This window comes from Xenopus laevis, chromosome 6S (genome assembly GCF_017654675.1).
Source record: "Xenopus laevis strain J_2021 chromosome 6S, Xenopus_laevis_v10.1, whole genome shotgun sequence".
Taxonomy (NCBI): Eukaryota; Metazoa; Chordata; class Amphibia; order Anura; family Pipidae; genus Xenopus; species Xenopus laevis.
In genome coordinates, this window is record NC_054382.1 from 80,751,379 (window position 1) to 80,819,043 (window position 67,665).

General features: G+C 38.3%; 1 protein-coding gene across 1 annotated transcript; it reads right to left on the reverse strand.

Moving 5' to 3' along the window:
* Positions 1 to 5,569: 5,569 nt before the first annotated feature.
* Positions 5,570 to 52,754, reverse strand: mboat1.S (membrane bound O-acyltransferase domain containing 1 S homeolog). The gene is made up of 13 exons (XM_018269513.2): positions 52,019 to 52,754; positions 32,745 to 32,890; positions 31,257 to 31,334; positions 29,021 to 29,116; positions 28,263 to 28,318; positions 23,778 to 23,832; positions 21,901 to 22,078; positions 19,537 to 19,729; positions 18,245 to 18,348; positions 17,417 to 17,481; positions 13,914 to 14,046; positions 11,599 to 11,750; positions 5,570 to 9,701 (listed from the first exon to the last, which is right to left on the reverse strand). The coding sequence occupies exons 1-13, from the start codon at positions 52,109 to 52,111 to the stop codon at positions 9,539 to 9,541; spliced, it is 1,512 nt and encodes a 503-aa protein (XP_018125002.1). The 5' UTR covers positions 52,112 to 52,754; the 3' UTR covers positions 5,570 to 9,538.
* Positions 52,755 to 67,665: the final 14,911 nt, after the last annotated feature.

The window sequence follows — 67,665 nt, forward strand, 5'->3', positions numbered from 1 at the left end:
GGCACTGATAATATCTGGTCACATCCATAAACATTTTATTTGTGTAAGCCACTGTCCTTGAAAGAAATGTAAATTAACATTGGACAGGAGTATAAAAGGCCAAATAATAGCCATTCTGCCGCTATTTAAGAAAATCTTTTCATGGTAAGGTCAGAAAGTATAATATAAAATAACCATTTAACTTAGGTCGAAAGAGAAAGAATTGTCTGTTTGCTGGTTTAGCAGGAGGGTCATTCATTCATAATCAATTACTGCCACCTAGAGGAATTTTGGTTTAAAGAAAATTTGGTAATGATGCATCCATTTCTAAATATTGTTTGCTATTTGTTAAACCATATCAAATGTAAGATTATTATATAGTGAATAAAGCACCCCTGTTGTAACATATAAGGGTATTATAAGTCACCGAGGTGTGTTCCATGACCAGATAAAAGTACAAGGCTGAAGGCCGAGTGCTTTTTTACAGGAACTCAGAGGTTACTTCTAATATCCTAATATTTGCCAACAAGGGTACTTTATTTATTATATTACACACGTTTTAGTTAGTCATGTGATAAAAATGACATCACTAAGTTCCGTTTATAACTGTTGACATCACTAAGAGCCATTTATAAGGATAAAATTTACAAGATATTCATGGCTCTTGTGATTTATAAGGACATATTTTATAACAGGGGGTACATGATTTATTTTAATACACAGGTTATTGAGGCATATGGCAGAAACTAAGCACCAATTATAACGTATTATACCACTAAGCACTATAAGGACATAATTTACAGGATATCATGGACCTTGGGTATAGTGAGGACTAAATTGGAGGTCCACAAAAATGAAGATGAAGACAGGAAGATATTTATTCACAGCTAGTACTTCAGTGACTTTACAATAAACAAGAAATCATCATTAAAGGAACAGTTCAGTGTAAAAATAAAAACTGGGTAAATAGGCTGTGCAAAATAAAAAAGTTTCTAATATAGTTCATTAGCCAAAAATGTAATCTATAAAGGCTGGAGTGACTGGATGGATGAATAGAACAGAAGAGAGTCCAACTTCCTGCTTTTCAGCTCTCTAACTCAGAGTTAGTCAGCAACTTGAAGGGGGCCACATGGGACATACTGTATCTGTTCAGTGAGTTTGCAATGGATCCTTAGCATTCAGCTCAAATTCAAAAGCAACAGACTCAGTTATGACCCATATGACCCCATATTGATTGGTTACTGCCTGGTAACTAATCAATAGAAACTGCAAAGCAGGAAGTAGTGTTCTGGCTATTATATTACACATCCAGTCACTCCAGCCTTTATACATTACATTTTTGGCTAACTAACTATATTAGAAACATTTTTATTTTGCACATTCTATCTATTTACCCAGTCAAAAATCAAAAGTAAATAAATGTATAGCACTTACTATTTAATGAAAAGTGTTAGCCAAATGTCTATGTTTATCAGGCCCAACTAAAACATGTCAAAGTCATGTAAAAGTCAATGGCAGATGGTCCCTCTTACAATTGGAACGTTTGTTGCCTTCATGATTGTTCTGGTCTTCGTGCTGTTTTTGGAACTTTGTGATTATTTTCTTCAATAATCTGATAAATTTGAGCTTTTCAGGCGACAATTTGAAAAATTTGCACGATTCAAATGGTTGCACGATTTTGACGTCTTTTCCCACATGTACAATTTTTCAATTCGACTTTTTAGTAAACTAAGCCAGATCGTGGTTGGAAGTTAGGTTGAATTTTAATATAATGGGAAAAATTTGAGTTTTAATAAATAGCCCCCTGAATGTCAGTTTTATTGTTCTTTCATATAAAATCGTATTTGTGTTACTGAAAGCCCAACCTCAAGACTAATCTGAATGACAGAATTAGAACCGACATGACACCATTAGCTGAACCCATAAAATAAACAAGTAAAAGTAGTGCTTCTAATACTGACATTTGAAGCCATAAATTGCCCTATGGGTTAGTAGCTCTTTATATATGTCTAAACAGCTTCCCCCTCTCATCCCTGGGGTCCTTTCCCCACTCCTCAGCAATTTTACTAGCTATGCCTGTGTGTTACACCCTTTGTAGCTGGAGACAATTACTCTGTGTCATGTGCAGAGTGTAAGCTCTTGTACATAGTGCTCACTCTCGTCTTTTATTAGAAATAAAGGTACAAACTGGAACATTGCTAAATCCTTGTTGCACAGCTGAGGTCGGTGCAGGGGTACATTAGGAACAGAGAAGGTAATTACTAACAGAGTCAGTACTAAGGGACTGATGAAATTCTATAAGAACTGAATGTTTCTTCGTTCACACTATTAGATCCAGCCCAGATGCCCCGAGCCTGCCCCATACTGTATTAATTTCTAATAGTACGATAAGGTTGTAAAAAGAAGGCACAGATATAAATATATTTATTTTTTGTAAATATTCCTAAGGAAAATATGAAAAATATACTTCACCCCACCCATTTATCTTGGTTTGTTCCCCTCTTTACCAATGTCAGGCAGGGATACTCGCTGAATTGAATCCTACTACAACTACAACTTTCAACTGGGATTTGACTATAATAGCATGCAGGGGCAATATATGTCTGTGCTCTACCTGAACACAATACTGCATTCTTTTCTTCCTCAGTAGCGTAACTAGAAACAGGAGTGGCTAGCAGCCGGCATTCCTGCCTAGATAATTCCATCTACCCTGCCCCATCCTCTCAGGATATCTCTTATTGTGGATCCGGCGGGCCCAGGTGTGATCACACCCCCGTAGTTATGTCACTGTTCTTCCTATTCCCGAAATAGAATCATTGTTTATTTAATACCCTTAGGCATTTTATACACAGGGCATTTAACCACTACTGATCTCTTGCAGTGAACAGTGGATTGCACAAAATAGCCCTTGCTAAGTCCTGTAGCGAAATACAAGAATTATGCTGTCTGTGTCAAATGCCATCAGAGATATCACTTTCACCTCTACCCTTTGGAATGAAATAAGCTATACCATTCCCTAAGACTTATGTCACATGTACTTTTTGAACTATGTGGCTTTTGAGTGGAGAATGTCAAAATGTCCCTGTCCTTCTGTCACTACTGCTAATACCATTCATTAAGGGGGCATGATAGGTGAACCTCTGCTCAAAAATGTTCAAAGTAAAGTTTTTTTATGCAAAGGTTTGCTCTGTGTACAAATAGTGCTTATTTAATAACATGATCAGCAGTGACAAGCTGACAGAGGCATTTTGACAGCTGCCTGTGTCTCCGGATTACAGATAAGGAAGAGTTAACAGGTTCAGGTTAACATTGAAGGCTTATTTTCCCCTGCACCTACAACTGTTCTTCAGTGTGTGTAAAAAGAAACAATTAAATCTATATATTCAAAATAGATATTTTTTAAAGTAATCGGCAGACTGAATTTACACACAACCCCTATTGGTGATTTAAGGCAAACGTCCTCTCTGAACATGGGCATAGAGCCTTTATGCCTTGCACATTTCAGCTATTTTCCTTCTTACCAAGTCTATTAATTCCACTCATGCAAGGGATTTTGTAAATTAGAGTGTTGGCTGGAGGAAAGGACACTACTGATACAGGGGGTCGCTTATTATGTCTGGGGAAGAACTACAAGAGCATCAAAGGGCATATGATTAACATAGTTACATATTTAAATCGGGTTGAAAAAAGACAAAGTCCATCAAGTTCAACCCCTCCAAATGAAAACCCAGCATCCATACACACACCCCTCCATACTTTCACATAAATTCTATATACCCATACGTATACTAACTATAGAGTTTAGTATCACAACAGCCTTTGATATTCTGTAAAAGGTAATCAAAGGTAGACTCTGCGCAGAAGTTCCAATTAGAGATAATTAGCAGCACTGAGGGGAATCACGGATCCACCAGTCCACAATAAGAAAAACTTTTAAATACATAATGATTCAGTGCGCTCTGGAGTAATACGTGTAAATCTCAGAACCTAGATGTGAAAATAAAAAGTATATAGTGCAGTATATTCTTTCTGGAGTATGCTCCATAATAAATAGATCTACTCACAAGATGTTAATCGGTTGTACTGTACAACCGATTAACATCTTGTGCAACCGATTAACATCTTGTGAGTAGATCTATTTATTGTGGAGCATACTCCAGAAAGAATATGCTGCACTATATACTTTTTATTTTCACACCTAGGTACTGAGATTTACACGTATTACTCCAGACCGCACTGAATCATTATATATTTAAAAGCCTTTGATATTCTGTCTGTTCAAAAAATCATCCAACATGCCTGCACATTTAGCCAGGACTTCTTCCTCTGGTCTGGCATCATTCTGGAGCTCTCACCAGAATTACATTTTATTTCACTATGCAAAAATATTTTTCTCTCATTTAAATTCAGTCACACTTAAAATGATACTGACGCTAAAAAAACTACTTTTTAAAATATGAATGTACATTAAAAGTTACCTATAGGTCATGTTGATCATTTTTTTGCTCAGAGGTTTGTTTTTACAAGTAATTGTTAGTTGAAGTTCCTAAACCTGACTGTTTTGCCAACCTGATTGTCCCATCTCAGCCTGTCAGTTAATGTTTCTAATACTAACGGACTCCTCCTGCACAAATATGGCAGCCCCGTCATACAGGAAATATAGGGCACTAAAATAAAAAGCCAGCGCCAAAGGCACAGGAAACAGACAAACGAAACAAAATATAGGGTAATATTGTTTTACAATGTTGCCACCTCTTGTGTGAAAAGCAAACCAATTGGTTTCACCTTATAAGTGTTACCCTCATTTAGTATTATCCTCCACCAAAGGGTTAAAAAACTTTCCTTAAGTGCTTGTTTAGGTGGGTACTCACAAACAGGGAATATCAACTTGCACGTAAAAAATCATGAAGCACTTCTCCTGGTATGAACTGTAAATCGACATGCAGCAGCAAATAGTGTAAAAACACCTCTTTAATATATTATAAACAAAAGATTAAAATGCACTCACATGGCAAAAATTTCTAAAAACCTTATCTATGCACCGTCCTCCTGGAGGCTCCCCCGGTATACAAACGTCCGCACAAGGAAGGTCCCAAAAGATCGAAGTGGCTTGGGAAGATGGAAAAGCGGCTTTTTGCGTCCGTTCCTCGTGTGCGATGCTGGGCGCCTTCCAGTGACGTCACCTGCCCTACGCGTTTCGTCTTGCGACTTCTTCAGCCTTCTTGCTCCTCTGAAGAAGTCGCAAAACGAAACGCGTAAGGCAGGTGACGTCACTGGAAGGTGCCCAGCATGCCATGTGAGTGCATTTTAATCTTTTGTTTTTAATATATTAAAGAGGTATTTTTACACTATTTGCTGCTGCAAATATAGGGCATCAGACAGGTAATGTAAAAGCATTGTGCAAATACTTTATGGCAAAGTTATAAGTAGCTTTCAAATGCAATATTATGATAGATGTAAAAAATAGTTTAATTTCTGGTGTCTCTTTAAAGCACTCCTATTAGAAAAATCTGATTTCTTTTTTTTTTTATTATTTATTGTTTTATTCATGGTTTTCATAAATGCATATCAAAATAAAATTGTAATAAATACAACATATAAACAACGCTTATGAATCATTAGTCTATAACTCTATGTGACTCTTCCAATGTATCTTTAGGTAGAATCAAGTCTCCCTTAAGATTTCTTGAGTTATCCTGTATTTATTCTGTTGTCATATAGCTGCACGGGGTGGAAGAAAAATCAGATTTCTAAACATTGTAGTCACCAAACATTTAAGGGAAACACAGGGGAAAAGGGTCTGCCATCTTAGCCAGCAAAGATGAGTGGTAATTTACCAGACCATAGTATGCTGAACATTTTTTTTTGTTAAAACACCTCTGATAAAAGTACTGCATTTATTATCGACACAGTATCTGACTGTTGAGCACTAGGTGTCACTGTTTAGCACGGTTACAAAATACTTTCTCCAGTTAATAGTTCCGTTACTCACTTTTTCCTACAAAACATGGACATTATCCCCAACAGTAATAATATCCAGAGGCTGACGGCCTGCAATGCGCAGATTACATCATTGTCTAACCTTGGGAATACAGTATAACCACAAACAGCTTAAGCCATTTTTATGTTCAATAAAATATTTGACCAAATATTTGTGAGTCTAACATACAGTAAATGTAGTTTACAAAGAACAAAGTACTGTAGTACACATATTTAAAACATATTTTTTGCTTTGTGGATGCTTTGATGTATTACTGAAAAGAGGTTATGAGTGAAATATTAATAATAATTGGGGAGCAGGCAGTTATGGCTGTGCCAAGGGCTGGAAATAAAATATTGGGTCCCACTTGCCTGTAGTCACACCAGCTAATGTGAAAGCCACTCAGGTCAGAATGCTGCAGGCGTGGATTAAGTTCTGCAAAGGCCTTGGACAGTACCTCAAAGGACCCCATATCCACCCCCAGTTCTGCCTCTGCTGCTGGGACTCCTACAATCTATGGGGCCTGGGAGCATTGTTCCCTCTAATTCCTTATAATTATTGTGTGTGCATTCAGAATGCAAGATTTTGTGTTTTCACACAAAATTCTTTGTGCACACCACAATTTGTTGTGTGCACTGGCCTTAAAATTTCTGTGATCACGCATGAAAGCACAGTTTAGAGGGAATATTGTCTGGGAGACTGCCTGGATTGCCCTTAAGGTGATGTGTCGCTGGCTGCAGGCATTGTCACTGCAAATGCACTGGGACTGAATACTTATGCAAACAGCATCTTCAAGTATAATTCTTTCTAACATGAAAAACAATCTCACATAAAAAACTGAGTTGCTGTGCTTTGAAATAAAAACGATGACCGAGAACAACAATTTGGCTGAGTATTTCTCATTAGGTAAAACAAGAGAATAGCTCAAGGGTTTGAATACTTTGCTAAAGTACTCTATGCCTCATTCACTATACTAAAGCTCTAGTGTGAAATTAGATGGCGGCAGATTTACAGGCACAATGTTAAAATAGATAAGCAATATTTCTTTGCAAATATTCAATTTTATTTCTGTATAAATTATTTTTACCACATCCCACAGTATCCATGTATGTACAATAACGCAGTTACTGGCAACTGAGTGTGTAAATGTTGTGCTTCAGCAACAAACACAAAGCATTTTCACCAACTCATTAATATGAGACAAAATAACCAGTTGTATTAAACAGTTGTTATGCAGAACACTAAAAGGTGCCATGGGATGCCATGCTTACCAAGCAATTCCTCTGGGATTGTCAGCTCTCATAACGGTTAGTTAAGCAATAGTTTACTGAATGGTTTTGTGATTTTTTTTTTGGGATTGTTAGCTATGGGTTTTCTAAAATGTAGACCTTAAGTTCATGGACACAAGGAAACTCAGTAAGTGAGATGAATCAATAAAATATAATTTTTTATGAGCTCATAACTTCACTTTGTAGTTGCGTGTGCACACCTTAAGTTCTTCCTGCTGAGACCGGGTCTCACAGTGCGCATCTAAAGGTCTTCCTTCTGTAACCAGCTCTCACAGTACATGTGCGTGCATTCGCAAAGGCGCCCCCCAGTCCAACCCTGCTAACACTAAATACCATTTTTAATCCTTGGCCTGGCAATCATGCTGCTCTTTAGCCACCATACTGTTGGCAAGGTTTGTTTAGAACGCAAGCGTGAAGAGCAAAAGCTGCTACTTTGCTGTAAAAGGGACACTAAACCCTGCTGCACGGCACTGATCTACCACACTTTACTGGACTACGTGTGGATGCACTGTTAAATTATGCTGGACTATAAATCCTAGCATACTTCAACAAATTATAAAGGTTAAGGCATGCTGGGAGCTGTAGTCCAGCAACATCGGGGTTGTATTCTTAAAGCAATATTGCTCAATACATCTTATCCCCAGCCCTCCAGGTATTGCGGCAGCATTAACATCAAAGAAATCCTCCAATGAGATTCCCAACTGACCTCTGCAAAACTGACTCCATGGTCTCTGTGCCTACACTGAAGTCTGTCCTTCCTTCCTATGTTTGATTCCAGTGAAATATAATGCCCCCAAAGTGGCATAATAATCTCTATATGTAAGAAAAGAGCATGATGGATGAAATAGTGCTGGGTATCAGCATTCTTATTGGTTGATTCTCTTGCATCTGTAATTAAGTGTTTGGTCAGTTGGATCTCATTGTTGAATTGGTTTCCTGTGTAAATAATTTTTTTCTCATCATCTACAGAGAACTATGGGGCACTCTGGGACAGCTTTATAGCTGGGTTTAGTTACCCTTAAAATACCACTAAAAATTACTTTTGCCATTTGCATCAAAATGTTGTTTAATTGTAATTTGCTAAATCATATCCAAAGAACAAGGGAGCCCTGGATTCCAATTCTTCCTTCAGTTCCTATTACAAAGATTGGGGTCCCTCTGCAGATTGCACCTACTCATGCAACTGAACCTAACAAACTGCATGCTAAAACGGACCAAGACAAGTACCGGCATTGTATCTTTGGCACAAATCAGTTCTTACTGGCCACTGTTATTAGCAAATAGCAACTGGTTTAATAATGTCATGTTACCAAATTATTAGATATGTGTGCTGGACATCATGAACAATAAAATAGAAAAAGGTATTTATTTTTAAAATTTGTCATTTATATATAATTTACTGTTGTTTAATTCCTAAAACATACATAAAAGTCACAAACATGTACATGTTCCTTCATGTGTCAACAGTGTGTAAGTGTGTGTTTTTAAATAGTGTAAATGTCAGACATACTGTATATCATTATGTATACTAAACATTCCTTCTTGCAAATTTGCATTTCTATATAAATATGAGCTGTGACAATGCAAGCCTCAGTTAAGTAAATGAAAATTTTCTAGGGGTCTAATAGGGGTACAAAAGCACAGAACAAAAGTGCAAGAGCGTCCCTTACTGCTCATTCACCAAGCACTTCTGTTGCATGTAGCGCTTTATTCAGAATCCTGTTTTGGTTAAAAAACCCTGCACAACGTGAAGAGCACAGCTCTGGCAGGCACAATGCAGCCTTGTACTTACAAGGTAGGTTAGGGGTGGGACGGGGGATGCCTATTTGCCTCCATTGGCCTGCCTGTTGTTAATGTAAGACTTTCCTTTAATTTCAATGAAGAATTTTAGCAACACCACACTAATATCTTAGAGTGGTGAAATCGTGAAGAAGCCTTTTAATAAAAATATTGCAAATAATTAGATAAATAGGAGCAAGAGTTCTGGTGTGTTTTTCCACCACTTTACATATCCTGTAACATAGTGAGAGGCTATTGGAATTCTTGTGCTTTTACTACTTATACCGTAGGTCCATGTATGGATAAACTGCTAGTGTCAATCAGTGCTTTTACACGACCTTGGAATGTATTTCCTGAGAATCCTTCACTACATCTGTCCTACAGGATTGGAAGCAAGTTCATTAGTATAAAATATTTGTAAAAATAAGAGAAACCACTTAAAATAATGTAACGCCATTTCAAGCAGTTAGCGATATATATTTGGCCATCTTTTTCCCAGCTTTGGCCTGATTCAGCTCATGTGATTCTTTACATGATCTGCTGAATGTTGCTTCTCCTCTGAATGCTTTATTTCATTGGGTTCATGGCCTTTGAAGAATACTCTTCCATTGAGCTTTGTTGGCAAAATAATGAGTGCAAGCAAGCATACAATATGCAGGTAGAAATACAATGACCTAGAAGAAGACAAGCAAGAATCAATAATTAGCACGAAAAGGGGCAGTTTCCCTTAAATGAACAGTAAGGTGAAAATGAAGTCATGAAAGGAATGACAATATAACATACTGTTGTGCTGCACTGGCAAAACTGGTGTCTGCTTCAGAAACACAACTATAGTTTATATCAACAAGCTGCTGTGTAGCCATGGGGGCAGCCACAGAATACATAGTAGATAACAGATAAGTAAGAATCTCATTGTATATTATAAATCTCATCTGTTATCCACTGTGTACATGTGCCTTTTCTCCTTTTTAAGCTCTGAATGGTTGCCCACATGGCTACACAGCAGCTTGTTTATATAAACTGACTGGGGCCCACACACATCCCCGGCCCCCGCAACAGTGACAAAGACTCAGATACCTCAGTCAGACCTGGACTGGCAATCTGTGGGTTCTGGCAAATGCCAGAGGGGCTGCTATAAGGTCCCATAGAAAGTCAGTATTTAGTGGGCTGTGGGGGCTGTTTGGGCCTCTTTGTGGGCTGATTGGGCCTCTGTGTACCTGAAATGCCAGGGCCTATTTTAATTCTCAGTCCGGACCTGACCTCAGTCCCCACCCTCCAGCTGCACCACCTTTTTTTCTGATCACAGCCATGACCAGGAGAGAGGTCGGGAGGCAGCACCAACAGCGGGCTTTTTCCCAGTGTCCCACCGGCCCAGACTGACCCTGAACACAGCAGTTTTACCAGTGCAGTACAACAGTACATTATATTTCCATTACTTTTTCTTTTACATTACTTCTAGAATGTTATAGATGGGCCTGTAGAAAGCAACTTTTCAATCGGTTTTATTTTTATAAAATCGTTTTTGGATTAGCCTTCCTATTTCCAGCCTGCAACTGTAGATCACTGATCGTGGCAACTGCTAATACAGTAAATTATTTTTGTTATACATATTTTTAATTGAAACACCACCACTTTGAAAAGTTGCTGATATGTGCCTGAATTCCTCAATACACTACCCTGGTTCATTGTCTCACGGATGGAAAAAGGGGAGACCACCCACCAGCGGCTATGGTCACTGCCTCAAAAACCGTTTTGCAGACAACTGTGCTTTCTCCAGATACCAAAGTATCTTGGATAACATCTATTGATTATTGTAACATATATCAACAAGTGAGAATTGAAGTGAGTAATCAAATTGTTTGTGTTCATATTAGGAGAATTGGTGAATGTGAGGGGCCCCTCTTCAATAGACACAATTTTTGTTTTTATGGGTTAGGTTTTTTAATGATGCTGGCAGAACTGGGAATAAATAATGCTTTTTTAATTTATCTAGTGATTTCTATTGTGTATTATGGATAATTAACAATTATCCAGGTGTTAAGTCTCTTTTCAAAGCAGTGGTGTTTCAATAAAAGTAATTGTAGACACCCTGGTTTAGCGCATCTTTCCTTATAATTTTATTTTGTATATTGAACTTAAAAATGTTGTGTCTATAGGCATAATTTTAATTAGTATATTTCTGTTAAGGCCCTCTACAAGACAGAGAAATAAAGCCATAGTAAAGAGATCGTTTCAGTTTCAGGCTTGCACATCAAAATGCAAATAACTAAGAAGAAAGTCAAAGTATTCCAAAGTTAATTAGCATTTTTTCTGTCAATAAAATTTTAGAAGTTAGTAAGGTGGTAATGTAATATAATGCACTAGGTTTGCCCAGTAGCAGTAACCCATTGCAACCAATCAGCAGGTAGAATCAACTAGTTCAAAAGCAAACATCTTATTGGTTGCTATGGGTTACTGCTACAGGGCAAACGTAGTGCCTTTTATTACACATGGGGGTAAAAGCCGGTTGCATTGCAGGTGTGGCAGAATTTTTTTTACAAGAAGGAGCATGAGAATAACATCAGAACATACCTGTACAGTTGAATGGATGGTCCTACTGACAGCAAAACAAATGGGGCAACGGTGTAGCAGATTGCCAGCTGTGTTGCAATCCAGGTTACTATGTCGTACAGAAATTTCCATGATGTTGAGGTTGTGAAGAAATGCCGAAAATTATTTCTCATCTGAGAAAAAAATTGATTACAGAAACATTCAAACTGGTGTTGATATTTTTTTTAATTACTGTAAATAGTATTCCTAAATATTTGTATTCATTTTTTTAATTAAAGACTTCCCAGTCATTGTGAATATACTAACGTTTGCTATTTGAAAGCAGACCAAAATGTAATAAACACTGACCACTTACAACTGAAACATGCATTTTTCAGAGAACAAAATCTAATTGAGCAGTGCACACTGTCAGGTAGAATACAGCTTAAAGTTATATTGACACTAAAACTTTTTAAAATATGAATGTATATTAAAAGTTACCTATAGATCATATTGATCATTTTTTGCTGAGAGGTCTGTTTTTGTAAGTAATTGTTAGCTGAAGTTTCTAAACCTGACTTTTGCCAACCTGACTGTCCCTGACTGTCCTGTCAGTTAATGTTTCTAATACTGCTGCACAAATATGGCAGCCCCCTCATATAGGAACATGGGGCATCAGACAGGTAATGTAAAAGCATTGTGCAAATACTTTATGGCACAGTTATACGTAGCTTTTAAAGGCAATATTATGATAGATATAAAGAAATGTTTAATTTCTGGTGGCAGTATCTCCTTAATGGCTACAGTTACATATTAATTTTCCTTTAATCTCAGATTCTCCTTTTTCAGCTTTAAATGGCAGCCCCCATGGCTGCACAGAACCAAGCTCATATTTGTGGCAAGCCCACAAAGGCCCTGCACAGAACAGCTATTATTGTGAAGCAAACACATCAGTTTTATCAATGCAGCACAACAGGACATTATGGGGGTTATTTATCAAAGTCTGAATTTATCTCAATATTTTTTGCTACAAACTCCGATCAAATCTGCTTGGGTTTTTTAAGCTTATTTGTTCACATTTTCCCGGAAATTTGCTTTGTGAGAAAAAAATCCGATTTTCATGATTTTTTTCGGATTTTTCCATCCGATTTTCATAATTTTTTCAGATTTTTCCATCCGATTTTCAAAATTTTTTCAGAAAACTTCAGGGTATTGCACGAAACCCAGCGCACATCAAAAAATCCTTTGGACTTCTCCCATTAACTTATATGCAACCTCAACAGGTCTGAGATCACAAATTTTTGTGATTTTTGCATTCGGAGTTTAGTAAATAACCCCCTACATTTTCATTGCTTTAAAATACTTTCATTATTTTGGTTACTGATCCTTTAAGGGCTAATGAGGTAATTAGGATCATGGACCAGGCAAAAAAAATGAAAAGAATATATAAAAGTATACTTAAACTTTTGCACAAGTTCCAATTAGTATATTTCTTGTTACATTGTTGGTGGAATAAAATGTAACTGTACTGTTTTCTGCAGTAGTCATTTACAACATTTCACTTACAATTAACTAAATAAATAATTTGCCACTGAGTGCCCAAACTTTTGCATTTAACTGTATATGTATGTATGCATGTCTTTATTTATAAGGTGCTACATGAATAAGCATTGCTGTACAAAGTACACAAAGTGAGGACAAGTGTAATAAATAATAATAAATAACAAGAATAATAATTAAGCAATAATTTAGTATAAATATACAGAGATTAAGGGGCAGATTTATCAAAGGTCGAGGTGAATTTTCGAATTGAAAAAATTTGAATTTCGAGCTATTTTTGTGTACTCCGACTAGGATTTGAAAACAATTTCAAACTCGAATATCATGTACTGTCTTTTTAAAAATTCGACTTCGACCATTCGCCATCTAAAACGTGCCGAATTGTTGTTTTAGCTTTTGGGGAACATCCTAGAACCTACTTGGAGTCAATTGGTGGACTATGAAAAATTTGGCAAAAACTTTGATTCAAATTCGTTCGAATGCGCTATTACTTTTATTTGTATGATTCACAATCGAACGAATACAGACCTACTCGATCGAAAACTGACCAATTTGGCCAAAGAAAACCTTTGACTTAATTTCAGTTGCCCCTTAGTGTCATGAACAAAAGACACATTAAGAAGGAGGTAACCTACCTTACCTCCTAGAGCTTACATTCTAAGTATGTGTGTGTATAGTGGCTGAATAATCAAAAGTAAGTTAAATTAAGAGTATGTTGTTATACTTTTGTGTTTTACTTCATGTGCATGTTCTTGCATATACAGCTGCACAATATACCCTGACATAAGGATACATACCGCTCTTGCAGAAAGCATAACAGGAATTGCTGTAACAAAAGTGAAATAATATCCTGGATAAACACCGTGCCACACCCCAGACAAAATAAATGTTAGGGCTGTCCGGTACTTGGGAGCCCTGTCATAACAAACCCTGTGGAAGAAAAAAAATATAAAATATCATGTGCAAAACTTAAAAAAGAGTTATAAAACTATAGGTGAACTGGACCCAAATTTGTAAAGATGGTGCTAAGTCCATGTAAAAACAGTCATCTTAAAGGAAATATATACCTTAATAAAGATTTTTTCCCCTTTATCATTAGAAAATATATGTGATATACTGTATCATGTACCTCAAAGCCACTAAATTCCATTAGATTTGAGTTCAATGTAAATGCTGATGAGGTTAAGAAGATGTTTATTAAACACAAATAAAAAATTGACGGGTCTCCCGCCACAAAAGCAGCAGAGATCCATGTTTTATATCTGATAATAATTTGTATGTTTTATATAAATAAACAAGGTTCTATATACGTCACAGCTATGTTCTATCTTTGTGCTGAATGTTTCATTTACCATTCTGAGAATTTTCCCCCCCCCCATTACCTATCCTTTTCTCATGTTTTTATAGTGTATTCCAAACATAAAAGCTTAAGTAAATAATATTAAAAGTAACAGCTTATTGGCTTTCACTATGATATATACAATACTAACAGATGGTGAATACTTAATGAGTGAAATCTTGAAAAAGTCTGTACTAAGATTTGCAAAAATCTGGTTATTAAATTGGAGACATAGGAGCTTTGTGCAATGTATTATTTTGATCTATACAAAATTTTAGCAAAGCAGTATAGCGGCACCATCTGGTGGTCCTGTTATGTACATTTTGTAAGAAAATATCTTAGAGGTTTATATCTTTTGATGCAGAGCTCAATAGCTTCAGTAGCAAAACAGTGGTAATTGTCCCTCCTTTGACATTACTTGCAAAATGCCCAAGTCTTGCCAGTGCACTCTTAGGGTCCAGCAGATTACCACCAAACACCAACGCAGCTTAGTGACACATTTCTCAGCAATAATCATCTGACCCACAACTGAAATAGTAGAGTCCTGGGAATTACCAGCCCAGTCGACAGAGAGTCATTTTCCAATATTTTGCCACACACGCCTGCTGAGCTGAAAACCTTGTGGCTGGTGATTTTGTCTTCTGCCATTACCAGAAAACCATAGGTTGAGTCAGCTATGGCCTTTAAAATTCTCTTTTCATATGACTTGCAGCTGAACACCATTCTGGCATCCTTCCTCATCCTGTGTTGCTCCAATGGGAAAACCTCATCCAAATTGTTGCCAGCTATTGCCTATAGCTGCCATTCAGCCTTTAAAACAGGGAATTCCTTACAGGTGTATGTTAATTGGCTGGAGCTTAAAAGCTCCCTGCTTCATCACTAGAGCTCCTGAGTTAAGGGTAGATGCACTATGGTCTATGGTACCATGTACGTTCTGCTCAGTCACACTGTTTGCTGGGGGACTTGATTTTAAATGCACTACAAACTTAGAATGCTAATAGTTTGTGTAGGACTCACCTACAATGAGGGCGTGGCATATGAGCTTACATATTTTGGCCAAACTGTGGAACTAACACCATTTCTTGTAATGATTATTTTTGAAAAGCAAAACATGTGCTGCCAATTTTTCTCCTTTTGTGTGTACAAATATTGGCTTTTTATCATTTATAGCAGCCAACTCCAGATTGTGGGTTAGACCGAGCGCTGATACAAGGGTGCTTCTAGCAGCTGGTCAACTCCACAGCATGTGTTAGACCGAGCACTGGTGATTTCTTTCTGTGTTTTGTAAACCTCATCCAAAGACTGAAAGTAAAGACAGACTTTTTGTAGATTAATCTTCATGAAATAATGTACAATGCTTGGTTACTTGCTTGTTGGGACCTAACTGTCTCGTATTGAATTATAATCTACAGTCTGGTCATTTCCGTATGGGACCAGACTGTAAATTATATCCTTATAAACGGCGGGTTCTGACGTCAGGGGCCCCCAGGCCGCAGAATTTTGACGCCGGCGACCAAAATTTCGACGCCGACCCCTCCACAAAATGTAGATTATAATGCATAATGTACCCCCTACTAGAAATTTATAAATATATCAGAAGTCACCTCAGAGTTATGTGACCTGTATAAATATATATGGTCACATAACTCCTCGGTGACTTATAATATCTTTATAAATTACAGTAGGGGGTACATTATCCACTATATATACAAGAGGTATGCTGAAAAATATGCACAATTTTTTTAAATCACAAAGGAAAATACTTTTTTCTTCTTAAAAATTCACTGCAACTTAAACAAAGCTGGCTGAAATACCTTTTCACTGCTGTACTTCTGGATTCTGTGCTGAGCTAAGCACAACTTTTCTGATGATGGCTGGCACAGTTATTGAACAACTGTCTGGCTTCTTGTTCTTCTCTCAGAGGCACCACCTGGTAACACCACCCACTCCATCCCTTAATTCCTCTGTAGAGAACAATCCAAATTCTTCTCATAACTAATTTCAAAGACTACCTAGAGCAGTAGCATGACATCTTTGCACTTGAAATCTGATTGAGTCAATGCCTCCTCCAAAACAGCTACATTTATTTCCCTCCTAATTGTGTCTGAGCCCTTACATTGGAAGTTCTGTAGGGCATGGAACCCCTTCCTCTTGCTGTTGATTCTTAACACTTAGCAATTGCGATTGTATTTGTGTTCTATTATTGTACTGTACCCCTTCAGTCTACTAATGTATTAGGTTTATTGAACAGTCTTGTTTATACAAGTAACACTATATTAATAATAATATTAACTGTAGATACTGCAAAGGCACCACTCACCCAACATCCCATCTAAAATTAAGCTGCACTGACTGAACTTATTGGAGGAAGGGATCTACCTCCAGCACTCTTTGCAGCTGCAGCAGCTAAAGTTGCAGTACTGGCAAGCTAGTGTTTTAAGCAGTGCCTGCAAAATCACTAGCGGAACATTTAACAGTTGTAGATATACACCTTCCTACAATAAAAATTTTTGTTTTAGGTCAGTGTAAATTGATATACATACAATATTCAACTATAAAGGCATATAAGCCCTGCTAGCAGATCTGCAGATAACCTGTTGTTTCTTTATGAAATGCTTGGGGCCTGGGGTTTTCCGGATAACAGATCTTTCCGTAATTTGGGTCTTCATGCCTTAAATCTACTAGAAATTAATTTAAACATTAAATAAACCCAACAGGCTCCTCCAATAAGGATTAGTTATATCTTAGTTGGGATCAAGTACAAGCTACTGTTTTATTATTACAGAGAAAAAGGAAATCATTTTTAAAAATTTGGATTATTTGGATAAAATGGAGTCTATGGGAGACAACCATTCCGTAATTTGGAGCTTTCTGGATATCGGGTTTCCGGATAAGGGATCCTATACCTGTATATACCAAAAGTATGCTTATTGTGACCTTGTAAGATTACAGGAAACATACCTCTTTAACCAAGCTGCAGTCTGAATATTCCAGTTGTCTATGTACATTTTAAAACTGGTAGCAGTCTAGGAATGGAAGGAAAAATGCATCTTAGCAATACAGGAAGCCTAAATTATTAGCTCATGAAGAAAAAGCCTTAAGGCAGATTTGATTCTAAAATTAAGTCATAGGTATTTTTGGCTCATATCTATGGCATCTAGTCCACTCAACCAAATATTCTCGCTCCAGTTACCATGGTAAATGTTTAAGTCTGGAAAAAAATATTTTGACAGTTTGCATTAATTACCAGGAGAGCTTACAAGGAACACATGAGTAGATTCTGTCAAACACTGAACTTAAATCAACTAGAAATGTCCTAGAACAGTCTAAGCAAATGTTCAAAAGCAGCCAAAGGCATTCATGGATTAAAGCACTAAATTTTAAACATGCTTCAGTGCAAAATACACTGTAAAGACATGGGAAAATTATATATTGCTTTGTATAAAAAAAATAAACACACAGGTCTTTTACTTAGGTTGAACAAAAGTATATTTCAATAATGACCATGTCATAAATTACATTATTCAAAGGGGCATGCCAATGATTAGACAAGTCCTGATTCTCTTGTAGGCAGTACCATATAGACAAAAAGGTGCATAATTTAAACTGAGGGCAAAAGCACTTGTTTGTGCATTTTTTCTTTTGCTCAACACACCCCATCTAAATAAGCTTTTTTAATTTCACATTAAAATACCTTACACATACCCAATCTGACAATTTTATTACATAAATGAAGCCATTTATTTTAGATTACTAGCATACAAAGATCAACATATGTTGTAAGCCCACCTCAATGTTCCAGATATTCAAATTGGAAATCAGATCCCAGCGAAACTTGCCCTTATCATCCACTCCATTAAAACCATAACCAGCAGCATTGTTAACTGCATCAGCTAAAAAAAAAAGTAATATAATTAGGAGCTGGTCAATTTAATACAAGTGCTATGTAAGGTTTCCACCTGATAAATATGTCATATTTTTTTATACCGGCCCATACATCCATACCCATAATAATTTACATATAATACCCATATAATTTATTTTAGCAGAAGTAATTCTCAGTATCAAATCAAAGTATTTTCTGGCATTTTTTAGCTGTGATATAATATAGGAGATAACACACGCATGCCACGCAAGTGTGTGTGGGGAAGGCATTACAAAAAGTAATAGAACAATAAACATTTAAAATATACAAAATCTGCAACCTCCTGGGTTGAGAAAATTTGTAAATTAAAATGAAAAATAGGGTGTAGTAACTGGTCATTCAAGTAAAATGATGTTGGGGGTTTCAATATTAAGGGGCAGGTTTAGTAAGGGTCGAAGTGAATTTCGAGTTTTTTTAAGCCCAAAACTGTCAAATTCGACTAGGAAATTATTAGAATTCAAATGACATTCGAGTTTTTTTGTATGAAAAAAACTCGAATGTCATTTGAATTTTAATAATCGAGTTTTAAAATTCTAATCTAATTCAATTTTAGAGTTTTCAGGTCGATCATATTCACCCGAGTTGAAAAAATTAAATTTTTAAAAAAAATTTTGATTGGTCGAATTTCAAATTCCTGGGAGTTTTTCAAACCCTTGATAAATCTGCCTCTAGGCATCCCTAATATAGATATAGATACTGTATCTTAGTTGGGATCAAGTACAAGGTACTGTTTTATTATTACAGAGCAAAAGGAAATATATTTATTTTTATTTGAATTAATTGATTCTGTGAGACCAATTAAGACCAATGTACCCTTCTGCGTTTGCCAATCTGTTTTTTTTTTAAAATCGTTCGATCGATTAAATCGTTTGAACGAACGATTTTACTTTGATCGCATATGGCCATATCCGATCAAAAAAAACTTTGACTTCGAATATCGTACTACTGCAATTCGACCCTTAAATGTGCCCCTTAGCTTATGATAGTGTGTACAAGACTTAACTGCATTTCTCATTTATTTTGAAAACAATTATGAACCAACAATGTAACATCATAAAATCTTTCTGGTAATATAACTCATTTTGAAAATAGCAATACACGAACTACATTTTCAGCAGCTTATGTTAAACTATCCAATTTGGGTGCAAACACTTACCTAACGTCCATGCAAAGTAATACTTTGGCTTGCAGGCCTGGGTTGCAATGTACAGATAACCCAACCTTTTCAAGAATGAGGCTTTTCTCATAAATGTTTCATCAACTACATACAAAATTGGAAAGGCCTTGGTAAATGTCACAAAAACAACAAGAGATGCTGCAGTAACAAACAGCTTGTATAAAACTGCTTCCTGAAAGTATAACATAGAAATGCTTGAGTTTATCATTCATATGGCTACAAATTTATCAGAAAAACTCAAATAGAATCTTATACATTCAAACAAGCCCTGCACAAGTACTTTGAATTGGAAAAATTCAAACATTGTTCACCTATAACTCTCAGCTTTCTTTGCTGGGCTGGCTACAATACTAAATAAACATCTCTAGCTAACTGCACACATAGACATTTCTTTCAGCAGCATTCTGTGTCATGTAAGGGCAATGACACACAGAACATTTTGCCACCCAAGCTAGTCTATGGAAGAGTATTTTTAAGCTTTTTCTGTCCTCCCTCCACTTAAACATGACACAGGAGGCAAGTCAAACAGTGTGCCATTGCATCTCAGATGACATCTGCCCCTCAGATCATAAGACAAAGGTCCTGTCCCTACTCCAATATTCTTGATATCACAGAGAAGAGACCTCTGCAAGTGCGAAAATACTAGATATATATAAGCCACATAAAACTATCTACACAAACTAGGGGTAAATTTAGATGAAGAAAACAGCTGCTGTTATATAAGTAAGAACGAGGCTTTTACCTCTGTGTGCATGTATTTAGGGATCTATTGTTTAACAACTCATTGTTCTATCAAAGTTTTACAAATTATTAAACATCTGTTTTAAAACTCTTTTTTTTAAATGTACACAAACTAATTAAATTATTTTCCTTTTAATTTTATTAAAGGGGTGGTTCACGTTCAAACAACTGGTAGTTTTCCGAAAGATCAACCGGAAGTAACGTTTTTTTCCAATTACTTTCTATTTTCTATGTGTCAACGTTTTTCTAATATTGAAGTGAAGGGGAGTTGCCAACCCTGTAAACTGTTCTAAATTGATACATTTAGTTGATACATTTCTTATCTTTGTCCATGATGAGCAGAGTTTCATTACAGGCAGCTGTTGGAATTTATACAATAGTTGCTAATGCTCCAGAGAGAGATGATGCTGAGAAATGGATCAACTAAACGTTGCAAAATTGTAACAGTTTAGAGTCTGCGCCTGAATTACTGAGCTGCCAGATTCAAACGTCACAGACAGGAACATTCAACTTTAAACTTAGATTTTGGGAAAACAGTAAAAAATAAATAATGGAAAGTAATTGAAAAAAAGTCTTTATTTCTGGGGGAAAATCTGAAAACAACTGAACTGAAAAAAGTGTTTGTAACCCCTTTAATGGAAAGATTAAAAGGTACATTTCACCTTTTCGTAAAAAGCACCCTTTTCATAGAGATTATATTTTAAAGAATGGTTGCAACTGGGTTCGATTTTTCTTTTTTTTAATTTTAATTACAACCAATATGGCAGTGTGCAAAGTTAGTAGGATACGCATTTCTGAGCTGGGTAACCCCCTATCAGGAAATATGAATAAATGTATAATTTGCCATACTGGAGAAATACTGTATATAAATATGCATATAACAGGCACACAATCTACATTTGCAAATCAAAGCAAATGTCTTGAGCACTATATGTCTGCATAGGGCTGAGGATGCAATCCATAACGGCTCTGAAGATGCCTCATGTGATCCAGTTCCTAGGTTTTGGGTTGCCTATTTTTATCAATATCATTTGGCCGAATACTTATCAACCTAGCCAAACAAGCAGATCTTATTTGCTTAGCTCTGCTACAAAAGCATTTTAAAAATAAGATCACCCTAGTAGTCATTACTGTTAATCGGTCTATACTATAATATGTTCATTTCTTAAACCAGCCTGAATTTCTTCTAAACATTGTTTTACAAACCAGTGATTTTATTGCAATGTGCCATATAAACACTTGTAATTTTAGAAAAGACAGTATTCAAGACAGTATTCAAGGACACTGCTGGAATAACAAAATCTGAAAATGTTATGTGAATTAACCTGCCTCTGGCATCATTAAAAATAAAATGTAACCATGGCCTTAATAGCCTGGACAATGCTAAATATGCAAAACACATATGAAAGACATAATGTAAAATAACAAATTGTATATTAATAATTTGAAAAGCTATGATGCCAATTTGCCATCAGCATAAATAAATGTTAATTGGTATGGAGATTCAGTATGTGACATTGCAAGGACACAATAAGATCATTTTGCAGAAAACAGAATATATAGTAATATATATTATACATAAGTAATGGAGTATGTACTCACATTTGGAGATGGATTTGAAAGTTTAGTGTATCCATTCCCTTTTGAGTTGAGAAGCTTTAATTGGATATGTCGCCCTTCGATGAATGCAATATAATCCTGAAAATTGCTGCATGGTCCAGCAAGAACACTCATAAAATTGAGGTGATAGCTCAAGTATTCCAAGAATGAGGGTTTCTTTCTGTGAAGATAAAAGCATGTAATGCTATGCTCATAAAGACAGAGAATGTTTTTACAAACATCCCATCTAAGACCTATGCAAAAAGAACCACAAATTAAATTTTCTTAATGGTAAATTGAAAAAAATATACTTTCAAAAATAACATACATTTGTGCTGCCATAATCTCATGAATCTGAATCACGGGCAACTAATCTATATAGTCTTTAACACATAAAGCATACAATATACTCAAAAGTTCCTCAAATGCAAACAATCTTGATATTTGAAGAATTTTTACAATAAAACACAAACAATAGAAGCATTTGGGCTTCTTGTGTTGCCCATCAGTATCAGTGAGAGCCAGTACATAATGAGCATATTATTTATATTATTAATAATATTATTAATAACTCTGACCAGAGTACCATAAAACTGACCATAAATAGGGCAAGAAGAGGAAAATCACACCTGAGTAATTTTAGTACAGCCTGGTCACACACACACATTGATGAGCAAATTCAAGAGTGGCAAATTGACCAATATACTTATAATAGGGATACAAGGTTTTTTATTTTGATCTACTTTGGTGTTCTTGCACCAGTTAATGATCAGTCAAACTACTTATTTTAAGGGAACAAGCACATGTACACACAATCATAAAGAGAAAGAGAATAAAAAATTCTCTTCATGAGTGACCAAATAAAAGTGGTATGCAGGTGAGTCTGTCCCCTCTTTGGCGCCCAACATTTGGGATGCACAAGTTTTACTTGTCATACAGCAGTCGAAAAAAAATGCCAGCAGCCTCCTGCAGACCGCTTAATTCTTAATGGGGTTGTTCACCTTTGAGTTAACTTTTAGTATGATGTAGAGAGTGATATTCTGAGACAATTTGCAATTGGTTTTAATTTTCTATCACTTCTTTATTCAGCAGTTCTCCAGTTTGTATATTGAATAACAGACTGGAATATGAACAGGAGAGAGCCTGAATAAAAAGATGATTTATAAAAAGTAGCAATAATACATTTGTAGCTTTATAGAGCATTTGTTGACCCCCATTTGAAAGCTGCAAACAATCAGAAGGCAAAAATTATAAAAACTATGAAAAAATAAATGACAACCAAATGAAAAAAGTTAGCTTAAAGGAGAACTAAACCCTAAAAATTAATAAAAATGCCATATTTTATATAATTAACTTATTACACCAGCCTAAAGTTTCAGTTACTGATCAGGCTTATATTGTAATATTTATATTCTATGCATACTGTATATTGTGAGTGGGTCCCTAGGCTCAGTAAGTGACAGCAACACAGAGCATATGCAGTGAATCAACAAAAAAAGAAGATGGGGAGCTACTGGGGCATCTTTCGAGACACAGATCTTTACTGCTAAAGCGCTGTGGTTGCCTTGGGCTGGCACAGAAGCCAAAAACATAATGTACATCATTTTTTAGCCTAGTTCTTTAGTTAGGCTTTAGTTCTTCTTTAAAGGTGAACCACCCCATTAATTGGAAAATGCAGTATATCATCCTGCATGTATATGTTTCCAGGCAATAAATCTGTTTCATGAATAAGACAGCTACAGGTGGCACAGTATTAGCAAAACTCACACCTAATAGGACTGACAAAATGATAATCTTTTTCTCAGATTCAGTCCATGAAGTTAGTGTGAGTTATTTTGGGTGAACTGGGAAACATTGGAACAGGGTGTGAAAAGTCTTACTTTATAGAATACTGTTGTTGATCTTTGGTGAGTGCTTTAAAACTCCTTCCCAACCCTAGAAAGAAAAGTCACAATAATATTAATATGATACAAAATAATAAGAAAAAAAAACACCCACCAAGGACTAGCGACAGACCTGTAACTTCCAAGTCATTCTGTATAGAATTCACGTTTGAATTTGTTTTTTTAAATAAGCTTGAGAAAATTCACACTTGCATGTCTGGAAATATTACATAAGACCATCGCAGTATTGGGCCCTGCAAATTGTTATGGAGCCAAACTGCTGAATAGATGCTGCAAACATCTCTGGCTCCTACTGACACTTCTACTGTTTTGGCCATGTATCTCCTCCCCAGTGATCAGCAATGGATCATAATGTAGGAGATGCAACCAGCCACTTGAGACCAATATCTCTGGGTTTGTTGTTTGAGCCCCTTTGAGCTACAAACAGAAATCCTTGCACTGCGGTGATTAGCACCAATAAGGGTGCAACTGGCCTGTAATTGTTTTTTGATCAATGACTACCATGTCTTTGCTTTATAAAATACATTGAGCAAGTTTCATCTTTCAGGGTATTCCATGAAAACAGAGTTTTTAGGAGCAAAACTTGGTTTCTTTCCTAGGATTTTTTCTGTTGCACACATATTCATAAGTAAGGGAAAAACCAGGTGAATATTTATTCCTCTTTTAAACTACAAGGCCTTCTATATGAAAATATATAGATAATTATAGGCATCTGACAGGTAATACAGGTATGGGATCCGTTATCCAGAAAGGCCATATCCCATAGACTCCATTTTATCCAAATAATCCATATTTTTAAAAACAATTTCCTTTTTCTTTGTAATAATAAAACAGTATATTGTACTTGATCCCAACTAAGATATAATTAATCCTTATTGGAAGCAGAACTATCCCTGTTGGATTATCTAATGTTTATATGATTTTCCAGTAGACTTAAGGTATGAACATTCAAATTACTGATATATCCATTATCCGGAAAACCCCAGGTCCCGAGCATTCTGGATAACAGGTCCAATAGCTGTAGTATATTATATTTAAGAGCTGCCTGAGTGAAGCATGCAGCAACCACCTCCAGCATAGTTGTTCAATATACAATTCAGATTAAAAAACATCCAGAGGTTATCTTCTTTAATTAACTATGAAGGCATAGGCATGAAATTCCTTATTTCCAGTTTCCTTCCTTAAGAACAGTAACACAAAAAATGCAAGTGCTTCTCAAACTAGCAACATTTTGACAGCTGGGGAATGCAGATGAGCGAAAGTACCTAACGGTGAAAAGGTATTTTTCCTATCAACTAAAATAAATTTAGCAGCCTGTTAGTGCAGATGCCAAGCTGATATATTAAATTGAAAGTAGATTCAGCAAACCCCCCATGGCTTCACGACAGGTTGTTTATATAAATTATAGTAGGCTTTCTGGAGCAACCACACAACTTTTACCAGTGTAAAAGGTTAACTTTTATAATTTTATAGAATGGCCTATTCTAAGAAACTTTTCAATTGGTCTTCATTATTTATTTTTTATAGTTTAGGAATTATTTGCCTTCTTCTCCTGACTCCTTCTAGCTTTCAAAAGGGGGTCACTGACCCCGTCTAAAAACAAATGCTCTGTAAAGCTACAAATTTATTGTTATTGCTACTTTTTATGACTCCTCTTTCTATTCAGGCCCTCTCATGTTCATATTCCAGTATCTTATTCAAATCAATGCATGGTTGCTAGGATAATATGGATCCTAGCAAACAGATTGCTGAAATTGCAAACTGGAGAGCTGCTGAATTAAAAGCTTAACAACTTAAAAACCACAAATAATAAAAAACGAAAGCCAATGGCAAATTGTGTCAGAATATCACTCTCTATATCATGCTAAAAGTTAATTTAAAGACAAACAACACCTTTAATTACTTTTATGAGGTAACCACTAACTTTACTCTCAGAAACAGACCCTGATGGCATGATATGCCGCACTCATGACAAGCGGGCTACTTATTTGTGGTAATTATGACTAAAGAGGGAGGGCACCGCACAGAGCTACTCAAGTGGTTGTTTTGTTTACAGCTTATATTGAACTCTCTGCACTGGTCACCCCTGTGTAATTTGACACTTTGTTATGGGTGAAATTCTACCTACCGGTACATTTGGGGAAAGGGGTAGAAGGGGAGGGAAATGGAATGGCAAGTTCATACTGTTTAGTGTATTGTTTTTCTAATCATTCTGTTATGTTCAGGAAAGCAACAATTAGTAGGGTTACTACGGATATAACTACACATATACAGTATGGTCCCCACTGAAACGCTTGCCCCTATGACCCTTAAGTTAATGCGCTGGAAGGTGCGGGGTTGCAACAACCCCATAAAGTGCAAGCTAGTACTGGATTACTTAAAACAAAAGGGAGTAGGCACTGCGTTACTGCAGGAAAATAACCTGATAGGGAGTAAAATATTAGCCTTGAAAAACCATGGGTGGGCTGGCATTTTCATTCCACATATAGCTCACATTCCTCAGGCGTCACAATACTGGTATCCAAACATGTCCCTTTCCAACAACTAATACTGCACTCTGACTTGAGGGGCAGATAACTCTTTTTATATGCCAATATTTTTCACTGTGAATATGCCCTAGCAAACATACATTCTGCCATCCTTTGACCCTGCTTGTGTTCTGCAGTCAATTCAATTTATTGCCCAATACCCCCATGCACGGGTCATAGCAGCAGGTGACTTTAAAGGAGAAGGAAAGGCTTGTTGCACTTGGGTGGTGCCAAATGTAAGGCACCCCCAAGTGATTGTATTAACTTACCTGAAACCCCGGGCCGCTGCTCCTATCAGCAGAAAACTGCACTGGCCCGGGGTTATACCAGTGAGCAAGACCGAACGATCCACTTCTGTCTTCTTCTCTCTTCAAATTTCCAGGGGCAAGCACATGCGCAGTTGAACGAAATAGCCGACTTTTTAGTTAAAGTTCGACTTCTTGTTCTAGTGCGCATGCGCAGCCAAGCGAAGACAGAGGGAGACGGAAGAGGATCATTCTGTGGTGCTCGCTGGTATAACCCCGGGCCGGTGCAGTTTTCTGCTGAAAGGAGCACTGGCCCGGGGTTTCAGGTAAGTCAATACAATCACTTGGGGGTGTCTAACATTTGGCACCCCCAAGTGCACCAACCCTTTCCTTCTCCTTTAATACATTACTGGATACTACACTAGACAGGCTAAGGATAAGACATTATGATGGGGTTGACACCATGCTCCAACCTGGCAGATCTTACAACCGGGGTGGGTTTCATTGAAGTATGGCGACACTTTCATCCCCAATCCAGCCAATATTCATACTTTTCAGCCTCCCGCTTTGTGCTGTCCAGAATTGATTTTGCCTTTAACGGTACCTCTTTAGCCAACAAAGGACAGGCAGAATGTCTACCTAAGGGAATAACTGATCATGCCCTCTAGAGTTAACGTTCACCCTAGGGTAAATACAGAGTAGGGTTCAATGGGCATTAAACCAAATATGGCTTGCAATTCTAGATAACAATAAGGAACATGAGGCTGCAGTGATGGAATTCTTGTAGCATAATGATAGTATCACTGACCTCAATATCCTGTGGGATACCTTTAAAGCAGTGATCCCCAACCTGTAGCTCGTTAGGAACATGTTCCTCTCCAACCCCTTGGATGTTGCTCTCAATGGCCTCAAAGCAGATGCTTATTTTTGAATTCCAGACTTAGAGGCAAGTTTTCGTTGGTTAAAAACCAGATGTACTGCCAAACAGAGTCTCCTGTAGGCTATCAGTCCACATAGGGGCTACCAATAGCCAGGCCCGGATTTGTGGAAAGGCCACCTAGGCCCGGGCCTAGGGCAGCAGGACTTTAGGGGGGCGGCATGCTGCCCAACCACACCCACATTAGCTCAAAAACACAGGGGATGCGCTGGATATACAATCTTTTTTAAATTTCCTGTGCCCCAATCCCCATTGCTCCAGTCCAGATAATGAAAATATGCATAAATAAAGGGGAGGGGACAGGGGCAACAAACAGCAGTGGGCCTAGGGGTGCCCACTTTGTAAATCCGGCCCTGCCAATAGCCAATCACAGCCCTTATTTGGCACCACCCAGGAACATTTTCCGTGCTTGTGTTCCTCCCCAACTCTTTTTAAATCTGAACTAGCTCACGGGTGAAAAGGTTGGGGACCCCTGCCTTTAAAGCGTATCTAAGGAGGTACCTGTATAAGGAAATTATTCTGTACAAGAAACAATCAAGGCAACAACATACCACAACTGAGCATGAATTAGCCAAGCATGGACATTATTCAGTGCATCACTGTATGTCTATATTATATATCATATGTGTTTGTAGTCATTCCCAAAATAGAAAAATAATAATATTTTTATCCTCAGAAAATGTAACCTGTAAGCCAGGCAACAATATTTTTACCTTATTTTTAAGCCTTATAATCCAATTTAAAAGCTTACCATCATGCAACTGGAAAGCCAAGGTAGTGATCTTCTGAGTAATAATCATTAGAGGTCTGTAATAGCAACACATGTTTTAAATGGAGTAAAATACATAAATTATTAAAGCATTTCGGTTTGATACATACGGGATTGGGGCTACATTTAAAGTCCTATTACATACATAAGTGAACTACCGGAATGGATTCTCTAAGCAACAAGTGTGTTGACTTCACTCCTAAGCACCTTGCCCTTCTACTTTATTCACTTATTAAGAAATTTTTGCCTTGGCCAGTAAATGGTAGAGCAGAGAAAGGCTGGGGTTATATCGTCAATTAGAAGCCCTCACGCTACTCACAGATTCCATTCTGCCACTTGCTAAGAACAGTTTTGTGTCAAAGACAGCTGTGAGGGCTGCAAAAGCAACCCCAAGTTAACGGTTGCCTCTGCCTAAATATGAAATTGAACAACATTGACTTTTTTAAATTTAGGCATGGCATTATCAATTAACACAGGCAATGCAAATGCAGGTACCTATTGTATAGTCTATTGATCTGATTAGCTGTAACATTCATTGAATACACTATGGGGGGTCACATGGGCTCACGCACAACATCTGACACAAAAGTCATGTTAGAAAATAATTGGACTTTAAGAATGATCCGTGAAGTGATATCAGATTTCTGTCATCCATTTGGACATTACGATGCTAATGGTTAACAGTTTCAATAAATTTGCCTAGAAAATAATATTCACTGATATAGTAATTGCTCACTTACCCAGAAAAATCAGTGGCTAAAATGCCATAGTTAAATATGTACACTCTGTTAATCTGGCACAGTGTGAGGTAGCCCATAGCCATTATGAATGAGTACCTTCAATAAGACAAAGAAATTATAATTAAATATATGTTGCAGTAAATAATCAAAAATACAGCAGTTCTATATCCACCCAGTGCAGACATTTGTGAAACATTCTATATTATACCAGCAAGATATAATAAATCATCATGGGTACCATCAGACAAAATGTACCCATGAGCATTGGTTAGAGAGTGGCGCATAAATTGGAGTTTGTTATGTTGTATAAACTACCTATACTACATACAAAGGCACAGGACCTGGGGTTTTCCAGTAATTTAGATCTACATACCTTAAGTCTACTAAAAAAATTATTTAGACAATAAAGGGGAACTATCGCGAAAAAGAAAATGTAATATAAGCTTCAGCATACTGAAATAAGAAACTTTCTAAATACAATCAATTAAATATAAAAAATAAGTTGGGTGTCAGATATTCAATATTCATTAACAGTTAGATCCAATATGTCTTATAAGGGGGCTTCCTTTCCTAGCAGATTAACTAGAGCTCTAATACATCTTCTAGGCAAAAGGAGCCCCCCTATAAAATATGGTGGTCACCACTACATTTTACACCATTAGGCTGGGGTGCAATGAGGCTGTGAACACAAAATGCATACAAAAACAAGAGGTACTCTGCACTCAACCCATTATCAATATATTAAAGGGAATCTGTCATTATTTTTATGCTATCGTTTTTATTACTAAATTACACTGTGTAAAATGCACATAATACATTCTACCATTACAAATTTTATTTTTGAACCAAGAATAAACCAAGTATTTTTATGTTTTAATATTGGTGTGTAGGCAGCCATCTCAGGCCATTTTTCCTGGCCATGTGCTTTTAGCAAGAGTGAGCACTTAAGAAAGGAACTGCTTTCAGGCAGGTTATTGTTTCTCCTGCTCAATGTAACAAAAGAAGTTTTGACTTCTGTTATCAGGATTTGGATTTTTACAATCAAGTGCTATTGTCATATCTACCACTAGGTGGGAGCATTTTTAGCAATGCAGGTATCAGGGAGCTGTTACCTGGTTACCTTCCCATTGTTCTGTTTAAAGGCTATTGGGAGAAAGGGAGGGGGTGATATCACTCCAACTTGGAGTGCGACAGTAAAGAGTGACTGAAGTTTATCAGAGCACAAGTCACATGACTGGGGGCACCTGGGAAACTGACATGTCCAGCCCCATGTCAGATTTCAAAATTAAAATATCTATTTGCTTTTTTCAAAAACAGATTTCAATGCAGGATTCTGCTGGAGGAGTGATATCAACTGATGTATTTTGTGTTTTCCCATGACAGAATCCCTATAAAGGGTTGATTCAACTTTGAGTCAACTTTTAGTATGAATGGTCAATTCTAAGCACCTTTTCAATTGGTCTTCATTATTTATTTTGTATAGTATTTTAATTATTTAACTTCTTCTTCTGACATTTTCCAACTTTCAAACGGGGGTCACTGACCCCCATCTAAAAGCAAATGCTCTGTAAAGCTACACATTTATAATTATTGCCAGTTTTTATTACTCACCTTTGCACCTGATGGTGTTAAAAGTCAGAATAAAAAAGTACTCCAACTTTGACCTGACGAGTTCATGTAGAAGTCAATGGCAGATGTCCCGTTGACATATTGAAAATATTCTGATTTGCGCTGGGTTTCGTTCAATAATCCGAAGATTTTGTGGTTTCGGGTGTCAAATACGAAAAAGTTGCAAGTTTTGGCGACAAATACGAAAAAATCTTGTGATTTGGATTTTTTTCACAATTTTATCGAGTCTTTTCCCATACAAGAAATTTTAGGGAAAATTGATTGATAAATAGGGGGACACAATCCATGCAGATTTGGTCAGAGAAGTTTTCAGAAAATAATGAGAAAATTTTGGATTTTGATAAATAATCCCCTGAGTGTAAGATTTATTGGCCCTTTCTAATGTTTCTCTCTTACCTATGGCACTAAATCTATCTATACTTATATATGTATTTGTTTATTATAATAATTGTTCTTCATGTGTACTTTTCTACACTGTAAAATTGCAAAGCACTGCCCTAGAAGAGCATTACAAGTAGTTATTGATAAATACATCCAAATGAAACTGTTATGTGCTGACCTCCACCACCCCTCTGAAATTAACAAATATTATATATGTATTTCTTACCTGTGTACATTTGTAACACTTGCTGTAACCATGATGCAGTAGCACAGGAGTACCAATGTGAATATGTGCAAAGAGTACCTTAAACAAAACAGTCATTTTAATATTTTAATTTACAGTTATTACAGTTAGGGTGATCTTAGTTAAAAAGTCACATTTCGAATAGACGTTCACAAAAGATGTGTACATTGGCCATCAACACTTAAAGCAGGATTTTTTCTATGTTGCAGAGCTAGTTTACTAAATGAAACTGCAGATATACAAATGGCGCTACAGAATATTACAAAGTCCCCTTTTGCCACTAATGGTACACGGACTACACTGTACTGTACATCCACCTCATTGTACCAGACAGCACAGTGAACATAAGACTAGAACCAATCTGGCAATTCTCCTGGCAGTAAATACCCTATAAATGCAATGAGCTGTCCTAACCCAGAAGTACACTCTTGCAAATATCATTGCTCTACCCAGGTTTTCAGTATTCTTGAGAATCACTAAGCAATCCCTTGTTATGTACACTAGCCAGTCTACTATGTATAATACGTATTATCAATGTGTGTCTAGTTTCAAAAAGTTAAACACGAAAATGTAAATACACAAGAGTCATGAAAAACCTGTAAAATAGGATTCTTATTAACAATGATAGTTGAAAGAGAGTTGAATAGGCACATAGTGATGCAATCTTTGTCATAAATTAAATAAATAAATCCCTCCAGTTCATCTTTCCATAACTCAAACAATTCCTAAAAACCAACTTGAAAAAAACTTTCCAACTGTCACAGTGCATTGATCAATATGCAAATTTGTGAATTTTAGAGTTTTTTCAATTGAATAAACTCTTAAAATGAAACTCTAATGTGTGCTTAAAAATTAGAAAATAAAAAACTTGATCAAATAAAACTGCCTTCTACCTTTGATGAGTAGAAGGCTGCAAAGTTGGATTCTACACATAATTTTCAATTGGTCAACAAAGTCTCCAAAACATTTTAAAAACTTGGATTGAACAGATTTGCTTAAATTTTGCTAGGATTACTCCAATTTGCGTCTACATGAACTTTTGCTGGTAACAAACTGTTATGAGGGGGGTGGACTATGGGCTTCTTGAAATAGGAGCCACGTTTTAGGGCCCGAAGTAGAGTAGAAATGACAAATTCGGGTGAAGAGGAACCAACTATACTGCTGTATAATAGTATGATAAATTTGGTACACTTAAACCTCCCTGTTGTTTGGTTCAATACATCGTTCATCTAGTAATTCATGGGGGTTTATCCGACCAAATAAACTGAAATTTACTGATAAAGTAATTTAGGTATACTTTACATATAAGTATAAGTGGCATTCACAGACATTTCACAAGGGGTGCCTTTTAAAAAAGGTAGAATGAGTAGCTTTTTACAGGACACGAAAAAAAATTAAAGCTTTTTTCTTATTGCTTTGTTACGCTAAAATTCTTATTATAATTTTTTGCCATATGAGCAATGGACTTACCATCCAAAGCAAAACACTGCAAAGTAGACTCCAACGAAGGTGGCAAATGCATGACGGACAGCAGGATGTGCAGTACTAGGATTCAGATAAATGCGAAACCAAAATGCAATCAAAAGGGCAACCAGTTGGCAAGCTACAAAGTTGACCTGTAATAATAACCAATAGGTTAAATATATTTATTTACAGTGATGTAAACCAATATTGGACATAATATTCATGAATAGATATAACATGACAATTGGACAATTATTTAGCCCAACAAATCAATAATACGATTACCCACATATGGTGCATAAACCAGTCCATACTCCTACTAGGACTTAATTCATTATTTCATTAGCTAATATAGAGTACTATATAGTAGTTATATAACTGTTGTTTGGAACTCAGTACAGCAACACTACCCATGAAAAATGGGAAATGTAATTGGAAAACAAAAATTATATTAGGTTATGCTGCAAAAAAAGGGTAATCTAACACTTTATGGGTGAAAATTTTACTTATTTATTTTAATCAATTTACTGTAGATAAAATAAGCTATTAAAGCCACATTTGCTCTGACAGCTCCTGCAAAAATCAGTGCCGCAAGCTAAGGGGTTAATAATTTCTGTAGAAGACTTACCTAATAGGAATGAGACTGCTGCTGATTTCTTAAATGTGTTGGACTGTGACAGAAAGAAAGGGTTTACCCCAGCACAGCTCAGCATGAGTCACTCCTCATCCACAGAAATATCACAGATATGATCTCTCAATGATGAAGACCTGCTAGCAATCTGGGGCTGAAACTGTGGGAATTTGGTACAAGCTGCTAATTTTCTTCACATCCCTAAACTACTAGGGGATCAGCAGTCAATGGCACCCCATGGCATTGGAATTGTCAGGGGAAATCCTATTTTTCTCAAAACGTAAATCAAGGATGATGGAATTTTACAACAAACTGCTCAGATTTTGGAGATCATTTGCCATGTTTTAACTGCTATTACTAAACAAATACAATCCTCCCAGCATGTGGAACATACAGTAACATACATGAGCATCTACGGGACAGAGGGTAACAACTGTCCCACACTGGTTGCGGTGATAACCCTTTAACTAACTGTTTAAATTATTGTTTCCCCATTTTGTTTCTGTGCACACAGTATGTGTAGCTTAATGTTTGTGCTGTTGACTGCATCATTGACTTTGTTATTGAGAAAAGCAAAGGAGAATGCAAATCTTATCATACAAGAATTTAATATACAGGTATGGGATCCATTATCCGGAAACCCACCCATTATCCAGAAAGCTCTGAATTACGGAAAGGCTGTCTCCCACAGACTCCATTTTTTCCAAATAATCCAAATTTTAAAAAGTGATTTCTTTTTTTATCTGTAGTAATAAAACAGTAGCTTGTACTTGATCCCAACTAAGATATAATTAATCCTTTTTGGAAGCAAAACCAGTCTATTCTGGATAACAGGTCCCATACCTGTACTTGGCTTTCATGGTTAATTAATTTTTAACTGGTGGTGCAAATATTTAACCTCAAAACATCCCTTGGTGATAGGCAGTTGCAGCATGCTTTTATATGCATCTGGTAGTTTCAACTTTATTGGTTAATATTATTAGCAGGCAGAAATATTTCCAGTTAACACAACCTACAATTAAAGTAAAAATATACACCTTTTTTGAACATAAGCATAATAATTACTACTTGTGTTGTAAATATATCCTATTATTTTAAAAAAGCCACATTTCTTTACTACGTATGGGTTTTTTTCTTACCCTATCTCTCCTTTCCCTCCTCATAATAAAGATAGTTCTGTATCTTTATAAAATCTCTATAAAATCTATAGAAACAATCCCATCCTATCTCAGTTTTACAGATAAGGAGGAGTTCATTATACATAGGGTATAGGCTAGTGCCATAATAATAAGCCATTTACAATCACAGATGTGCTTTACATTAATTACAGGTACGTGTCGGCAAAATGCGCTTATTGCACCTCAGTATAGTTATGCGATGTATCGCTTAGTGCTTCATGCTTCCTGTATCAAGCACAGTTGTGCCTATTCACACAAAGGAAACCTGGAGGTTTCACCACCTCCAGACCAGGTGGTAGCTTCAGGGTTCCCTCTTTGCACCTAGAGAATCACACGTCACTCTCGCGCCAAACATTGGAAAGGAATTCCACTCAATAGTGAAGTGCTCTACCTCTGTGTCTTATCCCTTGGGATCAGGAGCTTAGCACTTGATTACCCAATCTGCTATGGGTTAGTAAAGGTATTTGTAACATCCATAAGACAGCAGTACACTGACAAAGTAAATCCGTTGTGCTTTGTGATTTTTATTAGCTCATTTTTAAGTAGACAAAAATTGCTATTTTTGCCTACTTAAAAATAAGCTAATAAAAATCACAAAGCACAACAAATTTACTTTGTCAGTGTGCTGCATTCTTATGGATGTTGCATAAAACATTGGAAAGGAGGCCAACTGAACTTCCATCAAAACTTTCAACACAGCTACATCAGATTTGCAGCGAGGTGCAAATGCAATTACATAAATTCTGAGACATCGCACTCAACACCCCCTTGAAATGCTAGCACCACCAGAATCCTGAAAAGCTGCATTATAGTAAAAAATGCCACTTTTTGCATCTGTGGCCATAAATGAAACCTATGGTGTTTTATTCCCCCAGTAAGTGAGGCACAATAACACAACATAGTTAGGCCATGGTGGAAAATTTCTCATAAAGTATATAGGAAGAAAAACATTAAGCCAAATTAAATGATGTGTCAACTAAAAAAAAAAAGTTTAACTTTAAATGAGGCAGCCATTTTCTATTACAAGAATGTTTTAATACATAGTAAGGGCTTGTTTAACCTTAATGGCCCGTTAATTTAATACAAAGCAAGTTAAGTTAATCAATCCTCGCCATCTCTGAGTTTATATTAAACTAAAAGAAAAAAACATAGAAAAAAAAAAGAATGCCACTTTTTGCATCTGTGGCCATAAATGAAACCTATGGTGTTTTATTCCCCCAGTAAGTGAGGCACAATAACACAACATAGTTAGGCCATGGTGGAAAATTTCTCATAAAGTATATAGGAAGAAAAACATTAAGCCAAATTAAATGATGTGTCAACTAAAAAAAAAAAGTTTAACTTTAAATGAGGCAGACATTTTCTATTACAAGAATGTTTTAATACATAGTAAGGGCTTGTTTAACCTTAATGGCCCGTTAATTTAATACAAAGCAAGTTAAGTTAATCAATCCTCGCCATCTCTGAGTTTATATTAAACTAAAAGAAAAAAACATAGAAAAAAAAAAGAATGGACAAGGAAAGCAAAAAAGACTGGGGGTTGTTTGGCCTCAATGACTAACCTTTTACTCTGTGGCACTTTTCTGTTTGTAGAAAAGATTAGCCAAACAGCACAGGCTGGTGTAGCGGGGATCTCCCCTGCACGTTTATTTCGTCAAGTGATGTAACGTTTCGGGGGCATGCCCGAAACGTTACATCACTTGACGAAATAAACGTGCAGGGGAGATCCCCGCTATACCAGCCTGTGCTGTTTGGCTAATCTTTTCTACAGATATTGCTGGGAGAGGCGCCGACCCCTCCAGCCAACACCAGGCAACTATTACCAGGAGAGACCCAGGGGAAATTAGGTATAAATTTTGCACTTTTCTGTTTAGCATGGCAGCACCATTTCCCCCTGTGATCCCAAGTGTTTGGCACAAGTATGTTACAGTATGACTTGCAAGAATTACAATAATAACCATGTACCTAACCCAAACCGCTGCAAAGGACACTTGGGAGCTATAGCAAATACACCAGGCTAGTTTGTTCTTGTAACAGAAGAGGGAGTAGGCTGGCCTGACATATAGGGTTTGCGGTAGGGTTTGTGATCACAAAGGAAATGGCACCTCTTCCAGTATATTTTAACTTTACTTTATTTGGATTCTGATACAAACTGACCATACTGTGTTTGCATATGTGATATGGACCATATGTTGCAAACTCCACTAGGATAGGGACTGATGCGAATGACTTATAAGTTAGGATAGTAATAATACCAATACCAATTAGCCCTTATTGATAAAGGGTGCATTCTATACAAATAAGGTGTAAGAGAGATCATCAGTTTCTGGGCTGGATCTCTGGTGGCTACAGGAAGAATCACAGTATTGTTTCTAATCTAAACATTGCCTGTAGTCACTCCTTCCCAAACATTAAATTCATGTTAATGTGAGTATATAACAATATTGCCTTTCATATAAGCAACTTATTCCAACCATCTGTGCATACTGAATTAAATGCAAATGCAGCAAGCCTTTTCTTGTCTTCATAGCAGAAACACTCAACAAAAATGAATGCATTAACATTATGAAAAATAGGATACATTACACATGGTAAAATATTTCCAGTTTTAACCTGATGTTAGCTTCAAAGCTCAATGAGAATTTAAAGGACAACTAAACCTTAAAAAATAAATTTGGCTAGAAATGCCATATTTTATATACTGAATTTATTGAACCATCCTAAAGGTTCAGCATCTCTTGAAGGCCTTCAAGTGTCATTGACCCTGCACAGAGTAGCTGTTGAGCAGCTATGCTTAGGGGTTGTCGCAAATTATCAAGCATAAAATAAGGTTTGCCTGTCATTTAAGCTGATGCTACAGAGCTGATTATTACATTCTGATGCTAATTCTGCTGGTTTCTGAGCAGCCATGTACCAATAATCTGAATTATTTACTAATTAACCTCATATTGTGATATTTATATCATATACTGTATATATTAAGTATATTGTGTGTTGGTCCCTAAGTTCAGTGACTGAGAGCAGCACAGAGCATGTGAAGCAAATCAGCAGAAAAGAACATGGGCAGCTACTGAGGCATATTTGGAGGGTGAGATATTTGCTGCTAAAGGGCTGTAGTTGTCTTGGGCTGGTACAGAAGCCCAAAACATAATGTACAACATTTCTGCCGTACTTTAGTTAAGCTTTAGTTCTCCTTTAAAACAGTATCTTCATACATCACAGCTGCACTGTCTCTTTTTGTGAAAACAAAACAGTTAGCCCCACGGTGTATATGTATAGTTCTAGTCAGTTTGGCTCACTTCCCTGCCTGGATCAGACAGGAATCACCTCACCTCTTTATTATGGAACAGGCAAAACTTTTATAACTACTGGCAACAGCCTCCAGCTCTGCCATCCAAAAATTACAGTGAGGTTTTACACAGCCCACTCCTTAGCAACTGATCGCCTTACTCCTGGTTCAGCCCTGAAAACTAGATTTTTCAAGCCTAGCTCAGCCAACATACATTCCTGTAAACTGGATGACAAAAGAGTCATTGCAAAATGCAATGCAAACAGTCCTACTAGTTATATCTGCAGCAAAGTCAGAATTTGCTGACTGGGCAAATTAGTTACATGCAGTAACTCACAGCAGCAGACTACTAGCTTGGCCTAGAGTGACCATGCTTCAGTCTCATGATGAGATGTAATACAGGTATGGGACCTGTTATCCAGAATGCTCGGGACCGGGGGTTTTCCGGATAAAGGATCTTTCCATAATTTGTGTCTTCATGCCTTAAGTCTGCTTTAAGTCTACTAGAAACATTAAATAAACCCAATAGGCTGGTTTTGCTTCCAGTAAGGATTAATTATATCTTAGTTGGGATTAAGTACAAGCTACTGTTTTATTATTACAGAGAAAAAGGAAATCATTTTTAAAAATTTGGATTATTTGGATAAAAAGGAGTCTATGGGAGACATCCATTCCGTAATTCGGAGCTTTCTAGATATCGGGTTTCCGGATAAGGGATCCTATACCTGTAATTAGAATTCCTATTTCTTAACCCTTAATCCCCAAATGTTGTACTAAAATTCCAATTACAGTTTTACCATGACCATATGGTAGAGTATTCTGGGAGCTGCATGCATTTCAGCAACATTTGGGTATGTAAGGTTATGAAACTATCATCTACAGAGCTACTGTGATAGAATAAAAAAGAAAAATACAGAACCTGTTCTTGATTTATTCTATATCAAAAACTACAAGAAAATGAAAACAGTCCATTTAATATTTGTATCCGTACTTTACAAAACATCACTCAACATAGCAGAGCCCTACTTTGTATGAGTCTATATTTGCATAAGGACTATTCTAGTTCCTCTTTACAAATATCTGTCTATAACCTTTCATAAAAAAGCTCTGCACGGAATTCCATGTAATTGTACTAAAGGTAAAAAAGGATATCTAAATATGAAGAAAGACCTTCTGCTTCAGTTTTTTCACTGAAATAAGCAGCTTTTCCAAAATTAATTGGCTCTTATAGCTCGTGCTGCCAGTCTTCAACACCTTATCATGGAAAATTAACTATTTTTAAAGATATCATTGATAAATTGCAACAGTTTGCAATTTGCAATGGGAGAATGCAGTGTAAAACCTAATATCCTGCCCCAGAGACAATGCTTGATAGGAAATTGCAGACAATTTCATCCTATCAATTTATCATTTTTATCATTTAAACATAGTTTTTTAATGAAAAAATATATTTCATGTTTTAATATATAAAAAACAAAACCATTACATTACACATATTTCACATACAAGAACTGCATATGGTTTCTCTCCTCCTCCCCTCCAAGACTTGTGTATGTCTCCGACTTGTGTATGTCTCCTCTCCCTGTACACATTCATTCTGCAACTGACCCCTTGATAATGTGAGGGAAGAAACACTAACACAGGTCAGCATTTGGGATTATTACAAGGCGGAAAGGAAAGTCACACAACTAGGGATGGATAAAATTAAAAATTTAGCTAAAGTCCAGCTCCTAGTTCAAAGTGCCAGAGCAGGGCATTCGTTTTTTAGTGAGCAACCATACAGGGCTGTGATTGGCTTGTATGCATGTTTAATAGTGAATAGGCATTGACCAGAGCAAGCCGGCAGAGGAAAGAAGAATATTGAGTCTGTCCCTAAGCTCAAGTCACTGATATCAGCCAAGAGCAGACTGAGCATGTGTAGTAGTTTGGAAAGGCAAAAGATGGAGAGCTACTATGGGCATCTTCAGAGGCATGGATCTTTATTTCTATAGAGCTTTGGTGACTTCAGGTTGGTGTTAGAGCCCAAAACACATAGGGGCTGATTCACTAAGGGTCGAATATCGAGGGTTAATTAACCCTCGATATTCAACTGGGAATTGAAATCCTTCGACTTCGAATATCGAAGTCGAAGGATTTAGCGCAGATAGTACGATCGAACGATCAAAGGATTATTCCTTCGATCGAACGATAAAATCCTTCGAATCGAACGATTCGAAGGATTTAAATCCAACGATCGAAGGAATATCCTTCGATCAAAAAAAGTTAGGCAAGCCTATGGGGACCTTCCCCATAGGCTAACATTGACTTCGGTAGCTTTTAGATGGCGAACTAGGGGGTCGAAGTTTTTTTTAAAAAGACAGTACTTCGACTATCGAATGGTCGAATAGTCGAACGATTTTTACTTCGAATCCTTCGATTCAAAGTCGTAGTCGAAGTAGCCCATTCGATGGTCGAAGTAGCCCAAAAAAAACTTCGAAATTCGACGTTTTTTTTACTTCGAATCCTTCACTCGAAGTTAGTGAATCGGCCCCCTAGACAAAAATTGCAAGCCATATTCTGATTTAAGCTTTAGTGTTCCTTTAATATACCCTGTACAAATAGCTGTAAAAAAGAAGGATATTTAAAGTGACCTTAAGGTACCATGACCTGCATAAAAGCATTCTACCTGTGGCCTAGCTACTTTATTTCATCCTGGAACTTTATCATTACAGCAACATACTATTCTTTACATAACATCTAATTATACAGAGCACATCTAGCAACTCCAAAGCAACTACTAACATGATACTACATTATTTGTAGGACAATGCTTAAAGGAGAAGGAAAGCTACTGAAGCAGTTTATTGCCAATAGATTAGCCACACTAGAGCAAGCTACAACAGTATATTTATTCTGCAAAATGCTTTACCATACTTGAGTAAACAGCTCTTGAAGTGTTCTCTGTTTGTTTAGGATAACAGCTGCCATATTGGCTTGGTGTGACATCACTTCTTGCCTGAGTCTCTCCCTGCTCGCTCATAGCTCTGGGCTCAGATTACAGCAGGGAGGGGAAGAGGAGCAAACTGAGCATGCTCAAGGCCGTGCCCTGTAGGTTTAAGCTGAAAACAGGAAGTCTGATACAGAAGCCCATGTGTACACAATAAAAGGAAAGAAATGCTGTGTTTCTTTTGACAGAGGACTCTGAGCAGCATTACTTTGAGGGTTTACTGGTGTATTTATATAGACCTTTCTAATAAAGTTTACGTAATTTTAGCCTTTCCTTCTCCTTTAAGGTAGCCATACACAGGCAGATTTAAGATGCCGATTTGGGTGCTTTAGACCTTATCTGTATGGGGCCTTCCGCAGGGCCTCCCTGACCCAGTCTCTGGCCAAAATTGGCCAGATATAGATGAGGCAGGTTTGATTTTTCCCTCCAATCAAGGACCGCATTGGTTAGTTGATGCGATCCTTGTCTCGATGGTGCCTATTCCCATCTTTTGCTCAAAGACTGAACAATTGGATTAGCCTGATATCGCTTTGCCCTTGGTTGGGATATAGAGTTGCCCGGTTTGTGGAAGGGTGCCTTTCCAGATTTCCAAATTAGGAAAACTGGACAGGACATTGACATTAATGACATGGTGATCAGCCAATCGCTGATTTCCACTTCATCAGCCCCTCCCCCAACATCATCAGTCTGGTCCTTGATGTCATCCGCTCCATCCCCTGCCCGGATTCAGCTAACTGAAAAGGTGGCAACCCTATGGGCATATGTACTTGCACCAATGGCAATGGAATTTTGTTACATTCCACAATTGCACTAAAAACAAGATACTCAAATATCCAACATAAACACCAACTCTGAACAATATTACAAGTACAAAAAAAAAAGTTCTGTTTTGGCTTTGTCTGTCCACAAAACATTCTTCCAGAATCCTTCTGGTTTCTCCACATGATCTTTAGCAAACTGTAGACAGTCAGCAATATTTTTGGTGGAGAGCAGTGACTTTCTCCTTGCTACCCTGCCATACACACAATTGCTGTTCAGTGTTCTCCTGATGGTCACCATCACCAATATAAGACAGGTCTTCAGATGCTTAGAAGTTACCCTGAGTTCCTTTGTAATCTCTCTGACTATTACACGCCTTACAGTTAGCATTATCTTTGATGGTCAACTACGTCTGGGTAGGGTAACAACAACTTTGTACATAATCTGTCTGACTGGTTGTTTGGTCGAGTCTAAACTCTTAAGAGATAGTCTTGTAACCTTTTACAGCTTTATGGGCATCTCTTTTCGGAGACCCTAAGAAACCGTCTTTGTTTGAGCCATGATATAAATCCACAAATGTGTTGTATGTGTGATCAGGTTTTGCTGGATTCCTGTTCTCGAAATAAAAGTCTCTTTCAATTCAAAAGTCTCTCAGCCAAACCTGATTGTCACTCCATTGACTGAAAACACCAGACTCTGATTTCACCTTCAAATTATATAAAAATACTAAAGAGTCACTTACTTTTGCCACATGCAGATACATTATTGGATTATTTTGTTTCTTTATTTCTTCATATACTTTAAGGACTTGTTTGAAAATCAGATGATGTTTGAGGTCACATTAATATAAAAATATAGAAAATTTGAAAGGTCTCACAAATTTTCAAGCATGTGTGTGTGTGTATATACAGAGATTAACTGGCCCCTGCATTGTTTAAACCTGAAATGTAGACAGTAATCCCCAGTATAGTTCACACTTGTAACACCTCTATTGTTCTAAATATCTGTACTTTAGACCCTGTACTTTGAGACCCAGACTGAAACTGCCCACATTGTTCACCTGTTCACACTTTATACAAACTGCTTAAAGGGCAGCAGCACGGTGTCACTGTATGTAGTACATCTTATAGTGGTCCTGATAATTTCCCCTGTCTCCTGGTCAGTTCTGCTTTCTCTATGCTCCCTGTGTGTGCCATACTCTGCCTGCCCTATGCTCTCTGTGTGTGCCATACTCTGCCTGCCCTATGCTCCCTGTGTGTGCCACACTCTGCCTGCCCTATGCTCTGTGTGTGCCATAATCTGCCTGCCCTATGCTCTGTGTGTGCCATACTCTGCCTGCCCTATGCTCCGTGTGTGCCTTTCTCTGCCTGCCCTATGTTCTCTTTGTGTGTCATACTCTGCCTGCTCTATGTTCCCTGTGTGTGTCATACTCTGCCCCTGAAACATAAGCCTAGTAGTATTTGTTCTGGGGGTTTGTTATCATTTGAAAATTTTGTTAGGGGCCCCTAAGGTGTTTAATCATGTGCTGGGGGTGCTGTATTACCCACAGGGGAGGATAAGGCATGGATTTAAAGGTATGTCTTAATATGACTTAATAAACGTGTTTCACATATGAGTGATAAGTGATATCCCTGCAGTAAGCATTTGTTTTTTTGGTATGCTACCACCATTAATGTGGACATGGTCTTGTGGTGACATGGGTGTGGTTTAAAGTGGGTGTGGTTTAAAACAGGGAGTGGTCAACACTGGTTTCCATTAACGGCCCTCCACCATGTAGGCAAAAAAAATTCTGTCCCTCGGTACCACAGAAGTTGGACAGCACTGAGCTAGACAAACAGATACAAACTTAAGGGTAAGGCACACGGGCAGATTCGCCTCTTCTTCGGGGGAACAATCTCCCCGAACTGCCTTCCCGCCAGGTATCATGAAAAATCGCCAGCGGGATGGTTTCACGAGGAAACTTCAGGGCGAGTTCAGAAAACAAGGCGCCACGAGTTCCATCCCGCTGGCGGTTTTTCATTATAGCCAGCAGGAAGGTAGGGGAAGAGATTGTCGCCCTGAAGAAGAGGAGATTTGTCTCCGGGGCAACTAATCTCCCCGTGTGCCCATACCCTAAAAGGTCATTTTTTAAGGTACAGTATTACTTTTCCTATGTGTGCTGAGCAAGTCAATTACCGTAGAATAGACTTTTTAATGTTCAACTACCGCTGAAAACCTGATGGAATGGATGGATTAAGATAGCTGTGTCAAATTATAAGAATGTTAGTTCACAAGTGCAGAGAACTATCACCCATCTGAATACATGCAAATTAGTCAAGGAAAACAATTATTTTCAGCAGTAGAATTAATTGTTCCAGAACATAAAATAAATAGTTACATCTAAAACTGCTGGTAATGCTTTACAGCTCCATTAAAATTCCAAGAATTAATAAACTGGCACTGCATAAAAATTTGTGCAGTGGTTATTATATTGACCAATACACACAAGCATTGTTTCAAGTGTTTTCTATATGTCGTGGTTTAAATAATTGGCACATGCAATCTTTTTGCATTCGCTGCACATTCAAATTATACAGAAGAAAGGGCTTTTAACTAAATGCAAAAACATTTTCATCACCCTCAGATGCCAGTGCTATAAATTTCAGATGAAATATACAGACACTGGAGAAAAATTTGAAGTCAAAATGATTTCATGTCAGGGTTTGCTGTAATGGCCCAGATTTTATTCTCAGTTTGTTTCTCAAGGTGACGGCAGACTTGATTTGATAACCAGGCTCCACAGAAACATAGGAATTTGATTTACTAAAGATAAATCACCACTACAAATAAGCTAGAATTGAAGACATAGCCAGTCTGGCACTTTCTTTACACCCTCTCCTTTCTTTAATCAGATTAGCATGACGGACCCCTCCCTGTCAATAGAGTGTAAGGGTGCTTTACAATGTGTTTTGAATTGTTTGATGGATGAATCATGCACCAACATGCTTCGATAATGATAAAAGAACAAGTGTTGTTTAAAGAAGGTAATATGTATGCTTCAAATGCTGTACAATAATACTGACCATACAAACCAATTCAGTCTATATACAGCTACACTACACACATGGAAGCCCAAAAAACTATCAGTTCAGAATGACCAATCACTAGTTTCAGTGCATGTATGTGGTAATCAATTAGTCCAGTGCAGAATTTCAAAGATCTGCATAGCAGTTTGACTAAAACAAGTAAAACAAGATTAAAATTGCAAAGAAAAAAGAAAAATTGCAAATTTAAAGGGGTGGTTTACCTTTAAAATAACTTGTCTGATGATGTAGAGAGTGATATTCTGACAATTTTCAATTCATTTTTATTTTCTATTATCTGAGATTTTTGAGTTATTTAGCTTTTTATTCAGCAGTTTGGTTGCTAGGGTCCAAATTACCCTAATAACTAGGGATGCACCGAATCCAAGATTTGGTTCGGGATTCGGCAAGGATTCGGCCGAATCCTTGTGCCCAGCCGAACAGAATTCGAATCCTAATTTGCATATGCAAATTAGGGGCGGGGAGGAAAATCACGTGAGTGTTTGTCAGAAAACCAGGAAGTAAAAAATGTTTTCCCTTCCCATCCCTAATTTGCATATGCAAATTAGGGTCCGGTTTCGGTTCAGTATTCGGCCAAATCTTTCACGAAGGATTCGGGGGTTCAGCCGAATCCAAAATAGTGGATTCTGTGCATCCCTACTAATAACCATGCATTTATTTGAATAAGAGATTGGAATTTGAACAGGAGAAAGTCTAAATAGAAAGATGAGTAATAAAAAGTAGCAATAACCTTTGTACCCTTATACAGCATTGTTTTTTTTAGATGGGGTCAGTGACCCCCCATTTGAAAGCTGGAAAGAAGAAGATGGAAAATAATTCAAAAACTATAAAAAAAAGAGAAAACGAAGACCAATTGAAAAAATGCTAAGAATGAGCCATTCTATAACATACTAAAAGGTAACGTAACTTTCAGTGGGAAAGTAAACCCTTAGAACTTTTCATTTGCTGAAATGTTTTTGCAGTTTATTCACTTGATTCTCCAAATCAGAATAAATATAGCATCTACATTTAGGGAAAAAAATTCTACTTTGAACAAACACAAATGTTACATTATATATTAAAAAATCTGAATATAAAAAACATGAATGAATAAAATTGATGAAAAAGCCCAAACACCTCTAAAAAATGAGTTTGCAAGTTCAAAAAAACTTGAAACACTCGAACTGAATTAATAGTTTACATTTTTGCCAAGGACAACTCCCATAGACCTTTACATGACCTTGCAAGTTTTTAGATGCGTAAGTTTTACATTCTAGTGTGTTTTAGCTTAATTTATACTTGATATCATATAATTTGAGTTGTCCGTTGTAGTGCAAAAAATAAACAAACAAACAAACCTCAGATCGTGATAAAAACCCTAATTCAGATGGTGATACATGAGCCCCAGGGTGTATAACCCTTAAAATTATACCCAACATCACACCTCCACAAAAAAAAAAAAGACAATGAATTATTGGGGTTTTTCAGCGTTATCTTAACTTTAACGGATGTAGATTATATACACAAACACATATTTACACAGATTCCAGAATGTTTAGATCCCCAAGAGCAGGTACTTGGGCAAGAATTCATAGTTTGTCATACATTCTCTTATCTGAAGCATGCCTTTATATATTGCTCTCATTTCCAAGCTGTGCAAATACGTTACAGGTACAAGCTGGTAGAAAGAGAAGCAGGCAGACAGGATATATTCTAGCTAATAATTAATATTCAAAAAGGAACCTCTTGAGAATTCCCTCTTGCAATGTGCCCTTTCATTGCAAGAACATTGTTAAACTGAACACACACACAGTAAACAGATTAAGGCAAATGAGGATGTCTAACTCAATTCCAAAGTATGTTTATATGAAATTATTAAAAGAATCTGGTTTCCAGCAGTGGGCTATAGCTATCTGCTTAAACCTTGTGCTGATGCCTGGCATATTATCTACTTATTCAGAGCTGTCCAGCTAGTGGCATGTGGGCCCAATGTGGCCCTCTAACAGATATTTATGGCTTTAGACAGTTCCAGAGCTCAAATGAACTATTTGGATAAATTCATTTTAAGAAAATGTGGCCCACAACATCAATTAATAAATGGCCCAATATATGGCAATATTTGAAATGTACTAAAGAAGAAAGAAATTTGTAATAAACAACATCTTTCAGGGTTAGTGATGTGTTCAGAGGGAAAGTAAACAGACTAATTCTGACTTTACAAGTTAAGCAGGTTTAGCGGGTTCAGGCTAGCAGATTTTGGCAAATGCCAGGGCAGTTATTGTAAAATGACATAGGTTTTAGGTCTTGGATGGGCTGTTTGGTCCAATGTGTACCTGTGTAAAATACAGGACCTAATTTGAAGCTCAGTCTTCATCTAAAATGCAGATTCGGGAGTAAAGCTGGCTGTACACTATGGGGCATATATATTATGCTGTGTAAAACGAAATTCACTGAAAAAACAGTGTATAAAGCTGTGTAAAACTAAAGAGAATTAATAAAAGAAAGCGTAAAAATGCTACGCCTGCAAATCGTGCCAATGTGTGCTGTATTGTCCAGTCATTTTTCAAACAATCGGATTACAACGGTAGCAATACAAGCTGTCGGAGTGAGGAAAGCAGATGCAGTCCTCAATCCAGCAGTAAAATCAAATCTGCCCAATCAATATCTGTATGATTTTTGGTCAGATATCAGTCGGCTGAACCTGTTGGAGGACATACACAGATGATCATCTGTCTAAAGGGCCCGAATCTGAGTAATAAATCTGCCACCGTATGGCCACTTTAAAGGTGGCCATAGGCGTAGAGATCCGCAATGTCACCAAACGAGCGGATCTCTCCCCAATATGCCCACATTAAGGTGGGCGATATCAGGCTGATCCGATAATGGGCCCTAGGGCCCAACGATTGGATCCTAATGCATCCGATCTGGGCGGTTGGATTGCGGGACCGCATAAACGCACAGATGCAGACGCGTTCCGATGGAATGTTTTAACCTGCCTGATCGAGATGATCGGAGAAGCCTGTCAAATGGCCCCACACACGAGCCAATAAGCTGCCGACTTGGTCTGTCGGCAGCTTTTATCAGCCCGTGTATGGGGGCCTTTAGATCTTGAGAAAGGGCTCAGGCTGAGAGATAGCATAAACAGAAAGGTGAAATTGAGACAACAGGGCTCATTTACCAAAACAGGGTAAATTTGCATTAGGACAGTAACCAATCACTGGTTAAATTTTTTTGGCATTGGTTGTCATGGGTTACTGCCCTGGTACAAATGTCTCCTGTGTTGATAAAGCCCCATAGCTGTTGTTGAACTACTTTGGCTCTCAAAGTGGATGTTTGACAACATTTTATATAAAGGGGCACCACAGAGACTATTGCCATGAGTCTGTCACTGATTATGAAACACCTGGCCATAGTTCCATGATCTGAGATTTCCAGCATTGCTTTTATTGGGGCGCTGGGTGTACTAGGTTGCCTTACAATTGCCAGTCAAGGTAAGGCAACCTAGTACACCTTTAGTGCCCTTCACTTGTTGTTAGACCATGGGAGTTGTAGTACAAAAATGTAAGAAAGGCCATGATTGGACTTGCATCACCATATATATGTCAATAAAGAGAGATGATAAAAGCCCTCCCCAGACTCTTTTATAAATTATTTCATTATTTTACACGCCTCCCACTGGCACTTTCTCTCCTAGGTGTAGGGGCAGTTTTTCTAAATTTTTTAGCTTCTTTCATTGAACTGCAAATTATGTAATCAAGAGAGGTACAAACTAAAAGGCACCCTGCAGTTCTGGGTAGTAAAATTAAACATACATAAAGTTGCAGTCTGTGAACACTGAAATAAATTCTGCCCATTTGACTCTAGTCTTATACAGCATCAGAATAAAATGTGAAACAATGTGAAAAACAATAATATACCATACACTGCTTACAAGAATACAAAAACATTTATCAGATAAAGGTAACTGCACAAAGTGTTGTTTCAGGTGCCCCCTCATTTTTAGTAGCCCAAAAATGCACAGTTAAAGGAGAACTAAACCCTAAAAATGAATATGGTTAAAATGCCATATTTTACATACTGAACTTATTGCACCATCTTAGAGTTTTAACTTCTCAATAGCAGCAATGATCCAGGATTTCAAACTTCACAGGGGGTCACCATCTTGGAAAGTGTCTGCCACACTCACATGCTCAGTGGGTTCTGAGAAGCTGTTGAGAGGCTAAGCTTAGGGGTTGTTGCAAATGATCAAGCAGACAATAAGGTTGGTCTGTAATACAAACTGATGCTACAGAGCAGATTACATTCTGATGCACATTGCACTGGTTTATGTGCTGCCATGTAGTAATTATCTATATTAATTACTAATCAGCCTTGTGTACTGTATATTTTGAGTCAATCCCTAAGCTCAGCAACAGACAGCAGCACAGAAGATGGGGAGCTAGTAGGACATCTTTGGAGGCATCAATCTTTACTGCTAAAGGGCTGTGGTTGCCTTGGGCTGGTACCGAAGCCAAAAACATAATGTTCCGTATTTCTAGCCTACTTCTTTAGTTAAAGGAGACATATAGGATAAATGAAAGACCACTAATTTTGTAGACAATTATGAGTAATATATGGTGTTGCTTTTACATGGAGCTAAAAATGTATATTATCTTTAAAAAATAGCCCCTTTATTAGAGCTCCCTATAGATTTTCACTGGTCCTTGTCTGTGTGTCAAATGAGGGGTGGGTGTGTCCTAATGGTCCCTGCCAGTAGGAGGGGGACAGCCAATCACAGCCCTGCAGTCACACAAAGAAAGGCTACAGTTCCCTATCAGGTCCTGCTAGCTGCTGATTGGTTCCTGTCCTATAGTGCAGTGAGCAGAGAGCCGCTGGCTCCCCTGCACAGCCAGGGAGCAGGAAGAGGATGGGAAGTGAGGGATTATTAGGGTTTTTGCAGAAATATTCAATAAATCAACCTGAAACACTACTTTTTTAAGCATAATTCTAAATCATTATAAAGCACTGGTACGTTCTTACTCCTTTAAAGGAGAAGGAAAGGTACTATCTACTTGGGGGTGCCAAAAGTTAGGCACCCCCAAGTGATTGTATATACTTACCTGACACACCTGACCCGTGCTCCTATAAGGAGAAAACTGCAACGGCCTGGGGTTCTTCTAGCGAGCATCACGGAGTGATCGGCTTCCATCATCTTTTTCTTTCATTGCACGGGTGCACATGTATGTAAATATAGAAAGAAGAATGAAGACAATCGCTCCGTGGTACTTGCTGGAAGAAGACTTGCAGTTTTCTCCTGATAGAAGCACCAGCCCAGGGTGTGAGGTAAGTATATATATATAATCACTTGGGGGTGCCTAACTTTGGCACCCCCAAGGTAATATGCCTTTCCTTCTCCTTTAAGCTTTAGTTCTCCTTTAAAAACCTCCCCTCCATAGACTTGCAGTGCATTCACCTGTCTAGCGTACAAATACATTTTTAGGCAATCACTGAAACAACATATAGGGGATACTGTATAATGCAGCATTAGTGCATATTTCTTATGCGTGTTACTTTCTTGTCTTCTAACTACCCAGTGGAAGAAATTTAGCTTGCACCCAGTAAGACATTTAGGCACTCACTAGAAGAAATTAAAACGGTTTACTTCCTGCTAATTCCAAATCAGTCTCCAGACATTGTGGCATCAAATGCACAAGTATGCTTTACCTTCAATATGTGTTTTAAAGTATGTTTGCTATCAACAAGCAAACGGAAGACTATGGCTATCTAAATTTCTCCCCTCCAGACAAGCAATAGTATGGTAAAGTATAATAATGAGGTTGCTACATGAACACTTCTTGTGGCTTCTCTTTGCAGGGTAGCGTGCAGGGGCAATGCTGCAGAGGAAGCACACCCTACAACAACTGCTGGGGGGCCCAGAAGGTTTTAGAGACCATTTGGGACACTGACTGATAATATGAGGAAGAACTAAAAGAAAATGAATAGGGAAAAACTAAAAAAAAATGCAAGGTTTAATTTTGCAAAAAGAAGATACATCAAGCTAAAAGCTCACACACATGCAAAATAATATCAATAAAGTGACATCAGAAAATGTCATAGGACCGTGAAGCCCAGACACTGTATCCTACACATGTGGGATGGAAAAGCCTGAAATAAAATAAGTAACTTTCAGTGCTTGTAGCCACAGCAAAAGCCAAGTAAGCACGTTACTTTCATGTAATTTAAGGAAAAGGCTGTTCAGATTATAATGAAGGAAATGTTTGCCAACGGGCTGATTTTAGGACAGATATCGATCCACACACAGGCAGATAAGCTGCCGAATCAGTCTAAAGGTCCAATATCGGCAGCTTTAATCTGCCCATGTACAGATCAACTCTGTGGTTCCCATACAATCAAGTGTTATGATAAACACACTGACCAGGCCTGACAGACTATATAATACTGACTAAAGGTGGCCATACATGGATAGATCCGCTCGTTTGGCGATGTCGCCAAATGAGCGGATCTCCCTCCGATATGCCCACCTTGAGGTGGGCAATATCTGGCTGATCCGATCGTGGGCCCTAGGGCCCAATGATCTGATCATAGCGTTCGCAAACGGGCGGTCGGATCACGGGACCGCATCAACGAACAGATGCGGCCGCGATCCGACGGGATTTTTAATCCCATCCAATCGAGATCTGGCCGACTTTCGGCCAGATCTCGATCGGGGAAGCCGTCGGGGGCCCCCATACATGGGCCAATAAACTGCCGACTTGGTCTGTCAGCAGTTTTTATCGGCCCGTGTATGGCCACCTTAAACCAGTTAGACAGGGATGGCCAGTCTGTGAGATTTAGACAGACACCAGTCTTTCCTGACTTACAACTTCCTGTAACTTCCAATACCTGAAGCCAGCAAGAAGATTTGGGAGTTGTAGTTGAGCATTAGCAGCCTGACAGTAAGTTGAAGAAAAAAGTGTCTTATTTACCAATCTAGGTGCAAAAGTGTATTAATTCTAAGGGCCAAAAAACTCAACAATACTAGTAGCAGCTACTTCTTGTGCCTGCCATAGATAATACTAAGAATTCCCTCTGCTAGAACACACGTACTGTCTTACCAAAGCCGTTTTTTGTAGCTTTGATAAGTAGCAGCTACTAGCAGCTCTGTGTGTCCTCTAGAAGCAATTACTGTAAGTAAGCTAGTTACCCCAATAAAAGGAAGTGTTGGCTTGGTTGCTACGGTTACTGCGCATGTTTACCATGTTTGTACGTTCAATTACTTTATAGATGATTTTAGGGAACAAAATGGTACCCGGCAAGTACAAGATCGGCAGCCACTACCTCGAAGCATCAGCACACAAACAGCCTGGCTACTAAACAAAAAAGAAAGCTCCCTGACCTGTTCCAGAGGAGTATGGAGACGCTGGCTGATGGGCTGGAGCAGAGCAGAACCCGTGGGCTGCGATACTACGTTACCAGAGGCTGCCACCATCCTGCATCTTGCCGAGTGACAGACGGGCTGCCAACATAGGGATCGGGCACCACCGGCAACATGTGTGCCTCCTACACCCAGGAAACTGAGCCCGCCCACTCCGTGCACATTGTCCAATCACAAGTAAGCAGGGAGGCCGGGTGGGGCAGCTCACACCCAGGGAACTGACATTGTCAGACAGAAGGGTGTAGGCTCCGCCTGGCAGTTTAGGTTAGCGAGACAGACAGGCGGGATTTTGGGCGTTCTGCTGTTTGCGAGTAATAGGCGTCCGACTTCAGCTTGTCACAACTTATTCGCCCCGCCGCGCCTGTGCAGCCGACTCACGGGCTGGTTCCGTATTGGCGCACAGGTGAGGGAAGTGACTTTCAGAGATGCTCAAAACCTGCCCCAAACTCAAACGGTGTTGCGGCCATTTTGGACAAGTAATAGGAAAAAAAAGTTTATGATACAGGCTTAAAGGGAGAATATATGTTTTTAGACATTCCATTTCCCTACATGCGACACCCCCTGTCTGCTGCTTCTCCTCTCAGTTTAGTATGTTATAGAACGGACATTTCTTAAGTTTTCCATTGGTCTTCATTATTTGTTTTTAAATGGTTTGCCGTTTGCGTTTGAAGCTGACCCCATGTAAAAACAATTTCTCTGTAAGGCTAAAGATGCAGGGTTGGACTGGACATGAGAATTAGAATAGGCCCTGGCATTTCAGGTACACAGAGGCCCAATCAGCCCACACAGAGGCTCAAACAGCCCCCACCAGCCCACTAAATACTGACTTTCTATGAGACCTTACAGCAGCCCCTCTGGCATTTGCCAGAACCCACAGATTGCCAGTCCAGGCCTGTTGGGGGCCCTCCGCTTACAAACCTCAGGGCCCCCGCGCACATGCACAAACTCCAGGCCCTCATGCACATGCGCAAATGCCGCCATAGTTTTTTTTTTGGGGGGGACCCAGTAGATTGGAGGAGGGGGGTCTGGGCCAGGCTCACTGGGTTTTTTTCATGGTGTCCTGCCGACTCAGTCTGACTCTGTACAGATGTATTGTTATTGCTACTTTTTATTACTCTTTCTATTCAGACCTCTCCTATTCATATTCCAATCTCTTATTCAAATAAGTGCATGGTTGCTAGGGGAATTTGGACCCTAGCAATCCGGAGAGCTGTTGCGTAAAAGGCTAAAAACAAAAAAAAAAATGAAAACCAATTGGAGAATTTCTGTGCCAGAATCTCAGGTGCCGGAACTAGGGTTGCCACCTTTTAAAAAAATCTCTACCGGCTTGTTGGAGGGGGCAGGTATAAAAGGGCGGGTCCTGGCTGCAAAGGGGCGGGTCGTGACAATTAAGGGGGTGGATCCAAGGCACGTGATTGGCTGGGCCAGCCGTGACGTCAAAGGGGGCAGGGCCACAGTGCGCGTTTGGACTCAAGCCAGCAATAAAAAGGTACGTTTTTACTGGGCTGGGTGCAGGCCACGGGCATTTGTTTGATGTATTACAAATTTACTGGCAGCTACATTGCCGGTAAATTTGTAATACCGGCCCCTGCTGGTGTTTTACCGGCTAGGCTGGTAAAATACCGACCAGGTGGCAACACTAGCCGGAACAGGGCCTAGCGCTGTTGAGTATCCGCTACATCATCATAACTCTCCCAAGCTCTGCTTTTTGTGAACTTTAGAAAATGACTTGGTGATCAGGTTTTCCCATGATGTTCCTGTTTTTCTGACATGTAATGTGACTGGAAAAGCAGGAGCTGTAACCTCTATGAGTAGAGCATTCCAGTATAGGAACTGTAACATCATTCTGACAGGCTACAAAACTCCAAGATAGATGCCATAGAAGCCTGGGCTCCCTCATCATATTGGCTTACCAAGCAAGTGCCAGTGCCAATCAGAGCACTGGGGGTAAGTCACCAGTGTAGTGGGGCCAAACAAAACAATCTAGCTCCTAGAAAACCAAGTTTTGGAGGCAATTGCCACCCTTCTTTAAGGCTGGTTTTACACTTCATCTGGCTAAGTCATCAAATTAACAGATTTGGCCATCCATGCACTGATGCAAGCTGATCCCATAATTAAATCATACAGGTATGGGATATGTTATTTGGGAACCTGTTATCCAGAAAGCCCCGAATTACAGAAAGGCCATCTCCAATAAACTCCATTATAATCAAATAATTAACATTTTTAAAAATGTTTACCTTTTTTCTTTGTAATAATTAAACAGCATCTTGTACATTATCCAGACTAAGATATGATCAATCTTTACTGGAAGTAAAATCAGCTTATTTGGTTGATTTAATGTTTAAATGGTTTTCTAGTAGACTTTAGATATGAAGATCCAAATTTCGGAAATTATCTGTTAACCGTAAAACCCCAGGACCTGAGCATTTTGGATAGCAGGTCCCATACCTGTACCCTGAGCCTACAGAGACCTTTTGACGAGAACCACAGCAATACTTGTACAGTAGTGATATGCGGGTCAGGAAAAACACAACCCACACCTGACCCTAACCCGCAAAATGTTGCCATTGAAAGACCTGCATCCGAAGCATGGTGCAGGGGCAGCCAGGGTCCCACATAAACGTTTTAAAACAAAAACATTGGTGGTCAGGCCCCCCTACAAGTTAAAAAAAAATAAAAAAAAAATTGGTGCCAGGGCCTCCCATACATGTTTTTAAAAAAAACATTGGTGGCGAGGGCCCCTTACAAGTTAAAGAGAAACATTGGTGGTCAGGGGCCGCATAGAATATTTTTTAAAAAAAATATTGGTAGCCAGGGGTTTAATAAAGTAAAAAAAACACATTGGTTTCAGTTTTTTTCGTAGCTTCGGCTCCTTTTGTGACTTTGGGTCTTTTTTGCGGCTTCAGGACTTCAACTTTGGGTCTTTTTGCGGCTTCGGCTCAGTTCGGGTTTTTGGCTCTTTTGGGAGTTCGGCGGAGCATCATTTCAGCTCTGTTAAGGGGGGCCCAGATAATTCAAAAAGTGGAGCACAACTGCACCCCTTTTAGACCCAGGAACGGTACAACTGTACCCCCTTAGCCCCCCTAATGGTGGCCCTGCCTACCTGTGTCATCTCACTCTGTATGCTGCTTCAGTGCAAGCACCTCTGTGCACTCCTCAAGAAATGGAATGTTCAGGAGCAGTGGAGAACTGGACTTCCCTAGTCTGACCCACATCCAACCCTAACCCGTAGTGGTTGGGTAAATTTCAACCTGAGCCCACCCAACTGGTGGTCAACCTGTCAGGTCACCATGGGTTTCAGGTCAGCCTGCACATTAGTACAGTCCTCATTCAATGAATTAAAGTCCTGTCCAATAGATATCTGTCTGGTAGCGCAGCCATTAGGTGGGCCCCATACATGGACCGATAAGCTGCTGACACCGTTTTTTGGTATTTATACTATTTAATGCCAACCACTATCCATTTATATTTCCAATTGCCCATATGTATAATCGTGGATTTGCCAGTTAATACTACAGTTTCTTAAGGGCAGTTGGTTTTGGGATTTCGTTTTCCATAGGAAATTGTTTTTCCAGTGGGCAAAAAATGCCCTAAGAATATTTTTATCTTAAATGTATACAAAAACTTGAGACTGAGCGTTAATCCCAGTAACAGCAGGCAGAACAGAGGTAAAGCAAATTCTACCCACTTTATATTTCCTTGTGTGGTTTCCAGCTTCCGGTGTGCTTCACTGTGCAATTATAGCACTGCTAAGTAAGCAGGAAGTTATACATAGGGTATGATAAAGGCGCAGTCATTGATGCAATCTTCTGTATAGGCGCTTCACTCTCTGCATGATTGGGGTGCCATTTTCAATTTCTCATTTGTTTTCTATCTCCCTCCATTATGTGCTTTTGCTATACTCTGGAGCTTTTCCTCTGCATAATGTTCATTGTTGTGTACAAAATGTTAATATATATTATGTTAATATATATAGATATATATATATAGATATATATATATATATAGATATATATATATATATAGAAACTATTGGAGGCCAGCACAACACGTAAGTAGGTAAATGTTGCCTGGGTGCGATAAGCCCAAAAAGTAGAACAACAGCGTTGAGGAAGGTACGCACTCACAGGTCTTATGAAGAAAAAATGGTGTTTATTATTCAAAGCAAAGACTGACGTTTCGGCTAGCACTCTAGCCTTTCTCAAAGTGTTACAACAAACAATTACAGGCCCTAATAAACCCTAAAGTGGCGGGAGGGGAGGTAGTGACATCATCGGTGGGGGAAGTGTGGGGGATGTGCACACAATAGAGTGGAAAAAAACAATCAAAATACAGATAATATGTACAGGTTCACAATCCATATATATACACAACAGTCAATCCTGGAGATGAAAGGTTATTTCAATTAATATCAACAGTTTGGCCATTTAGTCCATAAATCACAAAATGTATCAAAACGCGGTTAATCCTATCGAGTGATATTATTAAAGGGAAATGCAGCAATTAATATCAACAGTGTTGCCATTTAGTCCATAAATCACAAAATATATCAAGATGCAGTTAATCTTCTCGGACAATGTTGCCAAATGAAAATACAGCAGGTCCCAACATGCTGGAAGTCCTTGGAAGTTTGTTAAAAGAAATGGTAGGCGCTATACAATACCTATAGTAAGCGGTTCCTGGCTGAATGAAAACTGAGACGGGAGGTGGGGAGTAACATCACCGTTCTGTAGGGGTTCCATTGGAGTACGTCCATGATCAGTCCGGTCCTCACGTCAAACCGAATTCTGAGTCGCTCGAGAGTGCGGCCTTGTGTTTGGTGCTGATTGAACAGCTCTGATTGAGTGTGGTGGTGGTGCACCTTCGCATAACTTCCTGTAGGTGGCATGAGTTCCCCCGGTCCCGTTGCTATGGACTGAGACCTTGGTGACCTGTTGTTGCTACTGCTGCTTATAAGGAAATAAAAAAGGATTTTGGCATCAGTTTGACATCCTGGGTATCTGAGGGTTCTGAAGTAAGAGCAATGATATACAGAGTGACAGAAAAGATAGAGTCAGATGTAGAAAAGAGGGAACAAAGGGGCACAAGAGAGGGGCAAAATCCCAGTCACTCAGTAGTACCGTCTGCTTGGTGATAAAAATATGTAGTTCATAGCGGACTGCTTGAATAATGGGCGGATCTGCAGTTGTGTAACCGCCCTAGTGCCAGAGATAGGGGAAAGAAAGGCCCAGTACTATACGCACTATTGCTCCAGGCTGCAATAAGTAGCTACTTTTTGGTGCCGCAAAATCAGCGTAGGCACAAGCAGTCGGAGGTACACACTGGAGTTGTAGGTGAGGTCTGCCACCTAGTTACCCAGGGGAGATGCGACACTCAGCCCATCCTATGTTGTGTGTTAAGATGAGGACCCTTAGAAATCCGATTCAGGTGGTTGCTGAATTACTTGGGAAAAAGGACTGGTTATACATTGGTGATCATAACCGGCCAATTTAGGCCACCAGTGACTCAGGGAGGTACAGTAGGGGAAAAAAGAGAGTAAGAAAATCGAGAACACTCAGCCTCAGGGTCAGCCACCTGAATCGGATTTCTAAGGGTCCTCATCTTAACACACAACATAGGATGGGCTGAGTGTCGCATCTCCCCTGGGTAACTAGGTGGCAGACCTCACCTACAACTCCAGTGTGTACCTCCGACTGCTTGTGCCTACGCTGATTTTGCGGCACCAAAAAGTAGCTACTTATTGCAGCCTGGAGCAATAGTGCGTATAGTACTGGGCCTTTCTTTCCCCTATCTCTGGCACTAGGGCGGTTACACAACTGCAGATCCGCCATTATTCAAGCAGTCCGCTATGAACTACATATTTTTATCACCAAGCAGACGGTACTACTGAGTGACTGGGATTTTGCCCCTCTCTTGTGCCCCTTTGTTCCCTCTTTTCTACATCTGACTCTATCTTTTCTGTCACTCTGTATATCATTGCTCTTACTTCAGAACCCTCAGATACCCAGGATGTCAAACTGATGCCAAAATCCTTTTTTATTTCCTTATAAGCAGCAGTAGCAACAACAGGTCACCAAGGTCTCAGTCCATAGCAACGGGACCGGGGGAACTCATGCCACCTACAGGAAGTTATGCGAAGGTGCACCACCACCACACTCAATCAGAGCTGTTCAATCAGCACCAAACACAAGGCCGCACTCTCGAGCGACTCAGAATTCGGTTTGACGTGAGGACCGGACTGATCATGGACGTACTCCAATGGAACCCCTACAGAACGGTGATGTTACTCCCCACCTCCCGTCTCAGTTTTCATTCAGCCAGGAACCGCTTACTATAGGTATTGTATAGCGCCTACCATTTCTTTTAACAAACTTCCAAGGACTTCCAGCATGTTGGGACCTGCTGTATTTTCATTTGGCAACATTGTCCGAGAAGATTAACTGCATCTTGATATATTTTGTGATTTATGGACTAAATGGCAACACTGTTGATATTAATTGCTGCATTTCCCTTTAATAATATCACTCGATAGGATTAACCGCGTTTTGATACATTTTGTGATTTATGGACTAAATGGCCAAACTGTTGATATTAATTGAAATAACCTTTCATCTCCAGGATTGACTGTTGTGTATATATATGGATTGTGAACCTGTACATATTATCTGTATTTTGATTGTTTTTTTTCCACTCTATTGTGTGCACATCCCCCACACTTCCCCCACCGATGATGTCACTACCTCCCCTCCCGCCACTTTAGGGTTTATTAGGGCCTGTAATTGTTTGTTGTAACACTTTGAGAAAGGCTAGAGTGCTAGCCGAAACGTCAGTCTTTGCTTTGAATAATAAACACCATTTTTTCTTCATAAGACCTGTGAGTATATATATATATACATATATATATACTGTATAAAAACAATATAGAAAGCAGAATATACAGGGGGGCGTGGCTAGCGCTCAAGGAAGATGGCCGCATAAGTGTGAGCTCCGAGTGATATCATCCCACTGACCACTCTCACCAGCGATAACATGGGGAAATCGCAAGGAAACAAGCCTATTAAAGAAGGAAGCAAGACTCCAAAGCACTCCGGTCACCAAAAAGAAATCCCAGCGATGTTCGGTAAGCCCGGGAGAGACGCGTCGCACACAAAGATGGCGCCCGCAAGACCCGAACAGAGGGAGAGTAAAGGAGTTGCAGACTACCATACACAAGACTCATCGGATGCAGAAAGCGATGCGGACAGCTCAGTTGATATGCAAACTTACCTGCGACAGCTCCCATCGAAGAAAGACATCAAAGACATGCTGCACTCCGCCATGACCGAGATACGCAGTGACCTCCAAGGCATCAAACAGGATATGGAGAGCATTGGCAACAGGACTGACACGCTGGAAAGAAATCAAACAAAACTTGTAAGTAACCAGAAACAGCAAAACGAAGTAATGCATAAACAAACCCAAGAAATAGCAGAGTTACGTAGACATGTGGAGGATTTACAGAATAGAAGTCGTAGGAATAATATCAGAATAAGGGGTATACCAGAGACTGTACAGAAGAAGATATCATGCCGGCCCTTACGCAGTTATTCAATGGCATTTTGGAACGTGACCAGAACACAGAAATAGCAATAGACAGGGCCCACAGAGTGTTCAAATCAAGGAACGCTCCTCCTGAGGCCTCCAGGGACATTTTATGCTGCATTAACAGCTTTCCCGCTGAAGGAAGAAATACTGTCTAAAACACGGGCCGGGAAAAAGCTGACATATGAGGGACACCCCATTCTATTCCTACAAGATTTATCGCTTTCCACACTATTAAAAAGGAAGCAATTAAAGCCTCTGACTGACCAGCTTAAAGAGAAAGGAATACAATTCCGTTGGGGCTTCCCCTTCAGTTTATCGGCTAATAAAGATGGAGTACAGGCCTACATAAGATACCCAGAGGATACAAGGGACTTTATACAGAAATTTCAACTTGAGGAAGTACAGATTCCAGGATGGCTGGAACCATTCAACGATCAGTCAGGAACCTACCAGGAGTTGGATAACACCTGGAGAGACATTCCACAGTTACAAAGAACCCCCAAGACACCAAGACATAAGATAAGCAAAATGCTAACACCCAACAAGAAAATGCCGAATAATGACTGGTCGGAGACATGAATATACCGATGTTGGTGTAAGTTAAAAACATCACAGATCTTAAGGAGATTGAAACATACCTATGCTCACATGTTTTTTTTTTCCTTTTCTTTTCTCTTTATTGATGGGTTAATGTGTTAATGCTTTCAATTTACCGACTGTTTTGCTGTTTACTATTTACTATTTACTATTTTCTATGTGAAATGCTTGAAACAGGGAAAAAAAGAAGTGATTTATTACCCCCCAGAAATGTTATCACTATTGTTATATTGTGGTTATAACAGGTCAGTGGGATGTACTACAGTGACCACTTCACTTTACTGCCAAACTCCAGACAACCCACCCCCCCCTAGTGGTTGACACACCTAGTCTCATCTAGGTGGATTAGACCCAATAAAAAGGAACACATTCACCTCTGTTTTGTGTTCACTTCTTCTTTTTTTTTTTTCTTTTATTACTGTGTTTTCTTTGACCGGTTTTTACCAAAAGGAAAGTTCACAAAATGTTACAAATGTTTATCGGGAATTACTCCCCAGTTCAGAATCTACTATTCTATCTTTTCTTCCCTTCTCCCCGACAAGGAAGCAGACTTCAGAAGATATATAGCCCAATCTCAACTAAAGATGGGTCGCAACATACAAATCAAAATATGGTCACAAAACGTTAATGGATTAAACAATCCACGTAAGAGAGCTCAAATTATCAACAACTGCCACAGACAGGGTACAAAAATTTTATTTATACAAGAAACGCATATTAAAAGTTCACATGCTGCAATAATCAAAAATAAATGGTTCCCACATGTGTTTTTAAGTACGAACCCCGAAAAAAAAGTCAAAGGCACAGGTATATTACTACATAAAGATCTGCCTATTAAAGTTTTGGATTCCAAAACAGACAAGAAAGGGCATTATACAATGTTGAAAGCACAAATCTATAACACATGCATGACTTTATGTTCAGTATATTTACCAAATGTAAATCAGGCCAAATATGCAAAAGAAGTAATATCCCAACTTCAGGAATTCGCTGAAGGGATCATCATACTTGGAGGAGACCTCAATGTAGCTCTCAACCCTCTAATAGACTGTTCATCCGGGAAATCCGCCATTGCCTATAAGACGTTGAAGAAAATTAAAACCTATTTAGAACAATTAAACATGATAGATATATGGAGAACGCACAACCCTACAACAAGAGACTATACCTTCTATTCAGCTGCAAAAAATACTTACTCAAGAATAGATAATATACTAATTAATCAGAGATGGCTGCACTTCATAAAACATGCTCAAATTGACACTATGATTTTTTCGGATCATGCCCCATACATTATTGAAATAGAAATACCAAATACATTGAAAGAAACCTACAGCTGGAAATTTAATGAAAGGCTCTTATTAAGGAAACAACATAGAGATAACATAGCTAAATTTATTCAAGAATCCATCCAAAACAACAACTTACCGGAGACAGACCCCTCAATCTTGTGGGAAACGATAAAAGTAGTAACTAGAGGAAATCTCATAGCCTTGTGTGCTAAAATTAAAAAAGAAAGAGAAGGAAAAATTAAACAATTAATAACTGAGATAAAAACATTGGAAAATAAACATAAAGAATCACTAATGAAAGATGTACAGGAAGAATTAGATAATAAGAGAATCTCGTTAAAACAACTTTTAAACACATATACGGAACAAGCCTACCTGAGATGTAAAAAAGACTATTATGAATGGGGCAACAAACCTTCCAAACTACTAACCAAAAAGATAAAAGAGCAAAAAAACAAGACTTACATAAACCGGATGAAAGACTCTAAACAACAAATTCATTGTACCTATCCGAAAATAGCCAAATGTTTTCAGGAATTTTACCATGCCTTATACAATCTGGATACAGAGCTACAAAAAGAAGAGAAAACAAAGATAATTGAGTCTTACTTACAACAATTATGTTTACCCAAAATTACCGAAACGATAAAAAAACAGTTGGAACAACCATTTACATTAGCAGAGCTAAACAAAGTCATTACAGGGGCCCCAGCCAACAAAAGCCCAGGCCCGGATGGCTTTAGCGCAGGCTTCTACAAGGAATTTTACCAGCAATTATCAACAGTATTGCTAAAACATTTCAATAGCATTTCGGCAACCAAACATTTTCCCAAACAAGCACAAGAAGCCCAAATAACTGTTCTACTTAAACCAGGGAAAGATCCGGCTATATGCAGCAGCTATAGGCCCATATCTTTAATAAACCTGGACCAAAAATTCTACGCTAAAATATTGGCTAACAGACTCCAACTGATTATACCCACTCTTATCCACCCCGATCAAGCGGGTTTCGTGAAAGGCAGGGAAGGTAAGGACAACTCGACCAAACTCATAAACATCCTACATCATGCAATTCAACACCAGAGACCAACACTCCTTTTAACAACTGATGCTGAAAAAGCCTTTGACAGGGTGGATTGGAATTTTTTGGAATTGACATTAACGAAATTTGGTTTTGGCCCTAAATGTGTGGCGCAAATAATGGCTCTCTATCAAGCTCCGCATGCAAGAATAAAAGTCAACGGAATCCTATCTCAGCACTTTGATATCACTAACGGAACCCGACAGGGGTGCCCCCTATCTCCAATTCTCTTCATACTAACTATGGAAACATTTATAACGGCTATCAGACAAAATAAAGATATAACCGGAATGAAAATGGGAATCCATGAACACAAAGCTGCAGCGTTTGCGGATGATCTATTATTAATAATCTCACAACCGGAACTATCTCTACCAAACATCATCCTAGAATTCAAGAAATTCAGTGAAGTCTCTAACTTTAAAATAAATTATTCCAAATCAGACATTCTAAATATTACTATACCACAGAACCAAACAGAACTGTTAAAGAGAAAATTTCCTTTTAAATGGGCTACAAAATCAATTCAGTACCTGGGAATCAACATCCCATCACATCCCAACAAACTATACGAAATGAATCATCTACCGCTACTATCCGACATACAGACTCTACTCGCCAAATGGAAAACACAATCCTTATCCTGGTTTGGGAAAATTAATATACTAAAAATGATGATTATGCCGAAAATTTTATACTTACTACAAATGATTCCAATAAAACTCCCCAAACAATTCTTTTTAAAAATTAACTCTCTTTTCTCACAATTCATATGGGCTATGAAAAGGCCTAGACTTAAACTTTCTATTCTTATGACGACAAAACCTAAAGGAGGACTCTCTATACCAAATGTTGAAAATTACTATTTAGCCACTCACCTACAGAGAATCTGGACTTGGAAACAAGAAGGATCTTTTAAGCTGTGGAAAGAAATAGAGCAGAATGAGATGCAAATTAATATAAGCAACATCATGAATATACATTACGACAATATACCAACTTCAATCAAAACACATCCCACTATAGGAGCAACGTTGGAAATATGGCATGGTTTACAGAGGAAGTATGATATCTCTCCTTATCCGTCTCCAGAGACAGAGCTAATAAACAATCCGGACTTTCCACCGAGTTGTGATAGAGGCCAAATTGATAGGTGGGCCTGCACAAAGGGTAAACCCACTAAACTCAAACAATTTATTAAAAGAGGACGAATAATTCCATTAAATAAAATCCAATCTAGATGGGGATGTCACCCCAGGGACCAGTGGAACTATCGTCAAATCTATCATTATTTAAGCTCGTTGGATCCCAAGAACATCACCAGACCATTGTCAGAATGGGAGGTATTGTTGAATCAACCCGTAATTAACCACCCTATAGCCAAATTTTATAAGAAACTATCAGAGGAAGATAAAACTAGTAACCAGAAAACCAAAGAGAAATGGGAACGAGAATTGAACATTAAAATTGGGAGGAAAACATGGGAAAATATAATGCTGACAGCACATAAAGGATTGAGAACGACAAATACACAAGAAGCCAACTACAAACTACTCAGTAGATGGTATAGAACACCAGTATTCTTAAACAAAATTTACAACAATGTTTCAGAGAAGTGTTGGAGATGCAACCTTGAACTAGGAACATATAGCCACCTCTGGTACAAGTGTGCTATACTCTCTACATACTGGAAGGAAGTATTCGAAATAATAGAAATTCTAAGACCAGGAACTTATAAGAATTGTATAGAAACAGTAATCCTCACCGTCAATAAACATACTGAAGAAGTTATAAAAGATAAATTAATAATACAGATCATACAAGCAGCCAGAAACCAAATCCCAAGAAAATGGAAAATAGAAGAGCCACCAAGTAAAATAGATTGGATTAGAGCACTAGAAGAAGTTAAAACAATGGAAGAATTTATAGCTTTAAAGCAAGGAACAATGAAACGTTTTGAAAAATTATGGGAGTCATGGAATGAATACAGACACGGAAACCATACAAGCCAAAGACAGGTGGAATAATGCTATTCAAAGACTGGAAACAAAAAAAAAGAAACCGAGCTAAAAGAAATCATTAATAACAAAATTACTTACCTTTACTCTTACGTATCAAGTAGTCTCGAACTGGAACAATATTGCTGGAAATGAAAGAAAAGAAAATGTAATCTGCTTCCCTCTCTCTTGTCCCTCTATCACCCACCCCTATTCTATCTGTTCATCTCCCACCCCCTCTATAAAATACAATAACTTAGTACTAAACAAAGATAGATCCTACGTATTAAAGTGATTCTAAAGATAAACAAAAGAGAATAGAGATGGTTAGGACTTAGATATAATATGTGTGGAAATGTACTATGATATTGTATATATGTATCTGAAAAACATAACTGTATATTATTACTCATTCCCCCTCCCTTTTTCCTTCTGTACCCTTCATTTTTCTTTAAAATTGAAAATAAAGACTTACAAAAAAAAAGAAAGCAGAATATACAAAGTACGGGGAAATTATCTATCAATGCAGGTAGTACACTGTGGGCTTCCTCTTGGACTCCACCACAAGAATGGAATGGAAAATGATAGCTTCTTACCTACTTGAGGCCTCTAATCCCTAATTGTGGAGTCGTTTAAAATAATAAACACCACCTAGGCCCTCCTATATAAATCAGGTGCTTGAGTCACCTGCAACACTGTCAAGATAAAAGAGGAAATGTTGTACAGAGAGAGTTCCTCTGCAGGCTAAAGATCTCCTTGGCTGTCTGTATTGCAGGATCAAGGACCAAGGATAAATAGATTTTGCATTATCCTAAAAGGTGAGGCTGCCCCAGTACTAAATTAGATCTTCAAGGTTATACCACAATGCATTTTAATACTGTGGAGGAAAAGGAATAATGTGATACCTAGATAAAATAGGTCAGTCAGTAATGGAAGAAAAGCCTTGGCCATTATCATCTTTATTCCTTTTTTGATGTATGTACTTTTCATTTGCATTAGGAAGTGAACAAATTAATTCAGCCTAAAATAGGTTCTCCCAAGCAGAACAATTTCAGTACCCAGTACAAGTTTAAATATTGTTTTCAGTCCAAAGAAAATTAACATTTTCTTTTCCCACTGTAGACACTCCAGAGATTCAATTATTTAAACAAAATACTTTGCTAATACAATATATATTCTCTTTGAGAGATACCATGGCGAGAACGATGGCAGCAGGTCTAAAGAGAGATTTCCTGAAGTCTACGTGAAAGCCTTTAGAGGACATTGCGTCAAGTCAAGTGGATTTTGTCATTTCAGCCATATACAGTACATACAGTACATCAGTAGTCAAACTTAGATGCCTTTAATCACAGACAAGTCAAGAACTTATTATTAAAAGTCTAGCAGAATTGAAACTAGCCTTGAATTTCATTATTAATTCTACATTAGAAATCACAAGGTGGATTTACAAAGCATTCCCATTAGCATTATCTGCCGATAAAATTTCATGTCTAAAGCCATATAAAGGCTAACTATAATGCAATTTGTTTGATGTTTTGTGGCAATATGTCGCATAGCAGGATCAAAGGGCCTGGTGGGGAAATGGTTAAGGCACCAAAGTATTTTTGTGAAGGAGAAAAGAGACAGATCATGCTGGCTATTGTCAGGACCAAAATGGCAGTCTGTGGCTTCTGGCAAATGCCAAGGGGGCCCTGTAAGATGCCATAGACAGTCACTCTTATTGGGCCTGTGGGGGCTTTTTTGGCCTTTTTGTACTTGAAAAGCCTGGGCCTATTTTGAATCCCAGACAAGACTCTCATCCTACGTCACTTATTGTGAAGTATCATTTATTATGCTTCATAATAAATTATGTATGGCAGTAGTTCACAGAATACTCAGTGGGTCTTCTTTCATGACTAAGTTTAGAGCAACTCAGAATTGAGGAGCACCTTTGTCAACAAGTATGTGGTGTGCAGAAGTCTGATTGTTTTGTCTCTTATTTATATGATGATCATATACCTTTGAACAAGAGAAGGAAGCCCTAGAACTCTGTGGGGTATGAACAGGGCCGCCATCAGGGGGGGACAGGGGGGACAAGCGTACCGGGCCCGGGCATGAAGGGGGGCCCGGCAGCGCTGCATTTTTTTGAAGATCCAGGCCCCCCTTACGAGCGCCCGAGCCGTACGTCTTGCCTCTTCAGTGCTGAATGCGGAAGTGCCGAAAAGCCGAAGCCGATGCGACGAAAAGACCCGAAGTCACGGAAAAAGCCGAAGTCACGAAGCGCCGAAAAGACCCGAAGTCACGAAAACAGCCGAAGCCGAAGTCCTGAAGCAGCGCAAAGACCCGAAGTCACGAAAACAGCCGAAGCCGAAGTCCTGAAGCGGTGAAAAGACCCGAAGTCACGAAAGGAGGCGAAGTTGAAGTACTGAAGCCATGAGTTCAATTCTACTGAACACCAGTTTGTGTTTTTTTTTTTTTTAATCCCCTGGCCACCAATGTATTATTTTAATATTCTATAGGCCCCTGCCACCAATCTTTTTTTTAAAACTTTTGTTTTTGGGGCCCCAATTTTTTTTTAACTCGTAAGGGGCCCCTTGCCACCATTGTTTTTTTTGGGTTTTTTTTTTTTAAAAAAAAATTAATTTTCTTTTTGGTGGCCCCAAATTTTTTTAACTTGTAAGGGGGCCCCTGCCACCATTTTTTTTTTTTCAAAAAAATTTTTTTTCTCCAAATTTTTTTTTGGGGCCCCAATTTGTTTTTAACTTATAAGGGGGCCCCTGCCGCCAATGTTTTTTTTTTTTTTCAAAAAAAAATTAATTTTTTTTCAAATTTTTTTTGGGGCCCCAATTTGTTTTTAACTTATAAGGGGGCCCCTGCCGCCAATGTTTTTTTTTTTTTTTCAAAAAAAAATTAATTTTTTTTCAAATTTTTTTTTGGGGCCCCAATTTGTTTTTAACTTAGAAGGGGGCCCCTGCCACCAATGTTTGTTTATTTTTTAGTTTTTTTTACATTTTTTTTTGTTGGGGCCCCAAGTTTTTTTTAACAGGGGGCCCCTGCCACCAATGTTTTTAAAAA

Coding starts and splice junctions, on each gene's coding strand:
- mboat1.S (XM_018269513.2), bottom strand. CDS start 52,111: ATGGTGGCAGCCTCTGGTAACGTAGTATCGCAGCCCACGGGTTCTGCT. Junction 29,117..31,256: donor AGTGTTACAAATGTACACAG/GTAAGAAATACA, acceptor GTCTTATTGAAG/GTACTCATTCATAATGGCTA. Junction 9,702..11,598: donor CCATCCATTCAACTGTACAG/GTATGTTCTGAT, acceptor GTCTTCTTCTAG/GTCATTGTATTTCTACCTGC.